Below are 72089 nucleotides of genomic sequence, written 5' to 3'. Positions count from 1 at the left end.
TCTTCCAGTCAGTCTTAATCTAGTCTAAAGGGAGAATAATCCAATAAATCCTGAAAAGTCTCTATGACTATGTGACTGTAAACTTGACTAGAAGGGAAAGGAGTTTATGCTTATCTGGAGACAGGGGGAAGAAATTGAAGGATTATTGCTAATTCAAGTTAATTCATTGCAAAAAAAACATACTAATCACCTTCTTTATACTAGATACTGTGATAAGTGCTGAGAGTGCAGAGATTTCAAAACAAAAAGACTTATTTCCTACATTTTAGAAGCACACAATTTAACAGGAGTAAATAAGTAATACACTCAAATAAGTATGATATAAAGCACAATAAGGGCAAAGGGGAGGTCCTGAAAAAGTTCTATGGGAAATTTGAAGGGACAGAAATAATTTTCTGTTGGGTGTATCAGGGAAGAGAAAGACTTTAAGCTAGGCCTTAAATGAAAGAAGGATTTGAATAAGCAGAAATGGAAAGAGGAAGTCTCATTCAAGAATGGTGTAGGTACTAAGGTAAGTATAAAATTAAGGAATGGCTCATAATTAATCTAGAATAAAATGTAGAATAGAATAATCATAATAAATATACCCTTACTGATTATACATAATCTGAATGTAAAGCTTTAAAAATTTAGAAATCTAAAATGAGAAAACAAAGTTAAATGGGTCAGGATGAAGGTATATCTCCATCATCTTATCTAATGGTGAAGTTGTTATAAAGAAGTTTACCTAAAACCTAAAAGATACACTAGTGTTACAATATTTTGGTCTAGTTATAAAATAAATCATAATTTTATTCACAAGGCACTAAGATACTGACATTACTTTTCTCTGTTTTTATTTGAACTCATACTAATAAAATGAAATCAAGGAAAAAGGTAAAGAATGATGATAATAATAAAGAATAGTAATGCTCATGGAACAAATACATATAACACCTTAAATTTTACACTATATTTTTAATATATTATCTCACTTAAGTATTATTTTTTAAAAGTGTGAATTCTATTTTGGAGACAAATTTTGGAATACTTTTGATGCTATAGCCACTCACATAAAGAGCACTAACACTTACAAAGTTCATTTTTCACAACTCTATGAGGTATGTAGTAAAAATTTTATTTTACTTATTTTACAAAGAAATAGTTTCAAAGAGATTAAATGGTTTATCCACTTCCATATAGCTAGAATGTGCAAATTAATATTTGAATTCCATTCTCCTGAATCAAAATCTGGAGCTCTCTCCACCTTATACTAAGTACCCTACATTGTGTCCAATAAAAGTGTTTGTACTTATGTGTGTACATATGTATATATGAATATGTGTATATAATGTATATGTGTTTATGCGATGCTAATGTGATCACAGATCTTCCCCTTCCTTTCAATGGGCCTCAGATGGAGATAGTTAAGGAGAGCTGGATTAGGAGAGGTTTGCTTGTAGGCAGGCCCACACCCTTTTACTATTACATGTTAAGCCCCAAGCCTACACCCATTTGCTACTAGGTGTTCAGCCCCAGGCCTACACAGGGTATATATACCCTATGAGTAGCCATTAAGCTCAGACTAGGGAGCTGTGGAGTCAAGAGAGGTGCAAAGGAGACAGAACTGTGAGAAGAAGAGAGAACTGCAAGAGAAAGAACTGGAAGGGCTTTCAGAACTGTGGGAGGAGAGGATGCAGGCAAGCAGACAGTTAGGATTCGTGAGTGAGTGTTTACAGGAAGGACCCAGCAGAAGGGAAGGTTGCCAGATGGCTTGGCTCCTTGTTGTGATATTGTGTTTTAATCTCCTTGCTATCACATTGAAGTGGAGTTACTGGTTTTGGAATACAATTACTGCTATGTCAAATTGGGGTTATTGGTTCTGGGATTTGATCCTTTGGTGTCTGAATAAATGTTTTACTTCTTCTGCCTTTTATACAGAGTCTCTTATACTTTGACATTCTGAACTATACAGGCATATCTGTTCACCATTAATATCATGAATCTTGCCCTACTGATAAAGTGTATGTGTGTGTGTGTGTGTGTGTGTGTGTGTGTGTGTGTGTAAACATTGAGAGATAATGAGAGCATGAACTAGAGTTGTAGAATTGTAGAAGTATGGTGTAGTAGAAAGAGTATTGCCTTTGAAGTCAAGTAACCTGGGTCCCAATCCTTTCTTGACATTTACTGTGTAATCTTGGACAAGGCACAAGCTCTCTGACTCTCAACTCAACATCTCTAGGCTGAAGAGATTGGAATAGATAATATCTGAGCTACCTTCCACCTCTAGATATATGATAATAGAAAAGTAGAATCAAATTAGTTGTAAGGAGTGGAGAATCAAAGCTGATTCCATATTTACAAGTTTAGGTTATTTTGAGGGTATAATGCCATCAACAGAAATATGGAAGGTTGGTGGTGAAGCAAGTGTGTGTGGAAGATAGAATGTTTCAAGGTAGAAAGAATCTTGTTATGAAGCTAATTTTTAAATAATATCCCCTTATTTTTCACCAAGCTGTATTTCCTTCCAAGTTGTTGCTGATTCAAAATGAAACTATGAGAATATTAATTAATATTAGCAATTCCATTATATAAAGTCTCTTTAGGTTGTTGTACTTTTTGCCTAATTTTTACCTGTCACCACTGTTTTGTCTAGTTATATACACATGGTATGCATTTAATAAATGCTTCCTCATTGACTTACTAGACAGGGGCAATTTGCTTATCACAACTAGTTTACAAAAATTTCTAAAATTTCACTGCCATATTTTCAACTTAAAGTACATTCTACTATTAACTTCTTGCCATTGCAATGATCTTTTCCTTGTCCTTATTTTACTTAGTATGTCTATGGCTTTTGAAGCTCTTTATTGTTTAGTTTTTTTCTGTTCCTTCACCTTGGCTTGGAAAGGTAGGAGATCATATGTAGAGCTAAGAAGATCTATAAAAAAGGGCATTGCCATAGTTGAGGTAGGTATACATTAGGGGACATAATAGTAAAGTAACCTTAACACTAGAGTAAAGGGGAGCAAATGTAAGAAAGGTGAAAAAAATGAACAATGACAGGTTTTGGTAATTTGCAATATAGGTGAGATTTAAAAACAGAAAAAAGAGGAAAGTATGAAGAGTATGAGATGTGTTCAAAAAATAAATAGGGAAAGTAAAGAGACATTCTTGGTGACCAACTTGGAATGTGTGCTCTGTGTGCTTTCTTGCAGTGATGAAATGACTTCTGTCTTTGAAAAAAATCCAGCTAAATTCCCTCCCATAAGTGAAAGCAAAGGCAGTCCTTTCTCTTCATGGTTCAAATCATCGGGGTGAAGTGTTCTTTCAGGAGGAGGAAAGCAGATAAAAGAAAGGTTTTGAAGGAAAACAAAGAAGAAAGAGGATGGGGAGAGGCTGAGGTGAAACCTGATTGGTGTCAGGTGGGTTTAGGTGAATAGGACACAGAAGAGAAAGGGAGGAAAGACCATTGCACAAGAGCAGTTAAGTAGTTGAGATGAGGCTCTTCAAGAACAGGAGGAAGTCAGGCCTGTAACAGTTAAGTAGTTGCTTAACGTTCAAGGAATGAAGGAAAGGAGAGATTATCTCATAAAATAGAAAGAAAGAAAAGAATAATAGAGGCTAGTGATTTCTTAATGTTTGATAGACTAAAGAAGCTATATTTAAATTCCTGACATTAACGAAAGAGAACTCTTTTTGAAGAGAGTATCAAAGATTTGAAAGAAAATCTCCCAAGGCATGGCAAATCAAATAATCACTTCCCACGTCATATAGACATAAATTACTTCTCTTACCAGATTTTAACCCACCAAACATCAGGGATATTTTTAAAAGCCTACTTACCCCTATGTGTAAAACTTACAATTTAATTTTATTACCTCAGAAATGAAAAGAACAATAGCGGGCTTGATGAATTTAGGTACGATTTTCTACAAATCATGCAGACATATTCCAAGAAGATGACATATCTCATAATAAGCTATTTCAGATCTACCCAGGTTACCTCTTTCTGTACTTACCTATATGTGGAGAGTTAGCACCTACCAAACTATTTTATTTCCTTCTATGAGTAATAACAAGATTTTTAAAAATCCATACTGACTGTGCATCAATTAGGCATGCTATTCTCTTTGGGTACCTGCTGTTTCCTGAGAAGCTAAAGATTCACATATACATATATATATATACACACACATATTGTGTGTACATATACATATATATTATCCACGCATGATATATATATATACACATATGTGTATATATACATATATATACATGTATATATATATGTGTGTGTGTGTGTGTGTGTGTGTGTGTGTATCTTTTGTAGCTCCAATGTTTCCTTTTTTCACCTCTTTCTTTTCCCTGGGCCATCCTTCTATTTGATGATATTTTATTGCATTTTATGAAGTGAATTATAATTATCCATTAGCCATTTGTCATGGGATTTGATTCCCTTCCATCCCTGCAGGACACGCATTTGTGTGTATTAGTATAGGAATATGTAACGCACATACAAACATACTTTCTTCTTGATATCTTCTCTGTATTCCTTTTGTCCTTTCTAAAACCTTCTTCCTCTCTAAGAATCTGAGGGAAGCTAGTTCTTTGATCTTCTTTAGAACAAAGAGCAGCTTACATGTCCAGAATAGGTATTTGGGAGAAATATGTGTATGTATGCATGTATATATGCATGTGTATATGTATATGTGTATGTGTACATATGTATATATACATATATACATGTGTGTATGTATATACACATACTTATATACATGCATGCACACATACATGTACATATGTGTGTATACATATATATCAAAATACCCTACTTGTTCCCTGTAACAATTTTTACAATGTCCATATTTTCTTGGTATAGATACAAATGATTCCAATGTGGAAACTACCACTGTGAATTACTATCTAAACTGCTCATTTTGTGCTGATTCCCAATGCTATGGGATCACAGGTGATCTCTGTAGACAATATTTTCCCAGCTACTTTGTTCATCTAACCTGTCACACTGCTGTATAGCGAAGTAATTAACAAGGTGTTAAACACAGCTCTAGGGTGTATGCAGGTATGCCCAACAGAACTTTTCATGTCTCAGAGGCTCAACAGATCTACATAGAAATTAATACAATTTGTTCCTGTGGAAATTCTGTTGTCACAATATGATTCTGCCTCTAAATATCTCTTGCATATGTTACATTATTTGACATATTACCTTAACAATTTAAACAACAAAATCCAAATGATATACTACTGCCCAGAAAATTAGAAATTAACATTTATAGGTGGAGATATGACCCAGTTGGGCCTGGCAGGGAATGGTTTATAAAATTGTTTATACCAGGGATTTCAATGGGTTTTTGAAACCCGGTAAATATTTAAATACATCAAAACATAGAAAATGCTATTTATTAAAGCTAATTTCCCTTTGGAATATTGTTGGGTGAATTATAATTTTGGGGTCATTTGTTTATATACATGCAGATAGATGTATGCTTGCAAATGTGTGGAAAAAGGTAGAATTATGCAACATTTCTTTGTATGAAAATTGTCTAACTCCAGTGGAAATACTGGAGATCATTGAGAGTGAGCACATATAAATCAGACGAAGTTGAACTTTATTCTATTCTTTTCTTTCTTGCTGTATGGTAGCATATATGAAATGATGGTCACTCCCAGGGGGATGTGAGTGGGGGAAATAGAAGCAATGACAATGCACTAAAGATTTATTTGAATCTCAAATGTACCCAAATGTATAAATTTCCATTGCTCACTGACATCCATCCACCACGTGCCTCATTTTCTCTTCCTTTCTGGTGTGTCAAGAAGGGAATATAATAAATTTATTTTTTTTTAGTTTTAATGCTGAAATTAAGCCACTTAGGTGTTTTTCTCCATTATCATAACAGTTGATAAGAACAAAAATACCTTATGCAAAATATAAGGACACCATAAAATCTTTCTTTCTCAATTTATTTTAGAAAAATAAAATATCAAATCAGATAATTCTTCTACTTATAATCAAAACCATGAGCCAACTACAGGCTTGAAGTCTTTGATTCCATTTGTATTATATTGAAATTTTGATGAGCAACATTCCTTCTATACATTTTAAAAAAAGGAATGATATTTCTAGCATAATTGTTAGTAACTCACTCATAAAATAGCTAGTTGACAGATAGACACATTCACATCTATATCTTAATATACCAAGTTTCTTATATCATTGCCCATTTGGGATTTAACTGGTTGAAAATCTAACATGTCAGTTTCTTGAAAATAGATTTCAATTTTCTGGTATATTATTGCTCTATTCATCTATCAATTCACTAATTCATTCATTTTCAAAACAATTATTCAATTAACTCCTATTGCATGTTATGTATTATACTAGGGACTTGAACAGATAGTTTAGGTAAGATGAGGGCCCTGCCACATGTGAGTGTCTAATACTACCACTTTATTTATTTTAAAATATTTTATTATTTTTCCCATGTTCCCATATTTCTCTATATGATGGTTTCCCCTTCCACATCCTAAGTAAGGTTTAACCTTTTAAAAATAAACAGTAATTTTGGAAAAATCAACCTAGATAACAACTACATTTTGCATATACAATATTCCTCCACTATTCCAATGAAAATGCTACATTTTCTCATATTCTCATTGATTATTATTCATTATTTTTTCACTTTGCTTTATTGTTCTTCTCATTGTATGTATTATTTTCCTATTTTTGCTTACTACACTTTTCAATAGTTCAGACAGGTTTTCCCATAATCCTCTAAATTTACTCTCAATTTATAATTAAGGAAACTGGTGCTACAAAAGGTTTTGATTTTCCAAAAGTTACTATATAGATGTAAAGTGAAGTAATAAAAAGCAATAAAAAAACAGGAGCCAGAATCCAAAAATAGATTTTATGACTCCAAATAGCATGCCTTGTCTCATCTTACATATGAGAATTTTGAAGTATAGTTGGGTAACCTTGTTGCTCAGGGTCATACAAGTAGCATATGACTTAACCAATATTTGAAGAAAGCACTACTTATGATTTTTTTTAAACAGCCAATGTATAAATTGGAAATGTGTTCCAAAATATACTTACATGAAATAGAATAAACATTCTATGAGGAGATGTATATAAATGATTCTCTGGTCTCTGTGCGTACCAGAGCCATCTTTCTAGAAGATTTGAAGGAGCTGTTACCTCATCATAAAGAACCATCCCAATATATCATGCTGTCCAAAACTCTAAAGGGAAATTCTCATTCTCCCTTTTAAACAAGCACAGCAATAGCTCTGAGCTGAGCAAAAGGGCCAACTCTACAGCCTATTTCAAAGTAAATTCAAGCTGTACTCTTAGTACTGATTTATTGTTTTAAAATTTCTTAAATATACCATCAATAGGCTACACTGTACCATTTCAGAAAAGTAAACATTTTTTAAAACAAAGAACATTTTTAAACCAAATAAGCAGAAGGTTTTGATTTTATGTGTTGCATTCTAGGTGTAAAATGGACAATTAAGAAGGTTCTGTTTTTCAATACAACATGGTTATGGGACTTATACAAGCTAGTGGGACTGATCAAGAGGCATAAGTATTGGAGAATGGAAGATGTCGAATATTTGACTTTTTTAATTTTTTGAAACAATAAATACAAGTTGGAGGTGTAACGCCATTGTCCTGACATATTTTTATCATCTGGCATAACATTTAATGTAATCTTCAACTTTATTGTTGAAGTCCCCCTTGTCCCACAGGTGGTGTTCTCCAACTTCAATATTTATAAGATTATCAATATTTAAAAGTTTGATGAATAAAGTACAATCTCCACACAATATCCTTTAATATTAGCATTGGAGTCCATCCCCTACCATTAATGATCTCTCAGTACATTTAGACTGATTTTTAACCCCCTTGTTCCGCATAATGATAGGGTACCAGATTCTAATGAAATATTTCACTTTGAGAAGCACAGTTTGGAAGCATCAGGGACTGCTATGTCTAACTGAAATTTTCCTTCCTTGTAGTGACCCTCATCTAGATGACTGTTAGCTGAATGCAGTGAAACTTGTTACGATGCAGAAAATTCACTTTATATCTATACAGTAAATTTGCTTCAAGCTCTTCAACCCTTTTAACCAGCAATTTACCCCTCACAGATTGCCAGATGGAAGGAATCTTTTAATGCTATATAATCCCATTTTAATTTGCTCGGCAATGTGAACATGATTGTTAGCTTTAACCTGGGGATGCCCACGTTGTCTCCTAGCCTGGGCAAAGAATCTGCAGGGGCCTCTCTCAATCTCCTTGGCTACCTGCTCTCAGCCCATTAGCAAGTGTCTGGGCTACTATTTCTACTTAACTTTGAGTAGTATCATGTATTAGAGGACTTTGAAGTCTAAACTTAACACCATAGGCCTGAGGGTTTTTTTAATCATTATATAGAAATACTGTTGCTTTTGAGGATTCCTTTATTATCCCGCTATTTTTTTTTCCCGAAGGTAATGTCTCAAATTTATTTTTTTCTGATTTTCTGGAATTTTGTAAGTAAGCTGTCATATTTCCTGAAAATAAGAATAATTATGTCTTCCCTTTGAAGAAGTTTGTGCAATTAATGTCTTTATCTTTTATTATTTCTATCACTCGAAATTCTAGGAATATGTGAAATAATTGCAGGGCATGAGATCATCTTTGCTCTACTCCCGTATTAGGAAAATTTCTAGTGTTTCACTACTATGAGTGAAGATCAAATGAAATACCATTTTTAAAGCTCTTAGTAAACTGGTATAGCATATGCACTCAATGCTTACCAAATTTCACTACATAATCATTGCAGATTTTATGCCAATTTTTATCAAAAAAGGGGGGGGCATGGCCATTATGTGAAGCTTTTTAAAAATTGTGCCAGTATTACTTAATGTGTGTATCTATCTATGTATCTATCTTTTTATCTACATCTATCTATCATATATATATATATACATGCATGTATATGAGTTTGTATACGTGAGTATATGCATACATGCATATATATACACACACATATGTGTTTGTGTGTATGTGTGTGGGTTCACGCTTAATTGTTGCCTTCTTGGTAAGAGCAAATAAGGAAGGGGGTAAAAGGAACAAAGTTAAAAGTGCACAGCACAGAACAAAATAAAACTTACAAGGAAGTAAAGATGGATGTCTTTGAACACAAATTGGAGTATTTATTATATAGTCTTTCTTGAAATGGAAATTTAATGCTTTATATTTTGAATCCCCTCATATTCTGATGTGTACCTGCTAATTGTTTTTTTCTTATTTTGTATTTGTTTCTTTTTTTATTTTCTTAATTGTATTTAAGTTTAAAATTTTTAAAAAATTACAATTAAAAAAGAGAGACCATCATAACTTTTGCTTCACTTTACTCTGGTTGTATTTCTAATCCATGTTGTTCTTGGGCTACTACAAATTCAATGGCATCTTCTTACAGGAATTTTAGTTTAGTGATTTTTTATAATGAAATAGATCATATAAAAATTCTTGCCCAATTGGATGGAGAATATTACAGCCCATTTAATTATCTTACTACCTTATATAAATTTGCATCATAAAATGTCTTTGTCATTCAGATTGCTACTTCTCATGAAAGCATGAGTTGTAAGCTGCCATCAGAAACTACTGCTATGCATTTAAAGCAAAAGCAAGAGAAGATTCCTGGGATAAGTCATGGAACAATATTCCTTTCTCACCAATTACCATACTCACTGGCATAGTACTTCTCTCTCATCTTGCAACCCACCCCACTAACAAACAAAAACATTTATCCCCTAAAGGATTAAAATTTGGATATTGGAACAACTAAATCTTATCACAACCTTGAAAAACATTCATCATTTTTTTCAGTCTTTCATTCCCATTTATTAAAGAATAGTGACTCATTAAGGGTTTATAGCTTCATACATTCACTCATAAATTCATTCAAAAATAAATCAAGACTGTTCTGTTAGACTACTTTGTTATCCAGAAGAGATATGTCTTGCTGGGCAGTTAGTCATCCTATGTCAATTAATCCCTGTTTAAAAATGTGATGTGATGAACCCAATATACATATTTATAATATTTAAAATAAGAAATTAAGAGCTTAATTTAAGCTATATATCATAAGAAAATTGAATTTATGTTGGGTCTTATTACAAGAGAAATAAAACAAAAATTATTTAACATTTTATTTTTGGCTTTCCTCCTCCTTCTCTCCTCCTCTTCCTCCTCTTTCTCCTCCTCCTCCTCCTCCTCCTCCTCCTCCTCCTCCTCCTCCTCCTCCTCCTCCTCCTCCTCCTCCTCCTCCTCCTCCTCCTCCTCCTCCTCCTCCTCCTCCTCCTCCTCCTCCTCCTCCTCCTCCTCCTCCTCCTCCTCTTCTTCTTCTTCTTCTTCTTCTTCTTCTTCTTCTTCTTCTTCTTCTTCTTCTTCTTCTATTTCTTTTAGCCCACCAAAGCCAAAAAGTGTTCTTTTTCAGGATAAATAAGTGGCTACACTAGGCATAATGAGTTTCTTTTAAAGCTAGTACAATGTGTTAATTATTAAAATTAAGTAGAAGGGGCAGAACGAAGATGGTGGAGAGAAGACAGGAAGCTGTCTGAGCTCTCCCCAATTTAAATCAAGCCTCTAAAAGCATTATAGAGTGATAGAACACACAAAAACAAGGAGTGAAACATTTTTTTCCTAGCCCAAGATAACTTGGAAGGACTTCAGGAAAGATCTATATCACTCGAGTAAAAGGGAAGTGCAACCCGTTGGAGGTGGTATCAGGGCAAGCAAGTAGGCAGCTCTTAACCACAGCACAAATCAGCAACTGAGGAGCTGTGGTTCTGGCTAAGCAGGCCACTGGAATAGCCGGTCAGCTGTGAGGCCCCCAGTCCCAGAACAGCAGGCAAACTGCCAGCCTCAGAACATAGGGCACAACAGATGCGACTAAGTTGGGCCACACAGGCACAGTGGGCAAGCCACCAGCCAAGAGACTTCCGCACAAAAAGCTAGTTACCAGGCCCTAGGCCTCCAGTTCAAGAAGCATCAACAGTGTCCCCTATGCCACAGGAGTAAGGCCCAACTTTTAAAAAAAAATAAGCAGATAGAAAAGAAAAAAAAATTGACCATATTAAGGTACTATGGCAAAAGGGAAAATCATTACACAAACACAGAAGAAGACAACAACGTCAAAATGGTGTATGCAAAGTCTTACAACCAAGAATCTTCTACTCAGGAAAATTTAGTATAATCCTTCATGGGAAAAAATAGGTATATAATGAGCTAGAGGACTTTCAAGAATTCTTGATGAAAAAGCAGAAGTGAATAGAAAATTTGATGTTCAAATGCAAGACTCAAGAGAATCATAAAAAGGTAAACAGAAAAAGGAAATCATAAGGGACTTAAGATCAAACTGTTTCCATTCTTACATGGGAAGATAATATTTGTAACTCATAAGACCTTTCCCATTATTAGAGTAGTTAGAAGTTGTATATATAGAGGGTAGAGGTATGAGTTGAATCTTAAGAGCTGATATCTAAAATATAAAATGAATGGGTGAGAGAGGAATGTATTGAAGAGAGAGAAAGGAAGAGGTAGAATGTGGTAAATTATCTCATATAAAAGAAGCAATAAAAAGCTTTTACAGTGGTGGGGAAGAGGGGGATGTGAGGGGGAGTGAGTGAACTTTACTGTCATCAGAATTGACTCAAAGAGGGAATATCACACACACCCACACTGTTGGGCATAGAAATCTATATTACTCCACAGGAAAGTAGAAAAGGAAGGGGATCAGAGAAGGGAGTGGTGATAGAAGGGAAGGCAGATTGGGGCAGCGAGTAGTCAGAAGTAAAACACTTTTGAGGAGGGACAGGGTGAAAGGAGAGAGAGAATAGAATAAAGAGGGTATAGGATGAAAGTAAATACACTTAGCAATAGTAACAAAAATTGAAGTTAAGTTTCTCTTTTAAAGACCTCATTTCTCATACATGTAGAGACTTGACTCAAATTTATAAAAATGAGAGCCATTTTCCGATTGATAAATGATCAAAAGATATTAACAGTTTTCACTAGAAGTAATCAGAACTACGTGTAACCAATAAAAAAAATCCTTACTTCGTTACTAACTGGAGAAAATCAAATTAAAACAATTCTGAGGTACTACCTCATACATATTAGGTTGGCTAATAGGACAGAAAAGGTAAATGACAAATATTGGAGTGGATATGGGGAAAAGGAGACATTAATGCACTGTTGGTGGAGTTGTGAACTGATTCAGCCATTATGTAGAACATTTTGGAAGTATATCCAAAGGGCTATGAAATTATCCATACCCTTTTTGACTTAGAAATACCACTACTAAGTCTGTTTCCCTAAAGATGCTAAAAAAGTATAGAAAAAAGGAAAAAGATCTATAAGTACAAAAATATTTATACCAGCTCTTTTATGATTGCAAATAACTGTTAATTGAAGGGATGCCCATCAGTAAGGGAATGGCTGAACAGATTGTGAAATGCGATTATGATGGAATAAGTTTTGCTTTAAGAAAGGATGAGTGGGATGCTCTCAGAAAGGCCTGGAAAGACTTACATTAGCTGATGAAAAGTGAAATGCGCTGTGTACAAAGTAACAGCAATATTGTAATATGATCAGCTCTGAACAACTTAGTTCTTCTCAGCAATACAATGATCCAAGACTACACTGAAGGACTTAAGATGAAAAATGCTATCCAGTCCCACAGAAAGAGCTGGTGGTGTCTGAATACAGATTGAATCATCCTTTTTTGACTTTATTTTTCTTGAGGGTTTCTTTTTGTTCCCATTTTTGTTACAACAAGAAAAGCCAGGGTGATGCAGTGGAAGAATGTTGGTCCTGGAGCAAAATCAGATCTGTATTCAAATACCACCTCTCCTACTTATAAATTGTATGGTCACCAGCAAGTTACTTAGCTTAAATTTCAGTTTCTTCACCTGTAAGGTGGGCATAATAATACCTTGAGCATTTCTTCTATAGGTTTGCTTGGGAACAAATGTGATAATCAGTGTAAAACACTTTGAAATCTTAAAAGTACCACAGAAAGGATTATTATTAAATGACATTTGATATAAATAAGCAGAGAACTTGTGAACAAAGAATATATCTACCATTTCACCTATCAAAGATGTTTGCCCTAGTAAAAGATTGCCTCTATGGCAGAGCTTCACTCTAAAGTAGTTAACATTTTGCAGCGAACAAACAGCAAACCCAACAGACTCATGTATTCTTTGTAGATTTCAATCAATTGTATGATTGTCAAAATGTGGTCTGGACAGCTAGGTGGTGTAGTGGATAGAATGCAGGGCCTGGAGTCAGGAAGACTCATTTTCCTGAGTTCAAATCTGGCCTCAGACACTTACTATGTTACCCTGGGCAAGTTGCTCAACCCTGTTTGCCTCAGTTTCCTCATCTATAAAATGAGCCAAAGGAAAAAAATGGCAAACTCCTTCAGTCTTTTTGCTAAGAAAACCCCAAATGGGGTCAGAGAGAATAGGACAGAACTGAAAAAACTGAAAAACAAAGATGTGGTCTGGTATAGAATTTTGCTTGAGAAGACTTGCCTCTACTGATAATTTCATAAAAGAAAATTTAGAGATGTATCTAGATCATCATCACAAAGATTTTGTAGATATAGGTCAATAGCTATTGATGTCCTCTCCATTGCCCTTTTTAAGGTAATTATACCAAGTTGTTGTTGTTTGAGTCATAAGTTGCCTCTACATATATTACCTTTATTTAGTTGTGTCTCCTACATATCACATAGCTGAACTAGCTAAACATTTGCCTTTTATGCATGCTCCCTAGTTGTATCCTCTCTTCTCCCTGGTGTCTTTATGCTTATAGGTGATATTTTCTATCACCGTGTTTCATGCTAATCCTATTTTAAAATCTTCGTTTGCTTCAAACTAATAAACTCCTTTGGCTTACAAGAAAAGCTAAACTTTTAGGCAGGGCCCCATGTGGTTTTGAGTGGATGTGGAGCCACAGAGTAATTTGATCCCGAGATAAATATTCCGGTGGGTCTATATCGAAGGGAGGATGCCTCCAGGCACTACAGACAGATTTACATGCTTGTGAATAATTGTCTAGTGCCAAATATTATTCATTTTGGATGAACAAAACAACACCTCTTTGACATCTGCTAAGTTACTAACCTCCTAGACCTCAGATCCCTCATTTGTAGAATGAGGGATTTAGATTAGATGACATCTGAAGTATTTTTTCTCTAGATCTCTAATACTGAAGCTCTGTGCTATTGTCCCCAAATCTTTGAGAGTTCCTTTTATAGGATTACTTATTAAAAGTTTTCTAAATAAAACACAGCCTTTGAGTAAGTTCAAGAATGTAACGGATTACATATATTTTTCCTATTTTTTTCTCTGCTGTACTTCTCATAAGGAATGTACATGAATATCAGCACATACCTCTTGTGAAGGAAAAAGGCTACTTATTATTAAGTCTTCTATATTCATAGAATGTTTTGTGTCTCTGCTATGACATCATTTATTCATGCTATTTTTGTGATTTTCAGCCTCCAGGCATTGTGTATTTTCCTCTGCCCTCTTCTACTAATAGAAACTCTGTTGGGAGTACTTTGGGGAGCCCTTGGCAAGAATGGAGAAAATCTCAAATATGACATTTGCCTTTTCCTGGGCCACTGACTTAAAACATCAGTGACAGAAATATATTCAATGATTCAGAATGGCACTGCCTTTTTAAAACCAAGACATTCTTCCTGAATCTGTTTTTCATTTTGAAAGTGAAAGCAAAAGTTTTTTTTTTTTTTTTCCTGGAAAATCTCTGCTTTAAACCACTTCTGAATTCCATATCCAAATTGGACAAAGTGTGTCTCCTGACTCACAATAAGCTATGCTTATATGCTATTTGGTAGATGTTTCAAAAGAAGCATGAAAGGCAACTCTGACTATGTATTTTCCCAGCTGGCTATTATCTACTCATCAAAATCTTGATGCACCTGATTTATAGAATCTTTTGGGTACTGTCCAATCATATCTTCTGGGTAGCTCTGAGCAAAGGAAATTGTTTAGGGTTATAAGATTGAGTTGTTAGTACTTCTGCTGTGTAAAACCTATACAACTTACCTTTCTAGGCTTATGTTAAATTTTTCTTTGTGAAATTGGTAGACCAGTTCAGAGTGTCATCTTTGACCTTAGGTACAGATGACATTCCTTTTCCCATCTCCATGCGTATTCCCATCTCCTCTGTATAGGCTATGTCTCATGACTGAAATCTCTCTGTACTTTTACCTTTTAGAATACAGAGCTGAACTCACCAGGAAAGGAAGGAAAACCTCTTCCTTCCACTTTTTCTTTTGCAACTTCACCTCCAAAATTTACCTCAACAAACTTGCCTCCACAATTCTTTTTAACTTTTTTGGTTTATCTAATATTTTTAGTTTTCCGTATTGATTTCCATAAGATCTTGAATTATAAATTTTCTCCCTATTTCTACCCTCTCCCCCACTCCAAGATGGCATATATTCTGATTGCCCTGTTCCCCAGTCAGCCCTCCCTTCTGTCACCCCACTCCCCCCACCCACTTTTCCCTTACTTTCTTGTAGGGAAAGATAGATTTCTATGCCCCATTGCCTTTATGTCTTACTTCTCCATTGCATGCAAAAACAACAATTTTTTGAACATCTACTTTTAAAACTTTGAGTTCCAAATTCTCTCCCCTCTTCCCTCCCTACTCACCCTCCCTAAGAAGGCAAGCAATTCAACATAGGCCACATGTGTATCATTATGTAAAACCCTTCCACAATACTCATGTTGTGAAAGACTATGTTTTGCTCCTTCCTAACCTATCCCCCTTTATTGAAATTTCTCCCTCAACCCTGTCCCTTTTGGAAAGTGTTTGTTTTTGATTACCTCCTCCCCCTATCTGTCCTCCCTTCTATCATAATCCCATTTTTTACCCCCTTCTCCCTTCTTTCCTGTGTGGTGAGATATCCAATTGAGTGTGTATGTTATTCCATCCTCAAGTCAAATCCAATGAGAGCAAGATTTACTCATTCTTCCTCACCTGTCCCCTCTTCCCTTCCAACGAACTGCTTTTTCTTGCCACTTTTATGTGAGATAATTTACCCCATTCCATCCCTCCCTTTCTCCATCCCTCAATATATTCCTCTCTCATCCCTTAATTTGATTTTATTTTTTATATATAATCCCTTCATATTCAACTCACCCTGTGCCCTCTGTCTATATATATATATATATATATATATATATATATATATATATATATATATATATATACCTATATCTATCTATCTATCTATCTATCTATCTATCTATCTATCTATCTATATTCCCTTCAGCTACATTAATACTGAGAAAGGTCTAATGAATTATACATATCATCTTTCCATGTAGGAGTGTAAACAAGACAGTTCAACTTTAGTAAGTCCCTTATGATTTCTCTTTCTTGTTTACCTTTTCATGTTTCTCTTGATTCTTGTGTTTGAAAGTCAAATTTTCTATTCAGCTCTGGTCTTTTCACTGAGAAAGCTTGAAAGTCCTGTATTTTATTGAAAATCCATATTTTGCCTTGGAGCATTATACTCAGTTGTGCTGGGTAGGTGATTCTTGGTTTTAATCCTAGCTCCTTTGACCTCCAGAATATCATATTCCAAGTCCTTCAATCCCTTAATGTAGAAGCTGCTAGATCTTGTGTTATCCTGATTGTGTTTCCACAATACTCAAATTGTTTCTTTCTGGCTGCTTGCAGTAATTTCTCTTTGATCTGGGAGCTCTGGATTTTGGCAACAATATTCCTAGGAGTTTTCTTTTTGGGATCTTTCTTACGAGGCGATCTGTGGATTCTTTCAATTTCTATTTTATCCTCTGGCTCTAGAATATCAGGGCAGTTGTCCTTGATAATTTCTTGAAAGATGAGATCTAGGATCTTTTTTTGATCATGGCTTTCAGGTAGTCCAATAATTTTAAATTATCTCTCTTAGATCTATTTTCCAGGTCAGTGGTTTTTCCAATGAGGTATTTCACATTGTCTTCCACTTTTTCATTCCTTTGGTTCTGTTTTATAATATCTTGAATTCTCATCAAGTCACTAGCTTCCACTTGCTCTAATCTAATTTTTTAAGGTAGTATTTTCTTCAGTGGTCTTTTGGACCTCCTTTTCCATTTGGGTAATTCTGCCTTTCAAGGCATTCTTCTCCTCACTGGATTTTTGAAGCTTTTTTTGCCATTTGAGTTAGTCTATTTAAGGTGTTGTTTTCTTCAAATTTTTTCAGTAATTTTTTGTGTCTCCTTTAGCAAGCCATTGACTTGTTTTTCATGGTTTTCTCACATCATTCTAATTTCTCTTCCCACTTTTTCCTCTACTTCTCTAACTTGCTTTTCCAAATCGTTTTTGAGCTCTTCCATGACCTGAGACCAGTTCATGTTTTTCTTGGAAGGTTTTGATGTAGGCTCTTTGACTTTGTTGACTTCTTCTGGCTGTATGTTTTGGTCTTCTTTGTCACCAAAGAAAGATTCCAAAATCTGAGACTGAATCTGAGTCCTTTTTCACTGCTTGGCCATGTTCCCAGCCAACTGAACTGACCCTTGAGTTTTTCATCAGAGTGTGACTTCATGTAGAGTAAAGAGTACTTTGTTCCAAGCTTGAGGGGATGCGTTGTTGTTTTCAGAGTTATTTCTATACAGCCAGCTCTGCCACACCAGCACTCCTCCTTCCCCAAGAACCACCAACTTCACCTGTCTCAGATCTTAAGGTGACTCTGCTCTCCCACTCAGATCCGCCACTTAATTCCTACCACCAGGTGGGCCTGGGGCTGGAAGCAAATGGAGATGTAGTTCTGTAGCTGCACCACCCCCGCTGTCCCCTGGGTCTTGGCCGAACCATGAACTCTCTTCACTCTGTCCCCTGCAGCTTTTCCCACTAACCTTTTCTGTTGTCTTTGGTGTTTGTGGGTTGAGAAGTCTGGTAATTGCCACAGCTTACTGATTCAGGGTGCTAGGGCCTATTCTGCTTGGCTCCTGGTCTGGTTGTTTCTGTCACCACCCATGCTGGGCTCCACTCTCCTGTGCTCCCAGCTCTGTGCATGATAGACCTCACCCAGTGACCATCCAGGCTGTTGTGGGCTGGATCCCTACTTCCCTCTGCTATTTTGTGGGTTCCGTAGTCCGTAGAATTTGTTCAGAGCCATTTTTAATAGATTTTGGAGGGGACTTGGCGGGGGGCTCATGGGAGTCCCTGCTTTCCTGCTGCCATCTTGGCCCAATGCTTCAGTTTATGACGAACTCTGAAGTTCCTTTAATATATTGTTATGTTGTCATTTCAACTCTCCCTCTAACTTGAAGACTCTCACCCTACTCTTTTACCTCACTGTAATCTTCAATTCCTCCACTTCTCAGTTCTTTCCCAAGCCATCAGTGCTGATCTAGCTGTATTCTCCTTCCTTCTAAATCTTGACACCTTGGTGAAGAAGTTCTATTTTACACTGTCCTCTTCTCTTGTGTCCCTTACACCCTTATGGCTATCACATATTAGGATGAATTGACTCTCAGTCTTGCATTATGTCTACTATTTGCTGCCTTCACTGTTGTTCACTGGATACTAAAGAGAAAAAAATAACGGAATTTCACTGACTGGGTCCAGTAAAAATATTATGTCTCATGATGTCAACTGGCTCACACTGTGAGAAAGTAGTATTTTATTCCTCCCTAAATCATTCAATATGTCGCTCACCAAAGCAGTTTTTTTTTCCAAACTTTTTTGATGTCTATTCAAATTTCCCATGTCTTCACCTCTCCTCACCCTCTCACTGGAAAACCATATTCCATTGGAGCCATTCACCAAAATCTCCTTTTCAATTTCTCATTTCGTAATTCCTCAGGTGCCTTCCATCATTTTCTCAGACCTTCACCTCCCTCACATGAAGATGTTATACTTCTTTTCAAAGCAAATGTCACTACTTTCAGAGAGGATTCCATTCTATCCCATATTTCCAAGCAGATTTCCCCTCTTTGTTGTCCCAAATCTGTCACTTACTTTCCATCTCTCTCTGTCTACTGGCTGCTTCCCTGAGACCAACAAACATGCCCATATTTCCCTCAGCCTCAGTTAGCTTGGCACAGAAACTGGAATGATTTATCGTTTCCTCCTCCAGCTTATTTTACAGATGAGATAACTGAGGCAAACTTAAGTAACTTGTCCAATGTCACACAATGAATTAGTGTCTGAGACCAGATGTGAACTCATGTCTTCCTGATTCTAAGTCTGGTACTCTATTCAGTGCACCACTTGGCTACCCCATATCTATATCTATCCTATTATGATTTTCATCATCTCTTTAAGGGTACGATCAGACAAGCAAAAAAGAATGGAATTCAGTCTATTTTCCCTTGAAATTAATTTTCCTGCTGTAAAAGATCTTACTCTGTTTAGATTCAGAGAGGGTTATGTCAAGGATAGCTTTATTGGCTGTGATTTAGATAGGTTGGAAAATGATGAACAGTAATTATTTCTCATTAACAAAATTGACTGGGTGCATCTCTGCAAAGTTAATAGAGAGGGTTGGGTTTTATTGATCTTCCTTTTTCTTTCTCTACCTTTAGCATTGTGACTCCTTCACAACTAAATGCTACCTTAATTTTCATGTTGATTCTAAATCTGGAAAATGTAGTTCCATTATGCAGTATGAAGTGTTTAACAGTTTAAAAATCATAACTGCTTAAATATTGACTCTCAAACATGAAGATTTAAAGAAATTCTCCATCTAAGTTTTCCATTTGACCAGTACATTGAGGTATTCAAAGACACTGTAATTGTACCATTTACTCATGTAGCAGAAGCATTGCTACATTGTGTGGCCTTAGAGTCTGGTAGACCTGGGTTAAGGTTCTATCTCAGATACATACTGGTTCTTTGATCCTGGCCAAAACACTTAATGTATCACTGACTGGGGAAAATCCCTCAAACTATCAATGCTTAGATTTTCGTTTCACAACATTTTTATAAGAAGAATCAAAGTTCCAAGTTATCCCCCCTCCTTTCCTCCTCCTCCTCCTCCTTCTCCTTCTTCCTCTTCTCTCTCTCTCTTTCTCTCTCTCTCTCTCTCTCTCTCTCTCTCTCTCTGTACCTCATCTGCCTCCACTTTGCTTGCCTCTCCTATTCCTTTCTCTCCTCTCCTCTCCAGTCCTCTTTTCTTCCCTTCCCTTCTCTCTCCATACGTAATATGCATGTATGCTTATTGTATGTATGCATATATATTTATGTCAATTGAAATATGCATATACATAAAATTAAATGGTTATATATATATATATACACATATGCACACACACAAATACACATACATGTGTATATATATGTATATATATATATATACACATTTATAGTTTGTTTTTCCCCAATTATATGTTAAAATATTTTTTTTGAGTTTCAAATTCTATTTCTTCCTTCCTCCCTCCCTTCCCCCTAAATTTTTATATCTAGATTTAAACATATAGTACAGAAGTATTATGGACAGAACACCACACAACAATATTATCACTACCCTTTCTCTGGCCATGATGCTTCTCAGAATAAAGTCCAAATTTATTTCGGCTCTTTTTCCTGCTATGCCTACAAATGACTCATCATGATCTGGAAATAATATAAAAAACCCTGAATCTTTTTGAAATGAACTTTTGTCAAGCCATAACTGTATTAAATTGTTGTACTTAGCTATGTACAACACAGTCTATTATGTTTAAAACTTATAGTCTGTTCAGATCCAACCCATTGTTCTAACTTGGTGAAATCATTCAGGGTGCTATTCCATCTAACATATTAGCCAGATCTGATTCATCTAAAAGTTTGATGAATATATCATCTGTTCCTTCATTCAGACCACCAATAAATATATTGAATAACACAAACATAGGAAATATCTTTTGCTCAATATAACTGAATCATTAATGACTATTTATGGGGCCAGCAATCAAATTAGTTCTATGTTTGCCTAGATAACATCTATCCCACATTTAGCTCATATGTCATATTCTTTACAAGACTACGATGACAGATTAGATCAAACACTTTGAAAATATGTTTATACAAATATCTTATTTAACATTCCAATATCCTTATTGTTTCCAAAAAAGGAATGCTTTTCATTTTGTGTAACCTGTTTTTATGGTTGCCATTTGTGTTTCTAGTGTTCACAAAATATTTTTAATAACATTGCCCAGAACAGATCTTTGTTACGAATATACTTCCAGCTCACCAACATATAGTATCCTAGATTTTAAGAAAAGCCAACCTACTAGTTCTAGAGACTGGATGTGACCTTGATCGGTTTGGTTGTTGTTCTTCATGTTGGGGTCAAGGTACAATGTATCCAACTGTGGTTGATCAAATCAATATAAGCTCAGAAGACTCTACAACAAGTCAAGCATAAATAATCCATATGAACATTTGGAGTTGAGATGTCTCTAAATTTTCTCATCTCACATTTCCTTTGAGCTGCTGCAATTCTGCTTTCCTCATAGAGCACACTGCCCTTTTTAATGTTGGCTGCTATGCTCGGTGATCCTTTGCCAGCGTATCCCATGCCATGCAATCAATTCCAAAGTTCTTCTGAGAGATATTGAAAGTGTCCTTGTATCACTTGTACTGACTTCCATGTGAGCAGTTGCCTTGTGTGAATTCTCTGTAAAACAGTCTTTTAGGGAAACATACATTTGCCATTTGAACAACATGGTTAGCCCTTTGGAGTTGTGCACTCTGTAGTAGAGTTTGAATGCTTGGCAGTTTAGTTTGAGAAAAAAACTGTGTCCAGTACATTATCTTGTCGTTAGATCATCAGGATATTCCTAAGACAATTCAAATTGAAGCGATTCAGGTTCCTGGCAGAGAAGAGGTATTAGACGTCTTAACAAACTGAAGGTCTACAGAGCTGCTGTGCTGACCTCATTGTTGTATGTCTGGGAAATCTGGACCTTATCAGAGCCATGCCAAGAAACTGACAGAGATGGACGATAGAGGTATCCTTGAACTCCCCGGGGATAACCTCCTCTTGTCATATGACCTGAAAATTTTCTGTCAGTCTTTTTTATGAGCCGTGGACCACCTGGTTTGCAGTCTCAGCTGGAATAGAGTCAGAACAAAGAAATTTGCCACAGGAGAGGAGCCTAATGACATTCAAAATCTCTTCTTCAGTTAGAAATTCATTTAAAGAGGTTAAAGTCAACTAACTTCAACCTGATGTATATGGTCAATGACTTCAGCATTGATTAATTACAGCCTGTTGAAAACACTATGGAAGTGTTCAGCCCATTCCTTCAGGATCATGTCCTTATCACTAATCAAAGTGGCACTATTGACACTGAGTAGTTGAGATGCTCTATAGATTTTTGGCCCATAAATAGTCATCAAGGCATCATAAAAGTACATTGGATTGTTACTATCAGTGCAAAACTGAATTTCCTCTGCCTTCTTACTGAGCCAGGAATCCTGCATCTCTCCAACCTCTGCTTGCACTTTATTTTGTTTAAGATATATAATGTTTTATTTACCCCCATTACAAGTTAAAACTATTTTTAACATTATTTTGAGTTCCAAATTCTATTTCTCCCTTCCTCCCTCCCCTCCCCATGCTCTGAGACATTAAACAATCATATATAAGTTATACATGTGTAATTATGTAAAACATTTCCATATTAATTAGTTTGTACAAGATGACTCAAATAAAAGAAATGAATGAAAGGAAAAAAGTGAAAAAATAGCATACTTCCATCTGTATTCAACAATATTAGTTCTTTCTCTGGAGGTACACAGATAGTATGCTTCACCATTAGTTCTTTTGGGGTTGTCTTGGATCATTGCATTGCTTTGAATAGTTAAATAATTCACAGTTCTTCATCATGCAATGTTGCTGTTACTGTATACAATGTTCTCCTGTTTCTGCTCACTTCATTTTGCATCAGTTCGTGTAAGTCTTTTCAGGTTTTTTTTCGATTGCATTTTATTTTTGATGAATTAAATGCTGCCTTCTTAGAGACAGATATTTATTCTGCTGGTACACCCCATGCATTTTTTTTTTTCTTTTAGCAACTTCTGAATTTCCACATTATATTCATCAAACTAGTCTTGAAGTTTTCAAGTGTTCTGCAAACGCTAAAGCTTCTTGGTGCCAGAGGTGAGAGTTGGGTGAATCAGGTGGACACTGAAGGTGGAAAGCACCCATAAACAGGGTTCAGCAGCCTTCACACAAGAAATACTAGTCTTCCTGAATATACCCTATTGGATGTGACTTACATAATTGGTCAAGATATGTCTTTTAGGTATATGTTCCATAAGTATTGTGTTCTGGGTTTAATGTAAATGATTTTGTCAAGAGGAATTCTCCAGCACTTAGCTTTGGTAGACACCACCCTCCTTTGTCTCCATATGACACTACACTGGTGAGCAATCCAGGGTGTAATGACTGCAACAATTTTGGGTCATCTGTCAAATGATCTTTTCAGGTTCAATAGGCCTTTCCAGGTTTTTGGGTGAACAATAAGTCATGGAAGTATATACAGAGGCCATCAAGAAGTTTCATTAAGAGATTGCTGCAACTTATGAGAATTATATAGTATGACCAGGTAGGATGTATTCAAGGAATGCAAGGCTGGTTCAATATTAGGAAAACTATCAGCATAATTGATCATATCAACAACAAAGCTAGCAGAAACCATATGATCATCTCAATAGATGCAGAAAAAAGCCTTTGACAAAATACATCCCCCATTCCTATTTAAAAAATAGAAAGCATAGGAATAAGTGGAGCCTTCCTTAAAATTATAAACAGCATCTACCTACAACCATCAGCAAGCATTATATGTAATGGAGATAAGCTGGATGCATTCCCAATAAGATCAGGGGTGAAACAAGGATGTCCATTATCACCCCTGTTATTCAATTTGGTACTAGAAATGTAAGCTGTGGCAATAAGAGAAGAAAAAGAAAACGAAGGAATTAGAATAGGCAAAGAAGAAACTCAATTATCACTTTCTTGCAGACAATATGATGATTTATTTAGAGAATCCTAGAAAATCAAGTTAAAAAAACTACTTGAAATCATAAAGAACTTTAGCAAAGTTGCAGGATATAAAATAAACCCACATAAATCCTCTGCATTCCTATACATTACTAACAAAGCCCAACAGCAAGAGACAGAAAAAGAAATTCCATTTAAAGTTACTGTAGATATCCCGGGGCAGAGCCAAAATGATCTTGTGAAAACAGCATCTTATAGGAGCTCTCTCAAAAGTTCTGTCAGACACCACTAAAAAAGTGAATCTAAGCAGATTTGACAGTTAGAAGCCACTGGTAGACTGAGTAGGGCAAATTCCAAAGTGAGGAGAGTCTGAAAGGTCAATCTGTAGCCTGGAAGAATGCCCAGAGTGGAGCTGCACCAGACCACACCAGAGCGGAAGCATCTGCGGAAACCAGCCAGCAATCCAGGCTGGGAGAAAGCTGGGTGCCCAAAACCAGAAGAGATCCGTAGACCTCCCAACACAAGATGGGAGTCTGTCAAAGAGAGGAGAGGCAGAAGTGCAACGCATGCAGCTGTGAGACATCTACTCCTGAGGCTTACAGCCCAAAGGTTTGAAACATTCCTTCTTGAACTTCCAGGAGACATAATGGCCAGATAAATGGCTCTCATCCCTCCCTCCCTCCCTCATCGACCCAAAGAATTCCTCAGGAAAAATGCTGGAATAGAGGAGACAGAAGTGGGGCTTCAGTGGTCAAGGAATGAGAGTACCTGAGTCCCAGAGGGGTGGAGCCAGCAGGGGTCAACACCAGGAGTCCAGACCTGCCTTTGCACAGCCAGGAGAAGTGGCAGAAACCAGGACAGAGAACAGCTGAGACCATTGCTGGAGAGCAAGCCCAGGGAAAGAGGAGGCTTCAGGCAGCCAGATGACCCCTCTCCCACATCTCAGGAAACTGAAGGCCATTATACACAAAGCCAGTAACTAGCTCCCAGAACAAAAAAACTGAGGACAGAGCTCCCTGAGCCCCAAAAGCAGAAATCCACTGTAGAGACAGGAAAAAGCTAACCAACATGAAAAAGAACATGAAAAAAAAACTGATGACAATTGATTCTTTTTATGGAGACAGGGAAGATCAACATACCAATTCGGAAGAGGACAGCATTGACAATATACCCACATCTGATAGCTCAAAAGGGAATGTGAACTGGTCTCAAGCCCAAAAAGCATTCCTAGAAGAGCTAAAGGAGGACTTTAAAAACCAAATTAGGGAGGTAAAAGAAAAAATGGAAAAAAATGGAAAAAAAAAAACACTGATGATATCAAGTCTTTTAAAAATAAGATCAGTGAAATGGCTACAGAGATTAAGAATCTAAATAGAGAAAATGACACCCTGAAAGGTAAAATCAACCAATTGGAAAAGGAGACTAAAAAGCAAAATGAAGACAACAATTCATTAAAAATTAGAATTAAGCAAGTGGAAGCTAATGACTCTATGAGGCATCAAAAAGTAGTTAAAAAATGTAAAGAATGAAAAAACAAATGGAAAAAAATGTGAAATATCTAATTGGAAAAAAAAAAACTGACCTGGAAAATACATCCAAGAGAGACAATTTAAGAATTATTGGTCTACCAGAAATCCACGATGAAAAAGAGCCTAGAGAGTATCTTCGAAGAAATTATCAAAGATGATTGCCCAGAGGTCCTAGAACCAGAGGGTAAAATAGTCATTGAAAGAATTCACCGATCACCCCCTGAAAGAGATCCCAAATTTAAAACTCCAAGAAATATCATAGACAAATTTCAGAATTACAAAGTCAATGAGAAAATACTTCAAGCAGTCAAAAAGAAACAATTCAAACATCGCTGAACTACAGCCAGGATCATGCAGGATCTTTCAGCCTTTATGTTAAATGACAGGAGAAATTGGAATATGATAGTCCAAAGGGCAAGGGAGCTTGGACTACAACTAAGGATCAATTACCCAGCAAAATTGAGCATAATTTGTTTAGGCAAGGAGATGGATATTCAACAAAATAAGGGAATTTCAGACCTTCCTGATGAAAAGGCTAGAACTCAATGGAAAATTTGATCTTCAAATACAAAACTTAAGAGAGACATGAAAAGGTAAACAGGGGGAAAAAATCACCACAAACATTGTTAATCAATACGGGCAAATTGTTTACATCTTTATATAAGATTCTATCATTTTATATATAAGATATGTGTATATATATATGTATATGTCATATATATGTATATCAGTCTTGAAGATGGTACAGTTATAATGACAACTGAAAGGGATATGCATAGATTGTGGGTGTCACTATAAAATAACTGATACAATGAAAAAACATAATTAAGAGATATAAAGGGAGGGTTTTGGGAGAAGGGGTAAGGAGGTTAATAGAAAAGGGTAAATTACATCAAACAAAGAGGAACAAAAATGCATTATGGTAGAGGGAAAGATGGGAGGGAGAAGAGTAGCACATGAGCTTTATTCTAATCAGATTTGGTTGAAGAAGAGAATAACATACTCTGAAAAGTATAGAAATCAAACTTGTCCTACAGGCAGTAGGAAAGGAAAGGGGAAAGAAAAGGGGGATGGCCAGAAGGGAGGGAAGAAGTAGCAAGAGGAAAAATAGTAAGATAAGGGAGAAAAATCAAGAGCGAGGGTAAATTTAAGAAGGCTGTGGTCAAAAGCAAAACTCTTTTAAGGAGCAGAAGGGGAGAGGAAGAAATAAATGCATAAATGGGGGGTGGAGGAACAGGATGGAGAAAAAGATGTAACTTGTAATCATAACTGTGAATGTGAATGGGATGAACTCTCCCATAAAACGGAGGTGGATAGCAGAATGGATTAAAAACCATAATCCTAAATATGTTGTTTACAAGAAACACATTTGAAACAGGGGGACACACACAGGATAAAAGTAAAAGGATGGAGTAGAACATATTATGCTTCAGCTAAAGTGAAAAAAGCAGGAGTAGCAATGCTAATCTCAGACAAAGCCAAAGTGAAGATAGATTTAATTAAAAGAGATAAGGAAGGACACTATATCCTGCCAAAGTCATCTGTATCAAAGTCCCCATAGTCAATGAAGCAATATCATTATTTAACAAATATGTACCAAATGGTATAACCTGCAGATGCTTAGAGGAGAAGTTAAAGGTGTTACAGGAAAAAATAGACACCAAAACCATACTATTTGGGGACCTCAACCTCACCCTCTCTTAACTTAATAAACATAACCTCAAAATAAACAAGAAAGAAGTTAAGGAGGGGAATACAATTTTAGAAAAGGCAGATATGACAGATCTCTGGAGAAAACTGGATGGATATAAAAAGGAATCTAATTTTTTCTCAGTTGTACATTGCACATACTCAAAAACTGACCATGTTCTAGGGCATAAAAACCTCACATTCCAGCACAGAAAGGCAGAAATAGTCAATGCATCCTTCTCAGATCATAACACAATAAAAATTAGTTGTAATAAAGAACAATGTAAAATTAAGTTAAAAATTAATTGGAAACTAAATAATCTAATTCTAAAGAATGAGTGGGCCAAAGAACACATCATAGAAACAATTAATAACTTCATTCAAGAGAATGACAATAATTAGACAACATACCAAAACTTATGGGATGCAACAAAAGCAGTTCTTAGGTGAAGTTTTATATCTCTAAATGCTTACATGAATAAAATAAGGAAAAAGGAGATCAATGAATTGGGCATGCAACTGAAAAAACTACAAAAGAACAAATTGAAAATCCCCAATTAGATACCAAATTAGAAATACTGAAAATCAAAAGAGAGATTAATAAAATTGAAACCAAGAAAACTATTGAACTAATAAATAAAACTAAGAGCTTGTTTATGAAAAAAGAACAATAAAATTGATAAACCCTTGGTCAATTTGATTAAAAAAAGAAAGAAGAAAACCAAATTACTAGTATCAAAAATGAAAAGGGTGAGTTCACCTCCAATGAAGAGGAAATTAAAACAATAATTAGGAATTATTTTGCCCAATTGTATGCCCCTAAATTTGATAACCTCAGGGAAATGGATGAATGTTTACAAAAACACAAATTGCCCAGATTAACAGGAGAGGAAATAAACTACCTAAATAGCACCATCTCAGAAAAAGAAATTGAGCAAGCCATCAATGAACTCCCTAGAACAAAATATCCAGGGCCAGACAATTTTGTTTCTATCAAACATTTAAAGAACAATTAATTCCCATACTTTATAGATTATTTGGGAAAATAGGTGAAGAAGGAGTCCTACCAAATTCTTTTTAAGACACAAATATGGTAGTAATATCTAAACCAGGAAGAGTCAAGACAGAGAAAGTAAATTATAGACCAATTTTACTAATGAATATTGATGCAAAGACTTTAAATAAATACTGGCAAAAAGATTTCCACAACTTAGTAGGAGAATAATATACTACGACCAGGTAGGATTTACTCAAGGAATGCAAGGCTGGTTCAATATTAGGAAAACTATCAGCATAATTGATCATATCAACAACAAAACTAGCAGAAACCATATGATTATCTCAATAGATGCCGAAAAAGCTTTTGAAAAAATACAACACCCATTCCTATTAAAAACACTGGAAAGCAAAACACTAGAAAGCATAGGAATAAACAAAGTCTTCCTTAAAATGATAAATTGCATCTACCTAAATACATCAGCAAGCATTATATGTAATGGGGATAAGCTAGATGCATTCCCAGTAAGATCCAGGGTGAAACAAGGATTTCCATTATCACCCCTGTTATTCAATTTGGTATTAGAAATGGTAGCTTTAGCATTAAGAGAAGAAAATGAAATTGAAGGAATTAGAATAGGCAAAGAAGAAACTAAATTATCACTTTTTGCAGATGATATAATGATTTACATAGAGAATCCTAGAGATTCAAGGAAAAAACTACTGGAAACAATAAACAACTTTAGCAAAGTTGCAGGATATAAAATAAACCCACATAAATCCTCAGCATTCCAATATATTACTAACAAAGCCCAACAGGAAGAGATAGAATGGGAAGTTCCATTTAAAGTTACTGTAGACACTAAAATATATTTGGCAGTCTACCAGCCAAGACAAACCCAGGGCCTATATGAACACAATTATGAAACACTTCTCATACAAATAAAGTGAGATCTAAATAAATGGAATAACATCAGTTACTCATGGTTTGGCCGAGCTAATATAGTAAAAATGACAATTTTACCAAAATTAACTTACTCGGTTCTATACCAATTGAACTACCAAAAAATTATTTTACAGAGCTAGATAAAATAATAACAAAATTCATCTGGAAGAACAAAATTTCCAGAATGTAAAGGGAACTAATGAAAAGAAACACTAGGGAAGGCAGCTTAGCCATACCAGATATTAAACTGTACTATAAAGCAGCAGTCATCAAAACTACCTGGTACTGGCTAAGAAACTTAGTGGTAGATCAGTGGAATAAGTTAGGTACACAAGATGCAGTAGTCAACAACTATAACAATCTACTCTTTGATAAACCGAAAGAATCCAGCTTCTGGGCTAAGAATTCACTATTTCACAAAAACTGCTGGGAAAATTGGAAATTAGAATGGAAGAAACTGTGCATAGACCTATATCTTACACCATATACCAAAATAAAGTCAAAATGGCTACATGATTCAGGAATAAAGACTGATACTATAAACAACTTGGGAGATCAAGGAATAGTTTTCCTTTCAGATTTATGGGAAAAGAAAGAATTCGTGATACAACAAGAGATAGAGAGCATTACAAAATGCAAAATGGATAATTTTTATTATGCTACGCTGAAAAGTTTTTGTATAAAAAAGCCAATGCAACAAAGATCAGGAGGGGAGCAAAAAATTGGGAGAAAATCTTTACAACCAATGTCTCTGATAAAGGCCTCATCTCTAAAATATACAGGGAACTGAGGCAAATTTATAGGATTAAAAGTCATTCCCCAAATGAGAAATGGTCAAAGGTTATGAAGAGGAAGTTTTCAGAGGAAGAAATTAGAGATATCTGTAGGCATATGAAAAAAATGCTCTGAATCACTATTGATTAGAGAAATGCAAATCAAAACAACTCTTAGGTACCACATCTCACCTGTAAGATTGGCTAATATGACAAAACAGAAAAACGATAAATGCTGGAGAGGATGTGGAAAGATTGGAAGACTATTACATTGTTGGTGGAGTTGTGAACAGATACAGCCATTCTGGAGAGCAATTTGGAACTATGCACCAAGGGCTATAAAAATGTTCATACCCTTTGACCCAGCAATACCACTTCTAGGGCTGTATCCCAAACAGATCACACAAAGGGGAAAGGGACCCATAAGTACAAAAATATTTTAGCAGCTCTATTTGTGGTAGCAAAGAATTGGAAATCAAAGGGATGCCCATCAATTGGGGAATGGCTAAACAAGTTGTGGTATATGAATGTAATGGAATACTATTGTGCTATAAAAAATGTGGGACATATGGACTTCATAATAACCTGGAAAGACCTACATGATATGATGTTGAGTGAGGGGAGCAGAACCAGGTGAACATTGTACACAACCACAGATATATTGATTGTGTGAGGACTAACATCGATAGACTTGACTCTTCTCAGCAATACAAGGCTCAAAGACAACTCCAAAGGATTCATGATGGAAAAAGTTATCCACTTCCAGAGAACAAATTACGAAGTCTGAATGCAGATTGAGGCCAACTATTTGCTCTCTCTCTTTTTTTTCTCTATTTTTGGTTTTGTTCCTTCTTTCTCATGATTCATTCCATTGGTCATAATTCTTCTTTAAAACTTGACTATTGTGTAAATAAGTTTAATGTGAGCATATATGAAGAAGATATATTGGATTCCATGCTGTCTTGGGCTGGGAGGGGCAGAGGAGTGAGGGGAAGGAAATCTGGAACTCAAAAACATGCAGAACTGTGTGTTATAAACTAAAACTTAAAAAAATAATTAAAAAATAAAATTCATTTAAAAAAAGTTTAATTAATGTGCTGCTTCAGCCTTAGTACTGCAGGCACATCACGTTCCAAAATTAAATTTTCTTTCCTTTAAGGGAAAAGATTTGAGAAGGTCAGGATTGGAGCCCTAGTTCAGAGAAGCCCTAATACAAGACTTCTTGTCCTGGGATTTGATTTGATAATTTGCATACAACCTTAGAGTAGGTGTTAACCTCAGGTCCATGAACTTTGCTGATGGGGAAAAAATATTTTCACTAAGAAAATTTAGTATTTTCTTCTGTTATTAAAAATGTGAATATTTTGCTAAGCTTAACTAAAGTTTAAAAGGAATCCAGAATACAATATGTGTATGCATATATGTATGTATACATATATGTAACAAACTCTGCCCTAGGAAAACATAAAAATGTTGACACTAATGTTGAAAGAAAGGAAACAAATGGAAAAAATATCTCCTCTGGAAGCATGAGAGCAGCAAGGAGATAATTGCTCAACATCTCAGGGCATGCTTTGATCTTAAATGTCTTGGTAGTATTATAGATTCCACCAAACTCTTGGTTGAAGAGCACTGGAAAGACATTGAAATTTTATTTATCCTGGTCTTTCATATTTGCAATCAGTGAGAATCATTTAATTCCTGAAGAATGCATCTTATTTGTCAAGACTTTTGATTGTTCTCAAGTTAGCATTTTAAAATGCAATCAATTGCTTCCTTTAGGTAGAAGGGAGCAGGGGTGGGGGAGTTTTGATGGGAGTTTATATTCTGTTGGCAATGATTTCATATGCTTGGTTTCCTCATTTTACTATTGGAGAAGAAAACAGAAAAATAGTATAGATAATTTTTCAAAATTACTAACTGTCCCCCCTCAGAGAGTTATAATTTACTAACCAAATTGACATTAGCAAAAGTTTCAAAGTAAAATTATTCCAAGACAAGTGATGCTTCTGAGTCACAGTTTTTTTTTTGAACATTTCAGGGATATCTGACCTTATGAGTGTAGGTAGTCTGACCATAGATACAGAACAAACCCCTATATGACTTGGTTTTTGAGATCTGCTGTGTTCAAACACTCTGTCACACTGTGGCTAACTTGTTGTTCTGTCTCTTAGAACACAGCCCAGTGCGTTGTTGGACTGCAATCAAAAGGTCTGCAATGCAGAGCCTTTCCATCCTGATAGGATTCATATCTTGTTGTGCTTTGTTATACAGCCCTGAAGTATTACCTCCATGATATGAGGCATCAGAGTAGGGCTTTGGTGGAACAAGTTTTATGAACATTTAAAAATGCTAAAGCAGCTAAGATGTAGTTTTAAAATAGAAATTCAGATAATGAAGCCTATTGTTCAATAAAGTAGTATGCTTTCAGCTACCTCGGGAATTTCATTGGGTAGGTTTCAGGAATGTTTTAAGCCTTTCTATACCCAACCTTAATGTTTATTTAGAAAATCCTAAAATTCAATTAGAACTTAATAAAAATATTCTCTCTCCCCATTCCTATAAAGAGACCCAAGCTTAAGAAAAAGTATTTCTAGGGGTTGTGTTGAAAACATTAAATCTTATCCCAGGACCACTATGCTTATGATAGGATAAAATTATTATGTACCACACTACTACTTCATGTTGTCATGTTCTTAAACATGATGTTTCTAATATAGTTTGAGATTTAGAATTTTGGAGGAGAAAAGGATGTTAGTACTTTCTGTGATCTAGTAATATTTTTCTTAAAGCCTCAGGATTGAAATTTCAAAAAAAAAAGAAGAAAAGATTTGATAAAGACTTAAGGTCTTAGTAGTATAGAATATTACTATAGTTTTATTTCTTTTTTATTAAACTTGGACTTGAATGTCTAAGGAGATTTATTGACTTTGTAGATTATAAAAAGAGAAAAGGGATAAAGAATATTTTGCATTTTTATATAGCCTTTCTTGCATGGAGTTCATAGAACTATAAAAACAATCATCTTCATTTCTGCAAAATACTTACATGGAGAGTACGAGGTTTAATATCCTTATTTATCTTTTTTTTAGATGGCGTAGGATGGTAAAATTCTGATTTTCCCAAGGTCATAGAAAATTAAATATTACTTGACTAACTAGTAGAAAATTTCAATGAAAGGAGAGAAAAGTGTTTGGGTTTACTTTTGTTTTCGTGTTGGGGAATTGGGTCCCTATGTTTAATATGGCAAAATCATTTTTGAGCATCAGTGCCTGAAAAAGCTATTTGATCATTCAACCAACAATTATTTAATAAGAATTTACTATATTCTGGGGCTGTGCTATGTGTTTGGGTTACAAAAAATGAACATTAAATAAACGATAGGTGCCCTCAAGGTGCTTATATTCTAATGTTAATCTCAAATAGAAATGTGGCCACTAACCTATACATAGGGATTGGATCCATATATTGACTAAATTTTACAATATTATTTTCTATGTTTTATTGTAGTTTTATTTATTTTGCTAAATAATTCTCAATTACATTTTAATTTTCTTCAGGCCAAAATGAGTGTGTTATGGCCACTATTTGACATCTTGATTCTAAAGGAGAAAACAACTGTGATACATATGTAGATGTAATCCCTTTATGCTTTCTCACCCAGGGATAATCCTTCCAAAAATCCCTACATAGAGAATCTTCTCTAAACACAGAACACTTAGGATTCCTTTCTAACATATTCCTATCTTATTTGTCTAATCTCATTATGTCATTCAGGCTATTTATTTTTTTTTTGTTAGCTTTCCTGATATCTAGATCACTTTTCTGATCACAAATGTCCTTCATGTTGTTCCTCTAATATACTACTCATTTAGTATAATCCATGATTGAATAACTGTTATAGCTAGTGCTTGTCTATAGCTTCCTTTCCTTGGACTCTAACACACCCGTAGACACTTGTTAGAGCATCCTTACAGCATCAGTGTAACTTCTCATTGCCCTTTGTGTTATATATTATTTTCATTCTTTAGACACAATAGGGTTCCAGGAGTCATAGCCATATAAAGTCTCTAGGATGTTGGCATTTAAGAGATGGCTTTAGTGATTATACACAGTTTAAATATATTTAAAAGTACTACAATCCTTCTCATATATGATCCAGCTTAGGGTATGTTGTTGTTTTCATTCATATCAGACTCCTTTTGGAGTTTTCTTGGCAATGATACTAGAGTGGTTTACCATTTCCTTCTCCAGTTCTTTTTACATATGAGGAAACTGAGAAAAACAAGGTTAAATGACTTACCCAGGGTCGCAAGCTAGTAAGTAAGTGAGGGCAGATTTTAATTTAGGACTATGAGCCTTCCTCACCCCAAGCCCAGACTTCTATACATTGTGCCAACTAGTTGCCCCTGTCACTTAGCTGCCCCGAGGTAACAATTCTAGGTCAGGTTTACTAATCATTTTCAACATCTATATGAAGTGTACAGATGGCTAGACTAAAATAAACTGTCCAGGTACATGGCATGGTAAAAAAAATGTGGATTTTTAAAAAAAAATATCTACTCAATTCACACGATTGTTGTGAGAAAAGAGCACACTTACCTTTGCATTATGGTGAAGAAAGTTCTAGCTGGGTTATGTGATTATTCTGTTTGTCATCGATATTTTCAGCACAACTCTCTAAGTCCTATCATACCTAGAAATAGCAAGAAATGTTCTGAATAGAAAGTAATTAAACATGTAACAGGAAAAGAATATAGAAACACTTCCAATAAAGGAAAAAAATCTTTTGAAATAACAGCAGAGGAACAAACATTTAAAAGTTCTATCTTATTCTAACCATTCCCAGTCACAAGCTCATAGAGAGCAAATTGACAGCTTTGTGATCTAAGCCTCATCTGTGGGGATTCTATACTAGCTCTTAAGGAAATGATTCAATCAGGAATCCTCATAATCCATAATCCATTGAGCCTTCTGAGCCACACTGAATGCAAAAAGACACAACAGTGACTGAGGTTAAGGGAGAGTCAGTCTTTACACTAGAAAAGGTGGATAGGGATGGGTAGGGTTTCTGGGCCCAAGGAAAGGAAGCTATAAGCCACCACCTTCTTCCATGGAAATTCCACCCAGCATGGATTTTGTAAATGCCTCAATATGAAGACACTAAAGCCACCAAGATTCCAGGGAATCTACAAAAGATAAAATACCATTAAAATGTAAGCTTTGTAATGTAGAGTTCTTTTGCTAAAAACAAACAAACATAAACCTAACTTTCCAGGAATCGCAAACTGAATATAACCAAAATATATTAATTATTCTCATTATCTTTGCCCTTAAATGTTCCCCTCTTCTGAACTTCCCTATTACTGCTGATGGTACTGATTGTTGTTCTTCATTCTCTAAGAAGAGCAAAATGACCTCACTATATTGGGGTCAAGGTACACTGTGTCCAAATGTGGCTGATCAGACCAATATGAACTTGAGAGGCTCCACCACAGGTCAGGCACAAATGGTACATATGAACATTTAGAGTGGAGATGACTCTAAACAAGATACTGCCATTCATTCAGCCATTCAAGTAAGTAGCTTCTGTTTCAGTCTGTATTTCTCACTCTTACTCATTCCATAAATTCTATCAGGTGAAAATATAATTTCTTTATTCATATTTTTAAAATATATCCTTTTGTCTTCATTGAGATATCCACTATCCAAATTCTGGCCTCATCACATCTCTCCTGAACTGTTGTAATAGCCTCCTAGTTGATCTAGCTTTTTCAGTTTCACAAAAACTCCAATTCGTCAGCTATACTGATGAATTGTGATTTCACTTAAGTCTAGATTTGGTCATGATTACCTCCAACCCTAAACATGAACTCCTATGTTTGTTATTTAAATCTCTTCCCATCCTTGCCCTGTACAAGCTTTCTTGTCATTTTTAGATATTGCTTCCATGAGCTTTGCAGTCAAACCATATGTGCCTGTTCTATACCAAAACCTTTCCCCTCTTATTTTTGTGTCTTTGACTGACAATCCCTCATTCTTGGAGTGTCATTCTCCCTAGCTTCATCTCCTTAAATTGCTATTTCTCTTTAAGACTCAACTCCTGGCAGAGCCAAGATGGCGGTGTGAAAGCAGGGATTCACTGGAGCTCCCTTACAAATTCTGTCAGATATATCTAAAAAAGTTAATCTGAGCAGATTTGAGAGAGATAGAAGCCACTAAGAGAATGAGTGTGGTAGATTTCCAAGCCAGGGGAGTCAGCAGGGGTGACAGGACACCTCTGTGGTCTGAAGCACCAGGTGAGTGGAACTGCACCAGACTACATCAGAACAGGAGAAGCAGTGGAACTCAACCAGTGAACCAGGCTGGGAGAGCAGTAGGCATGAGAAACTAAACCATACCTGAGTGGGAGCAGGAGCAGGACCAGGGTTAAAGTGCAGGCTATGGCGGTGATCCCCAGGCTTCTCCGCATAAGGCAGGAGTCTGTCAGAGCTGCATAAGACACCACCACAGAACCTGCCTATGCAGGCTGTTCTCTACTCCTGTTTCAAGGTTCTACATACAGGTCATTCATCTCAGGTCATTCACCCCTTCAGCACAGTCAGGAACTAGGCTAATCCACTCAAGCTCTGGCTCTAGCCATCTCCACCTCCCACAAGCCTCTGCTTGTTTTCCTCCCACAGTCTCTGCTCTAGCCTGTCTCCTCCAGAGTGCTAGTGAGGTAGGGAGGGGGAAGGAGAGGTTATCTCCCAGGGCCCCTGCTCTGGGCTCCTGAGAAACCACTCCTATCACAGCTGCTTGCCTGTTTTCCTTCAGGCCTCTGCTGCTCCTGGGGGTCCACAGAACTATAGCCACCACAAGTATAAAGAGCAGCCCAATAACAGGGAAATATTCAACTACTATCTCAGTACCCCCCTTTTAATCTGCAGATCCTGCAATGACTATGTCATTTTTAACAACAAGGTTGCTAGCAGCTGCTGTGGGGGTTAAGAACAACAACAATAGCACACAGGAAGGCTGCCAGCATGTATCCTTTGATCTGCTTTTCTAAGGAAAGCAAATTTAAGGAGTTAACAATCTCAATCTAATCAAGCATCCATATATCTTTCACTTAAACTGCCTTCATACAGGCTTGAAAGAAAAAGAGAAGAATGGCCTTCTTACAGACTTGGTAGGAGCATTTGGTAAGATGAGACAACAAGTGAATGGCTACCAACATACTGACTCAGCTGGAACAGAGGACTACCTGCATGAGAACTTTGGAAAGGTGAGACAGAAAGTGGTGAGCTGCCTGCAAGCTGACCTTGTTGAGGTGAGTTGCCTGCATCAGGATTTGGGCAGAAGCCAGGAGTGGCAGGCTCCTGCTGGACGACCAGGAACTCAGGAGTTTGGAGATCAGCCCTGGGGCAAGATAGAAATTTTGCATCAGGGCACTGAGTGTGCTTTTTTTCTGCCTTTCCTGGGATGGTTTGGGACCTGGAAGAGGGTGGAGTTGTCTGTGGTGGGTGGGGGGAAATACTGTGGACCCCCAAGGATGCCACCCTGTTGGCTTTGTTGCCCAGCTGCTCTTCAGAACTCAGAAGTGGGGAGCTGGAGCAGTGTGGGGAGAAGGACACATCTCCCAGAGAACTTTATTTGGACTTTTTTGTTTGCTTTGGGACTTTGCTAATTAAAACATGCCTGTACCTGAGGGTATCAGGAGGAAGCCTGCAAAGGCAGTGTGGGAAGGACACACCCTCAAGAAGAACTTTACTTGGACATTCTGTATTTCCTAAAGAAGATTGTAATTTGCTGTGACCTAGGGGTGGGTGATGTTTGTATTGTAAACAAGTATTTTGGGGAATGACACTGAATGATATGTTTTGTTATGTTGTGAATATTATGCTTTAGTTCCCTGATTGCATCAAAATGTATAATGTGTGTATTTTTTTCCAAGATCCATGGCTATATAGAATGTAAGGCCAAGGATCCTGGAAATGGGTGGAGATGTATTGGTAATTACTGTGGGACATTTTTACTGTTTTCCCTTTTGGAGCACTGAGGTGATCAAGTGCCTTTGCTGAGTCTGGCCTTTATTTCTTTGATTAAATCAAAGTTTTTCACGGCCTGCTTATGTCAAGGGAAAGCCTAGTTCACATAGGTTTGAGTTGCATGACTGTGACACCCTTTGATCCTGAACAGGGTATACAAACTCTGAGGTTAGCATTTTGTTTGTGGCTCTCACTCACTGGAAGAGTGTTGTGTGATTTGACCAGACAAGATTCTGGGTAGCTGCTGGAGTTCCCTGGCTTTGAAAACCCAGATGATGGTGCCTCTCTTTCTGGTAATTATGTAATTCTTTGGTTGGACAGCTAGAGGCCTATTTGTTGATAACTGCGTGTGTTTGCTCTGTTTACGTTGTCTCTGTAATTTCTGTTTGTATTTGCTCTGAAGTTCATGGTGCTGGCTTTCCCCCCTGAACTGAGTGAATGGTGTATATATGTTTGATTAAAGTGAGATTGTTAACCCCTTAAAGTTGTTTTCCTTAGAAAAACAGATCAAAGAACTTGTACTAGCAGCCTGGCTGTGTGCTGGTGTTGTTGGTCTTACACAGCAACAGTAGTGGCAAGCAGCATTGTTGTTACAACACTATAAAATATTTGGGAGTCTACCTGCCAAGACAAACCCAGGACCTATATGAATACAATTACAAAACGCTTTTCACACAAATAAAGTCAGATCTAAATAAATGGGAAAAAACATCAGTTACTTGTGTTTAGGCCTAGCTAATACAATAAAAATGTCAGTTTTATCAAAATTAATTTATTTGTTCAGTGCCATACCAATCGAACTACAGAAAAATTATTTTACAAAGCTGGATAAAATAACAACAAAATTCATCTGAAAGAACAAAAGGTCAAGAATATCATGGGAATTAATGAAAAGAAATGCTAGGGTAGGTGGCCTAGCTATACCAGATATTAAACTGTATCATAAAGTGGCAGTCATAAGAACTACTTAGCACTGGCTAAGAAACAGAGTGGTGGATTAGTGGAATAGATTAAGTACACAAGATGCAGTAGTCAATGACTACAGCTATCTACTATTTGATAAACCCAAAGAATCCAGCTTCTGGACTAAGAATTCACTATTTCACAAAAACTGCTGGGAAAATTGGAAAACGTTATGGCAGAAAGTGGGCATAGGCCAATACCTTACATCATATACTGAAATGAAGTCAAAATGCGTTCATGATTTGGGATAATAGATAATTGAAATGTTTTTGTACAAATAAAGCCAATGCAACAAAGATTAGGAGGGAAACAAGAAATTAGGAAAGAAACTTTACAACCAGTGTCCCTGATAAAGGCTTCATCTCTAAAATATACAGGGAACTGAGTCAAATTTATAGGAATACAAAAATTTCACAATTAAGGAATGGTCAAAATATATGAACAGGCAGTTTTAAGAGGAAGAAATTCCCAAAGAAATCACACAAGTAAGAAATGGACCAATATGTACAAAAATATTTATAGCAGCTCTTTCTGTTGCGGCCAACAATTGGAAATTAAGGGGATAGCCATCAATTGGGGAATGGCTAAACAAATTGTGGTATATGAATGTAATAGAATGCTATTTTTTATAAGAAATGAGGAGGAGATGAACTTCATTATAACCTGGAAAGTTCTATGTGAACTGATGCTGAGTGAGGGGAACAGAACCAGGAGATTATCTGTAAGGGCTAACTTTGATAGACTTGGCACTTTTCATCAATGCAAGGTACAAAGACAGCTCCAAAAGACTCATGATGGAAAAATCGATGCACACCCAGTGAAAGAATTACATAGTCTGAATGCAGATTGAGGCAAACTATTTGGTCTCTTTTTTTCCTTCATTTTTTGTTTCATTTCTTCTTTCTCATGATTCATTCCATTGATTATAATTCCTCTTTATATTTGGACTATTATGTAACTAAGTTTGGTGCTAAGCTATGTGTAGAACCTATATTCAACTTCATTCTGTCTTGGGGGAAGGGGGAAGGAGCAGGAGGGGGAGAAAATTTAGAACTCACAAGCTTGTAGAACTGAATGTCATAAACTAAAAATAAAAAAAAAATTAATAAAAGGCGCAACTCCTAAAGCCTTTCATAATCCCTGATGTTACTAATGTATTCTCTTCCAAAATAAACTTGTATATGTTGTATATGTTATGCACATACATGTGTATATATATATATATATATATATGTATGTATATACATATACATATATATATACACATACACACATATAGATTTAGATGCATATAGTCACATACACACATGCTGGCTCCCCATTTGCCCATCTGAATGTAAGGTCTTTGATGGCAAAGTCATTTCTAGTTCTTAACCTAGTGAGTAATAGTTAGATAGTAATGTATTTTGATTAATTGATCTCTAAAATGATTGGTCTGTATGGCCTCTGAAGTCACTTCTAGTTATAAACATACGATTTTATATTTTATTCTTTTGAATGAAATATATCTTTTAAATTAATGTATGTGACGGCTTCGGCTCTCAGTCAGACTGCAAGAGTGCAAGCACGTGGTGCTGATTGTGGTCGGGGTGGACAGGCGAGGCGCTGGTTGGCCAGAGAGAGAAGAATACGCGCCCCAGGCTCCTTGGGCGGGTGGGAGCCAGCTGCGTTTGGAGAGGCCTTTGGAGAGCTGAAACATCGCTAGGACCCCGAGACGTCGCAGGGACCCAGAGATATCGTTGGAATGCTGGAGGCGTCCAATCGGCGGCGGCGGCGTCGGCGGCGGCTGCGACGGCAACAGCCGCAGCCACAGCAGCACGCCTAGGCCCAGGCTGCTCCCCCGGCCGCCGCCACCATCTCGGCTGCTGGACCTGGCTCGTCCGCGGTGGCCGCCGCGGCCGTAGTCATCTCGGCCCTTGGCGGAGGGGGTGGCGGCGGCGGCGGCGGCCTGGTCTCTCCCCAGCACCACGAGCTGACTTCGCTCTTCGAGTGCCCGGTCTGTTTTGACTATGTCCTGCCCCCGATCCTGCAGTGCCAGGCCGGGCACTTGGTCTGTAACCCATGCCGCCAGAAGCTGAGCCACTGCCCGACGTGCCAGGGATCCCTGACCCCTAGCATCAGGAACCTGGGCATGGAAAAAGTGGCCTCTGCTGTGCTATTTCCCTGCAAGTATGCCACCACGGGATGCTCCCTGACTCTTCACCATACAGAAAAGCCAGAACATGAAGACATCTGTGAATACCGTCCATACTCCTGTCCTTACCCTGGTGCCCCTTGTAAATGGCAGGGCTCCCTGGAAGCCGTGATGTCCCACCTCACGCATGCTCACGAGGACATCACCAGCCTTCAAGGGGAAGACGTTGTCTTTGTTGCTACAGACGTTAACTTACCAAGGCCTATGATTGGGTGGGGATGCAGTCATGCTTCGGCCATCACTTCATGCTGGTGCTGGAGAAACAAGAGAAATATGAGGGCCAGCCACAGTTCTTTGCCATTGTGCTACTCATTGGGACCCAGAAGCAAGCAGAGAACTTTGCTTATCGGCTGAAACTGAAGAACAACCAGCAGAAACTAACCTGGAAAGCCACACCCTGTTCCATCCATGATGGGGTGGGTGCTGCCATCTTGAACAGAAACTGCCTTGTTTAAGATACCACCACAGGACACCACTTTGCTGATAATGGAAACCTTGGAATCAAGGTGACCATTTCAACATGTTGTCCATGACGTAGCATTAGAGAGATGTAGAGTTGTCAGGGCATCATAATTATAGTTTAATAAAATTGTTGTTTTTCAAATTATAAAAAAAAATTAATGTACGTGAAAGCAATGGAATATTATAGGAATGTAAGAAATGACAAAGACAACACATTCCAAGAAACCTGAGAGGGATATTTTGAACTGATTAAGAGATTAAAGATTATAATTGCAGTCACATATGGACCACCTTGTATATAGCACTTGATTTAGCCTTACTTTAGAATTTCCCATTTACACTGGAAGCCTGAGGCTCCAAATTGTGGCCACCTACTTCTTCCATTAGGGCTTTTGAGAATCTAGAGGAACTGGGGTGGGGTGAAATAACCTTTTAAATGATATAGTTTGCAAGTTTCTACCAGCATATTTTCACCAATAATCATCAGTCTTTATAAATTAAGCAGTTTCAATTTACTTTTAGAAAGGCATATTTCCTAAGGGGGAAAAATTCTCCTCCACAATCTGTGACTTTCAGAACTACATGCAGCTTCCATGGGAAAATGGGGCTCAAGCCTAAAACATAAGTGGTATTGGGGATAAATAACTGCTTCTAGAAGTCCTTCTTTCAGTCCTCAAAATATTACCTTACATATGGTATATTTTTTCTGCTGGCCTCAATGTAGTTTTCAGAAACTTCCTTTTTCTCAATGTGATTATTTTTTTCCAAGACTTCTGATAAGAACACTGGAGCTGCTGTCCTGGAAGTGGTGCTGGGACACCTGATAAGAAGCCAGAACCCTCCAAACCTCCAAAGTTCGTAAGGCCATCCTCTAGTCAAATGGGTTGGAAGTATATTGCTACTCTTTCCCTAACCCTTCCAAAGAGACTATCAAGGGTTTGACAAGAATTGATCTCTATTGAATGCCACTGGAATTGGCTGGATTCCAAATTTGTCTGCTATCTTATTCAATACTCATTGGTCATGTAAAAATTTCTTCAGTCAATTCTTCATTCTTTCAAAAATGATAAAGGACTTTTCCATGCCTAGTTGAAATACCCTTGATTGATTGATTAAAGACAGATGTTTATACTTACTCAAATCTAGTTTATTCCCCAGATTGAATCATTCAATTTAACTCAATGGAGAAGTCTGTACTCAGTGAAATTTTTGAGATAGGGATATGAGATACCCCACTTGTATACATAGTGACCACAATGTTTAAAGAAAAGCGACTATGACATTTTAAGAAATCTTATCAATGCAATAATTCCACAGCTAGGAAGAGAGAAGATGATACAGAAGTACAGAATGAGACATATTTTCAGATGTTACCATTGTGTAGATTAGTTTTGTTTGGATGTATTTATGAAATTTTGAGTGGTATTGTGAAAAAAGATCTACCCTTAAAAAGTCATGAAGACTTGATTAATTTGTATTACCACCTTATAATGTTTTTTTTTAAATCCTTGACAAGTCATTCTCTCTAGAAATATTCTCTTTTCGACCATAAGTTGGAGAGAAAGTGCTGACCTGCATTGCTAAATGCAATTTTCTTACTTTTTAATTATCCTATTAATGAAATAATAGATTTAGTCTCTAGACCTATGGATATTTTTTAAAAAGAGGACTTTTATTTGAGAAAAAAAGGATTAAGGAGACCTTTGGGGAGGATGTAAGAAATTAATGAAAGTGAACTGCCCCCCAAAAAAGAAAGACAAAAACCTTAGAGCCATTTATCTATCTATCTGTCTATCTATCTATCTATCTATCTATCTATCTACATGTCTGTCTGTCTATCTGTCTACCTATCTATCCGCCCACCTATCTGTTAGAGATAACAGATAGAGATAGACAAAGACAGAAGAGGGAAAGAGCTGGACACAGATCAATAAGTGTTGGAACTACAAAGTTAAATTTAATACACACTTAAGAAAACTGCACACAAAAGAGATCTATGGTGTCATATACAATCTTTCTTTTTCTTTTTTGTTGAAGTAAATGTGCATGTTGGTTAGTATTTGTCAAATTCATAATAATAAAAATTAAAATTAAATGAATGAATGAATCCAACATTGACACGGTGGAATCTTATATTCTCTACAACTTTACAACTTTCTATCATTCATGTAACAAGTAAGGGTCTGCATATTACAATGAAAGAGGTTCTGGACTTATTGCAGATATTCTGACTGTGAATTCTGGATCTTTCCCCATAGTACTTATGTGATATTGGGAAAAACATAAGAGAAGAAACATTTCTTACTTGACTACTCTGTGCCAAGCACTGTACCGAGCAATTTACAAACATCAAGACTACCCAGTGGTTTTGGCACTGATTAGTTTCATCTGCATTAGAGACTGTCATGGAGTGTGCCTCCTATAAAGGGTTCTAAATCATTTAATTATTTTTGGGCTTCCAGTTTTCATTTAAAAGACAAAGGGTTCATTGTTGATGGTTTCTTAGGTCCCTTCCAGCTCCAAATCTTTGATTCTATAAGTAGGTTCTACCTATGTACTCCATGTGTCATGATATGTAATTAAGTTTCATGGGTGAAATTGAAATATTTTCTCAGCTCAGTCTACACTAACCAAAATGACAACAGCCATAGCAGCAGCAGCAGCAACTACTACTACTACTACTACTACTACTACTACACCTCATATTTTGTAAATAGAATAAGAGTTGGAAAGGGCATTATCTAGTATGTAGAATAGCCTCATAATTTTCCAGGGGAGGTTTTTAAAAGGTAAAATGACTTGCCTTAAATCACCTACCAGACAATGGGCCAGCCATGACATGAATGTAAGTGTGTCCCAATGTAGTTTTCTTTCTACTACAAATAATCTGAAGGCTCTGCCTATGTTTTACTGGAGTATTATTTATGAATTGGAAAATCAAGAAGAATCTTTCTGCCCATCTTTTATAATTTAACAAAGGGTCTTAATGTCTTTTTTTATCTGATAACAATGAAATGAAGACCTTTGTTTTCATTCAGCTCCCCAAGCTAAGTCTCATGGCCCTCAACCCCTTGTCTGGTGTTCATTGTCATTTATCTCAGAGGCCTTTTTGAGCAGAGTAACATTTTTAGTCTTACATGCTAATAACCTCATGGTATTTGTCCTAGTCATTGGAATTTTACCCACACTAGAACATTTATGGTTGTAGAATCTGGCATAACATGGACCACTGCTGGTAGATCTTTTATGCAATCAGTTACTTATGCTTTAATGGACTCCATTATTATGAGTTTGGATCTATCCATAAACACCAGTTTTCTACATACAACCCTGAATTATTAAAAAAAACCCTCTATTTTCTCTCTTTTTACAGTTACTGGATGAGAGATAAATATAAGTCCTTTAACAGCCTACAGAAATATATTTTCAGCTCCCAAAAGGTTTATTTTGAATACTGAAAATAAAATGTTTATATTTCCCAAGACTCAGAAATAAATTAAAAACTGGAGAAAACATGAATGCTCAATATTAGATTTTAGTTTCTCAAGAGGATTTTGACTTGGCACTATGACCCTTTTATGTCACTGAACCATTTCTGTCCCTCTTTTTGAAAACAGCAAGAATACAGCCTTTTTATCATATTGATCTCTTTACATTTTTGGAGGTTGAGAATGAGTATGGTTATTGCTTTATTATTTTTCATTTGGAACTTATTGATTTTATGCCAGTGACTTACAAGTCAATTTACAAAAAGAAAGGGTGGGTATAATCACTTGATTTATATGTTTTCTAAAAGATAGTGCCACAGTGGGAACGCTCTTATCAAGCTGTCAGATCCACTAGGGTTATATTTTGTTCTTATAAATTTAAGGCATTTGGAGGATGATTGTTGATCAGACTTTTTAAAGATTTGAGACCTTCACACCATTTATATGAAAAAAGTGGCTATCTCTGATGAATTGCTACATTGGTAGTCTAACCTTGTGATTTTTAGAATCGATTTTACTAAATTCAGAATTGTTTCCAGGAAAAGATACTGAGTCTGGGGAGCATTTTTCTGCTTTGAGCTCCGAGTTCTTTCAGCCAGGAGGGAAAATCAAGAGATTCATTGTCAGTGTGACAAAATAACTATTAGCAGACACTTAGGCAATTAATTGACCTAAGAATTTAAAGGGAATACTTCTTGAAAGACATTGTACATAGTTTTGAATTTGATTACTCTTCTGTCGCTTGTGAAACCTTGGATAAGTTTAAACCTCCCTGGGCCTCAGTTTTCTCATCCAAAAAACTGAGAGTGTTGGAACAAATGGTTTCTAAGTGACTTTTCATTCTAAATCTATAATACTGCTGGTCTGTGGACTGCTGCTTATTTTTTTCTGACATCAACAAATTTTGACATTTTAGAAAAAGATATTAGCTTAACATTGTAGAGTGATATGGGAATTAGAACGACTATGATTTTTGATACTATTTCTTATACTAACTTACAACATGATGGAATGAGGATAAGTTCGGATTGGAAACTGGAAGGAACCTATGAAAATAGGGCAGGTTATATAGAAAGGAGGGCAATAGAGTGCCAGGTTCAGAGTCAGGAAGACATCTTTCTTAGTTCAAATCTAACCTCAGATACTTACTTGCTGTGTGACCCAGAGCAAGTCACTTAACCTTGTTTACCTCAATTTCCTCATCTGTAAAATGAGCAAGAGAAAGAAATGGCAAACCATTACAGTATCTTTGCCATGAAAATCCCAAATTAGGTCATGAAGAATCTGACCTGACTGAACAGAAAAACAAATAAGGAAAGAAATTTGAAGTAAATGTTACAAACAAGTTTTGACATCTGGTAGGGGTATGAGAGAATCGTAATAATAGCTTGAGGTCTAAGCACCCAAAGTTTGGTGCTCAAAAGATCCATTAGGGCATTATCCCAGAAAATTAGCACAATTTGTTAACAAGTTATTTTGACATCTGCCAGCAGGTAGAAGTCCAAATAAGCATGTGGATTACAGAGGAATCTAATAGCAGACATTGAGAATGCAACCACATAACACTGTGGTCTCAGAAGTGCAGGGACCAAAAAAAGTATTATCTTCCTTGATCCAGTCAAAATGTTTCCATTTGTGTATTCTGAATTTGTTTATGTTGTTTTTGTTTATGTGTTTGCATGTTTAGAAAGAATTGCCATAGTGTTAGAATCAACTTCAAGGAGCCAAAAGGGCAGAATAAGCAGTAAATCATAAGCAGTGAATTGTCATAACTCTCCCACATTCACTGCCCAACAACTGTAAAATAGTGCCCCCAAACAAATCTTGGAACAGTAAAACAAGCAAAAAAGATTCAAAAAAGAATCAATTTTTAGCCCAAGAAACTTGGAAGATTAGCAAGAAAGGTTTGTCTCACAGAGGCAAAAGGGGAGCAAAGTTTAGGACAGGAAACATCCAGCAAGGGCCACTTCAGCAAACCAGTGGAAGAACCTGAGACCCAGTGTGGTGGAGCAAGTACACACCAACACTAGGGCCTCTCCACATGCTGCTGCATATCTAGGGGAAACAGCAGACTCCAGTTCTGAGAATGACCACATGCTTTAGGGTAGCCATGGGCATCTTCCAGTGGCCAGACCCCATGTGCTTTAGCACAGCCCTGGACAGGTAGGCATCCTTCAGCATCCATATCTCCACATGCTTTAAAGTAGCCCCAGGAAACATAGAAACACCCCACTAGCCTCAAAATAGGCTAGATACCATGATTACAACCCTGGCTCAGCACCAGGTAAGCTGATGGATTCCTATAGATTTCAGCAGCACCATGCACCCACCACTCCAACCTCTTGGTGCAGCACCAGACACAAGGGTCTCCTGTGGGCCTCCATGCAATATCAGTGCAGCACAAGGTAAACAGCCAGGGCCTGCAGCTTCTGGGACAAGAAGCCTGAGATAGTAACACTTCTACCCTGGGAAGAGAGCTTAAACATAAAAGAAAGGAAAAAAAAATTAAAAGAAGATGAGATCCCAAAATAAAAACTCCAAGGGAAATTAAAGGCAAATTTCAGAATTATCAGGTCATAGAAAATTACAGCAAGTAGCCAGAAAGAAACAAATAAATATATTGGGGGACCACAATCAGGCTTACATGGGACTTAGCAGCCGTAGTAAAAGAATTAGGGGTCATGAAACAGGATCTTCGAGAAGGCAAAGGAGCTAAGGCTACAACAAAGAATCACCTACCCAGTGAAATCAAGCATAATACATCCAAGACAAAAAAAGGTCATTCAACGAAACAGTAGGATTTCTGGCTTTCATAAGTAGAAGTCCAGAATTGAACAAAAATTTTGATCTCTAATATCAAGACCCAAGAGAAACCTAATGAAGGAAGAAAGGAAAAGAAAATATAAAGGATTCAATGGAGTTGAACTATTTACATCCCTACATGGGAAGATGGTAGCTATAATTCTTAAAAATTGTTCCACTAACAGTACAACTAGAAGAAATATACATAGGCAAAGGATACTGGTATAAGGTGAATTTGATGGCCTTAAATAAAAATCATTAAGGGATTAAAAAAGAGGAGTACCTTAGGTACAGAAGGAAGAGAGAGGTAGAATGGGGTAAATTTTTGATATGAAGAAGCAAGAAAAAACTATTACAATAAAGAGAAAGATGAGAGGGTAGAAGACAGGCAACACTTGAATCTCACTCATCAGTGTTGGCTCAAAGTGGGAATAGTACACACAATCATTTGAATATAGAAATCTGATGGAAAAGTAGGAAGGGAGGAGATTAACTAAAGGTGGGTGGTGAGAGTGGTCAGGGGGAATTGACAGAAAAGAGGGCAGATGAGGGAATATGGTAGACAGAAGTAAAATGCTGTCAAGGAGGGAAAGGATGAAAGGAAAGCAAAGACAAACAAGGAAAAAATAGGATGTAGGTAAATACACAATAATCATAACTGTGAATGAGAATGTCATGAAATATGCCATAAAAAAGAAATGGATAGCAGAGTGGATCTATAATCAGAATCCTACAATATGTTGTTTACAAGAAATGCACATGAATCAGAGAGACACACACACAAAGTAGTTACAGGGCTGGAGTAGAATCTATTCTGCTTCAGCTGAAGAAAAAAAGAGGGTAGCAATCATGATTTCAGACAAAGCAAAAGCAAAATAGACCTAATTAGATAGGAAGGATAATGAGGTAATATCAATACTAAATATACATGCACCATGTGATATAGCAGCCAGATTCTTAAAGAAGAAGTTAAGTGAGTTATAGGTTCATGACCAAACAATAGATACAGAGCATAATGAAATGTAAAATAGATAATTTTGATTATAAAAAATTAAAAAGCTTTTATACAAACAAAATGAAATGTAACCAAAATTAGAATGAAAGCAGGAAGCTGGGAAACAATCTTTACAGCAAGTGTCTCTGATAAAAGCCTCATTATCTATCTATCTATCTATCTATAGATATGTGTGTATATATGAGTGTGTGTGTATATATGCATATATATATATGGTATAATATATACATAGAGAGAGAGAGCGAGAACTGAGTCAAATTGTAAGAACACAAGCCATTCCTCAATAGATAAATGGTCAAAGGATATGAACAGGCAGTTTTCAGATGAAGAAATCAAAGTTATCTATAGGCATGTGAAGAAGTGCTCTAAATCACTTTTGATTAGAGAAAAGCAAATAGAAACAAGCCTGAGGTACCACTTCACACCTATCAGATTTGTTATTGTGACAAAAAAAGCAAAATGGTAAAAGTTGGAGAGCATGTGGGAAAATTGGGAAAATAATGCATTCTTGGTGGTGCTGTGAACTAATCCAACCATTCTGGAGAACAATTTGGAACTATGCCCAAAGAGAAACCAAACTGTGCATACCTTTTGATCCAACAATAACACTACTAGGTCTTTGTCCAAAAGAGATCATTAAATGGGGAAAGGACCTATATGTACAAAAAAATTAATAGAAGCCCTTTTCATGGTGGCAAAATATTAGAAATTTAGGGAATGCCCCCCATTGGGTAATAGCTGAACAAGCTGTGGTATATCAATGTAATGGAATACTATTGTTTAATAAGAAATGATGAACAGCCAGATTTAAAAAAAAAACAACCTAGAAAGCTATTTATGAAATGATGCAAAGTGAAATTAGCAGAACAAGCAAATAGTGTGCACAATGTCAGCAACATTGGGTGATGATCAACTATGAATGGCTCAGTTCTTCTCAGCAACACAATGACCTAAGAAAAGTACAAAGGAATCACAAAGGAAAATGCTACCCACAAACATATAAAGAACTGATGGACTCTGAATGCAGATCAAAGCATACTTTTTTCACTTACTTTATTCTTTTTTCTGTGTTTTTTCTTTTGATTTCTTTCTTCTTTAACAACTGTGATTAATATGGAAATGTTTTATATGATAGCATATGCATTGCCTATATCAAATTGCCTACCATTTCGGAAAAAGGGAAAGGGAAGGGGGTAAGGAGGGAGAAAAATCAGGAATTCAAAATCTTGTAAAAATTAATACTAAAAATTGTCTTGACATAATTGGAAATGTGCTATTTAAAAACAAAAGTTTTGACATACTGTTAGTTCATTTTGAATTCATTCTTTTCAAACTTTTACAAAGTAATATTTCCCCATTCTATTTGGAAGAAAGTTTATGAAGTAAATTTCATCATTTTAGTTTCATTCTTTTGTAATAGTTTATAATGCCTTATGTCCTTTTTAGGGCATATAAGTCCCTTAGAATTTAAATTTCTTATGTGCTTTTAAAATCAAAAGCACTAATTAATGCTATTCATTTGAAGTCATCTTCATATGAAATGCAAGTTTCCCATGCTCTTATCTAATCATTGATAAAATGTGAAATTAGCAGACCCAAGGAGAGAATTCTTCAGTGTTCCACTAGAAACCATCCTGTATGTTGACAGTCATAAATTAATTGAGACTCATTGCCTAGACTTGTTTGATGACCATAAATTCACCTAAATAAGGTATAATTAATCTCTTGTCACTGCATATTTCATTTAAGGATATCAAGAGAATTTGCTAAATATCTCACTAAAAATAAGGTGTATTATGCCTGTGATATTCCTTAAATATACTAGTATATTTAGTATATTAAAAAAGAAAATGGTATGGATCTGTTCTTAGTGAACTTAAGCTGGAACCCAACACATATTTTCTTAGGTCTTAAGTGTTTGGAATGTATCTGTTCAATAATCTCTTCCATAATTTTATTAAAGGTTAATGTCAAATTAATCAGTCTATAATTTTGTTAACTTTTAGAGTCTATATTTTCCTTTTCAAAAAGATAGGGTAAAGTATATTCCTTTCCAATAACTTGGCACCTTGTTAGTACCCTATGATTTCTCAAAAATCAGTGATAGAGTTTCACTTGAACATCTGCTGAGATACATTTTATCTGGCCATGATAATCTAAATTCACCCATAAGGGTTAAATAATATTTTCTCTCTTTTGCTGTCAATTGAATCTTCATTTTGCTTCTTCTCTTCTAGTCTAAATATCCAGTTCACAGAGAATAAGGAAGAAAAATCAGACTCATTAGTTCTGCTTTCTTTCTATTACCTCTGAACTTTAAACCTCCTTTCCCAAAAAGCCCACAAGTCCTTTATTTTTTCTTTCTCCAAGGAGAAGGAATGAAATGTTTCTTGTTGCCTTTAGGATATTTTGCTTGCCTGTGCTCATTCTAAGAGGGAATGTCCTTATAATACACCCATAAGTTTTATACCAATCTTTTGAATTTGTTTTTGGCTATGTGCTGCTCCTTCCATATTTTATAAACATGTACACATATAAAGATATATTATGTATTTATTTATCACCTCTTCTAAGAATTGAAAAAGGTGTGATAAAGTCTTTTGAACAAGAAAATAAATCCTTATTTATTTTTTCTGGCTAAGGAGAAACTATTATTTTTAGAGATAATGTTGCCTTTCCATTGCCCTAGGAGGGAGCTCTATTGAGAAAGGAGTTGTTTATGGGCTTTGGGAGTAGTCTGCAGAGACACAGGGAGAGAGTGGAGCAGGCATAGACACATACAGAAATGCCAGAATTTGAGTAGCCCATGGAGCCTGGTTGCTGCTGTTACAGTCTTCACCACCCAAACTCCTGGAACTTCTCTTTTCTTGCCCAGCAGAACATTTGTTAAATTCGAAGATTATTTATTTTTCAGCATTTGTTTACATATTTCTTTCTCTTCAATTATTGTTAAAAGCTGAGAGAAAAATTTTAAAATTTGAGATAAAATAAAACCATACCAATTTCTGGTTTTGTATATGTTTTATTATCTAGAATGATTTACAAAGGGGAATGGGAAAAGGTTAGTCAATCAAGAAACACTCATTAAGTTCCTACTATGTGTTACACATTGCGTGTCTTGCTGAGGATACACAGAAAAGCAAAAAAAAAGTTCTCACTTTCAAGGAGCTAATAGTCTAATGGGGAGACTGCATGCAAATGATTATATAAAATAAGATATGCACAAATTAAAATACAGATAATAAATGAAAAGGAGACACTAAAATTAATGAAGATTAGGAAATATTTCTTGCATAAGGCAGGATTTCAGAAGGGAACTGAAAAAAAGCAGGAGAAGGAGATGAGGAAGGAGAAATACCAGGCCAGTGAAATGCACAGGCATTAGTACCTTCAAATTGGGTCTAATTTGAACTTAGTAGGGACTTAAAAATATCAAGTTGAATTAATTTAACTGTTCAAATGATAGGACAGTGACTGATGAAAGGGAAAGAAATTTCACATACAAGTTACATCTTTGAGAAAATTAAAAATGAGATCCGGATGAATCTTTAAGGGATAGAGCATTAAATTCCCATTAAATTAGCCAATTTAGAGTTGGCAAAAGGCATTAGTAGGTGGGTGGACCAACAAAAGCTTCATCCAGAAGGTGATATTTTATTGCAATCTTGTAGGCAACCACTGATTCTAAAAGATATTGGGAATAGGTGGATAAGATAATTTGGTAGCAGCAGAGAGATTAGAATGAAAGGGCAAGGTACTAAAGGCAGCAACTCTGATAAGGAAGAAGATGAATGCCTACAATGGAGCAAAATGTGAGTATGGGAATTACATTAACCAAAAAGACCTGTTCTGCTCACCATTTGTATACCAGAAGTAAAAGATGGAGACTAGTCTAGCTATTCAGGCTGTCACTTCAATGGCGATTTATTGAGGATGGATCAGTAAAATGACTATTTCTGTGTCAAACTTTAATCTTTCAAATGCTTTTGAGAACAGAACTCATGCTTCCTTCCTTCCAGCATCTCAATAACATGGCATAAAAAGATGCTTTTGCTGCATATGTTTCGCATATTGAAATATAACATAAATTTTATCCACAAGCACCTATGACTTATCAGTTTCACATACCACTAAAGAGTAAGCAAAGTTACAGTTAATTTCTGAAATGTGTTCCCTTCTAAGTTTGCACAGTGGAGCAAATCATATAGATCGAACATCAAAAATCAGAAACATCTTAGGGTTTTTAAAAATTGAGGTTTGTTTATTATTATACAGGTTCCTCCCCCCAAAATTGTATCATTGAAACTTTTTATATGACATTTTATGATATATTAATACTTGATAACAGTGAAGAATGAGACATTAGGATTTAAAACTTGCTTGGAAACCAAGTCACTAGTTTTACAATTTTGAAAAACCAAAGAATTCAATCAGCTTGATATTAAAAATAAATCACTTGTACTTGGATATTCATATGAAAAATCAATTCAATATAGACTACTATATTCTCATGTTGATGACCGCACAATTTCAAAATACCTATATTTTATAGTGTGTTTGTTATTCACCTTACTCTCCTTAATTCCACAAATTGAATATATCTAATATCCCTTCATCTCTTCCCCAGTTCCTTTATCTCATGCACATTACTGCTGTAATACTTCTTTTTCTTCCGTTCATCCACCAGTCCTCTAGTATTTCAATGGCTTTCTAAAATCTTAAGTCCAACTGTAAGTTGTAATAACTTGGTATAGCTACTGAGTTGTTCCTAATTTCAGAGAGCAATCCAGTCATGTCAAACACTAAACCCCACAGACAAGCAAATCATTAGCATATTCCCTAATCTTGATTCATGGTGTAATTTAGTGATATTCATGCTTATGTCAGCTTACGCCAAAACCTCTATGATATGTATTATGTATGGATGCCAGATGCCACTTCAGTACAATATGATGTTATTGTTCTTGAGTTATTTAGTATCTCAGTCCTTTTTGAATGCCCATGTCTGTATGCAGCAGCAATAACTAGGATCCATGACACATGAAGATAAGGTAAGGTGCTGGGGATGTTTATTCAGAAGAGGAGACTTGGGTGGCATGTAATGAAAGCAATATTCAGGTATTTGAAAGTGAGATTTCTGCTTCTACCCAGAAAGCAAAATTAGGAGAAATTTTTAGAAGTTTTAGAAGGATAGATATGGGCTTGATGACAATAGGAATGAGAACATAACAATTATACACTTCCAAAAGCATAATGTATATTTTTAAAGGAAGTGGGTCTCTCTTCAAAGGAAGACCACTAGCAAATGATGAATGATTTTATTTTTTCCTGATCATGTAGTTGTATATTTAGTGAGGTATAGATTGGTAGGCACAAAAGATTCTATAGGGGATTTGGCAAGTAATTAGCCTTGAAGTAATAGACAAAGTGAGTTTCAGTTATTCTTTCTCTGTGTTTGGAAGCAAAGGCATTTAAACAAGAAGTTAAGTATAACACAATAATTGTGCCTTTGGGTTCCCTAAAAACATTTTCCCTGCATCTCCATTGGCTTCCTTTTTTTCTTCCATTCTGTTGCTTCTCACTTTTTTCCTTGGTCTCTTCCTCCTCTGGCAATTTAATGCACCCCAAAGATTTTGACTATATCCATGAAAATGCTTCCTCTAAATATAGATATAAAGGAATTATCTATATGTGTATACATACATACACACAACTATCTATCTATCTATCCATCTATCTATCTGTCTACCTATCTATCTATCTATCTATACATGTACGTACATACATACACATATGCAGGCCAATCTCCTCACCTAGTTCCAATTCAATATATCTACCCCACTGTTGTATATTTCCACTTTATGTCATGTCATGACTACAGATTTAACATGTCCCAAGTTGGATTCAATATAATCTTCCTGCAAACCTTACATGGTCCTCTCTATTCTGTTTTATCGTTGGTAAATTATGGTCTTCCTAATCACCCATCCTCAAAATGTTAAGTGTAGAAGGTACCACAGGCATTATATCATCTAACCCCATCATTTTATAGATAAGGAAATGGACCCAGGGAATTAAATGACTTCTTCTAGGTCACACATGTAGTAATCATGAGAATGGCCATATAAACCAAGGGCCTATGATTCTAGACACATTTCTCCTTCTACCATAGCATTATATATTCCTCTGACTCACCCTTACAAACATCCCCCGCATCCAATGTTTCCAAGTATTATGAATTTAACCTTCTTCATGTCTCATTTCTTTCAATTCTCTTCACATATACTTCCAACAACACATTCTCTGATGTAGACAAATAGAATTGTCTCCTACCCAATATAGCTTTTTTCTAATCTTTATTCTCTTCAACCACATTCTTCATTGGGATGCCAAAATAATTTTTTCTAATGTGTGTTATTTCCTTGCTCAAAGTCCCAAGTAACTGTGTATTGCCTAAAGGATAAATGTTACAATAAAAAGTTTGAATTTTGATATTTTCCACATCTGGCTCCATGTTGCCTTTCTAGGTTTATTTCCCCCCACTTTCCATATATGTTTTGTTCCAAACCTATTTACTTCCAGCTGTTCATTAGTCTTTTCCTAGACTTTTTCACATTCATATTTGCTCAAGCTACTGAAAGGTGACAACAAATGCATTTCTCAATATATCTGCTTACTGACATTTTTACCTTTCTTAGATGCCAAAAGAAATGCTACTACTGACATAGTGATTTGATTCTGTTACTGAGTTGCTGAAAAGAGACAATATTCTCTAATGCCAGTTGAAAAACAATTGGCAGGAATCACTGCAGGTATGTAAGGGAATAGATCAGCAAAATTTAAAAAACAAAGTTTGAATTTTTTTTCTTTCCTCATGTTATCAGTCAATACCAACCACTCTTGAACAATGCCCCTACTGAAGCAAAGTCCTTTAAAAACTAGAAATAAAATTGAAGGAATTTGTCACAGAATTTTTTCCTAGATGTGAAATGTAAACATTCTTGGATTTTACCACCTGGCAGCTTGATTTTTCAATATTCCTTATAATGAGTAATCTCCATTTAGTATAGGACTCTAATAGTACGCTGTTGAACTCTATGCAAAGAGATTCCTTTATAAATAAAGGTTTGACTTTAATGTGAAAAACAGCTGAACAAAATTTCTCTCTCCTCATTTTCCTGATAGTATTTCCTCTAGACCAAGAGTTCTTATCATTTTGTAGTGTCATATACACAGACCAATTTGGCAATCTGTTGAAACCTATCAATCCATTCTGAGAAAAAAAAATGTTTTTAAATACATAAGATATATAGGATTATAATGTAAAACAAATGTATCAAAACAGAATTATGAAGATTAAATAAAAACAAATATTAAATCCAAGTTTTGCATTCTTGCTGCAGAAGCATTCTTTACCTACATCATAGTCTTCCTTTAATCACACACAGTTTTGTACATGGCTTTTACTTATTAGAATCTAGAGGGCATATATTGTTCTTTAAAAAAATTGTTTTTGTATTATACAATACCTGGTATGGAACATTTTATGGAGAAGGCAGGTACTTAAGTGTTTTAGGAAGGGAAGAAGAAAGAAAAAAAAAGGAAAGAGAGAGGGAGAGAAGAATTCATAGTTGTTGCATTGAAGGGGGATAACATTCTTCCAGCATTTGAATAGTGATTAAATGAAAAAGGACTTAGATTTATCCTTTATACCTTCAGACATCAGACATTAATACTGGATAAAGACTATCAAAGGGAATTTTTTTTGGCTGAGTGGAAATGATTTTCTATCAATTAAAGGTGTTAAATATTGAAATCAACTTCATCGAAAAATAATTTCTCCATCTTTCGAACCTCGCCTTATCAGGAAAATAGTTGGATCACCTTCTGTGTCCTTTGAGGTACCTTTTCCCTTTACAACTAGGGATGTAACTCGAAAAGAAATTGTACTACTGAAATTTTATGCTATAAATGAAGGTCTAAAATTACCAAAACAACAAAAAAGAAAAGATTTGAAGGAGAAGAGATGGAAAGATTAAGGGGAACTGTTTGAAGTGGCTGGAGGAAATTAAAATAAATAACAATGGATCGTGCAGCCCCTCGCCGGACTTGTGAGGAGAGGGACGCAGCGCGGCTCCCGCGCCCCTTTCTCGCGGGCCGGCGAGAGGTGTGTATGGGGCCTTCGCTGAGGCTTGGATCTATGGCGAGGAAGAGGCGGAGGAGCATGACAACCGCATAGGCTCCAGCGGCGATACAAAAATAAAGGGGAAGAAAACTTATTTTGTAAAACGACTCTTCAATCAAGTGTAATATTTTGATGCTTTTTGGCATATAATCCCTTCGTGATCCCACTATGCCAGGAACGACCGTAGATCATAGCCAAAGAATTGTGAAGTTTGGGCTTGCAACCTGGATGAGGAGATGAAGAAAATTCGTCAAGTTATACGAAAGCATAATTATGTTGCTATGGACACAGAGTTTCCAGGTGTGGTTGCAAGACCCATTGGAAAATTCAGAAGTAATGCTATCAGTACCAACTATTGAGATGTAATGTAGACTTGGATTAACATTTATGAATGAGCAAGGAGAATACCCGCCAGGAACTTCAACATGGCAGTTCAAGTTTAATTTAACGGAGGACGTGTATGACCAGGACTCCATAGAGCTCCTAAAGACCTCGGGAATCCAGTTTAAAAAGCATGAGGAAGAAAGGATTGAGACACAGTATTTTGCAGAACTCCTCATGACATTGGGCGTCGTTCTGTGTGAGGGGATCAAGTGACTTTCATTTCACAGTGGTTGTGACTTTGGCTATTTAATCAAAATCCTGACCAACTCGAACTTGCCTGAAGAGGAGCTGGACTTCTTTGAGTTCCTCCGACTGTTCTTTCCGGTAACCTATGATGTCAAGTACCTCATGAGGAGCTGCAAGAACCTCAAGGGCAGCCTGCAGGAAGTGACTGAGCAGCTGGAGTTGGAGCGGATAGGACCACAGCAGCAGGCAGGATTCGATTCGCTACTAACGGGAATGGCTTATTTCAAGGTGAGAGAAATGTTATTTGAAGATCACATCGATGTTGCCAAGTCTTGTCTGCACTTGTACAGCCTCCGTTCGGGCTCCCCCTATGTGCAGAAATGATCCTGATAAGTGGAAGAGTCTTCAGGTTAAAATTGGAAGTAGAATTATTCAATCTGTTGGCAAACATGTGTGGCCAAGGGGAAGATCCGTATCATACTCGATCTTTTGGTAAACATATCTAGTTAGTCTTAGTTTGTATGCCACCCCTCTTCCCCCCAATCCCAGATTAACAAGCACTGACTGTAACTTATTGACCTGTTTCATGTCTGTCCCTTCCAGTATGCAAGAGTTTTAGCTATTTGAGATTGTGGACTATCAATTTTGCACTTTAGAGAGTGACTCAGATCCACCGTTTTAGTAGAAGTTTGAGTTTTCCTTGCTGTTAGCCTGAAAGTTGATCATTTGCCGGTTTTACACAGCACTCTCTTGTTTTGGACCCAAGGAACAGAGTCTATTTACTTTGCTGCAAATTGTTGACTAGTCAAAGCTGTCCTGAAAGGGAAAGGTGGGCACCTGAAGAGCTGAGCCCCCTCTCGCTGTCCCTGGGGCTTTGCAATGCCGCTCACCAGGCCGGGTGGGTTTTGGATCAGTCTCTGAATGGGCTTTGGGACTGAAGAAGTGCTTGGCGGCAGCTTTCCCCCTGTGCGCCACTGACGGCACCCATGTGGCACCTCTGCGCCTTTGCCTTGGTCGGCTTCCTCGCTCGCTTTTACCCTCCCTCAGCTGTCCCTCGCCCCTGCCCGTGATAGAGTGATATTTACCGAGCCCTTGTTTTGGCGACTCCACAAGTCAGTAAGTCCAAAGAAAGCAAATCACTTTAGGTATGTCTTATAGCAAATTAAATTAGAAGAGATGTGATTATGCTTTTGTAGTTGCTACAAAGACAAAAATGATTAAGAGATTTGTTGTAAAACAACAAAAGGACAAGACAAGTTAGAGTGAATAAAGTCACCTGAGGAGTGTAATGCTTGCTTATTTTGTGTGTATATCTTTGCAATATATTTTCTATATATTGACAGAATAACTGAAATACTTCCGTAGCCATGTAGACAGGAGCATGTGAGCAGGCCAGAGCATGGGAAGGAAGACTTTGGTAATGGGTAACTTAAACGCTACTTAGAAATAATGATGGACGGCAAGTCATGGTGTGTGTGTGTGTGTGTTACCTGCACTTAACTCAAGTCCTATTAGCTGTTTGCCAGATTGGCTTGTTCCCTTGTACTTTAACATTCTTTTCTCATTGAGTTACAATGCTATAACTGGGGTCCTTCTTCAGAAAAGTTACTTGCAAAGCAGAAGGTAATATTTGTTTTTAAAGTTTTTGTAAATAGAGGCTTCAAAAATGTTTTCTTACACCTAAAAAGAAAGAGAAAAAGAAAGAAAGAAATAACTGTGCTTGAAGTCCTTCATAGTTACATTCTAGTTGGAAGAAGATAGAGTCAGGAGACAATATTGGACCAATCTTCCTTTTCTTTCTATTTTGAAATTTAGTCCAATGTTTTATTGCATAGTTAGCACATCAGCTGGGAAACTGACTTAAAATTATGAAAAGAAGCATCCAGAGACTTGGGATTTTTTTGCAGGTTCTGTTTGAATGAATCTGTCAGAAATTATGCCAGTTCCAGCTTATACTCAGGAGCAGATTTTGACTGCTTGCTTTGATATGTAGAAAAAAGGAAGGGAAAACACAACATTTTAGAAAAGTAGTCTACCAAGAAAGAGCAAATAGGTGCTACTTATTTTATACTGGACTACAATGGTTATTGATAAAGGTAATATTTTCCCACTATCGTCAGCAAATACATATGCCACATTATTTTCAAAATTATTATGACCTTGCTTTAGAAAATCATAGGAATCGTGTTTGTATTTCTGCTTTATTGATTTTATTCATGGATTCAATAATTCAACCAAGTAATTCAGTAATTAGTTTGTAATTTTATCTGTTAAGGGAATGTGCCTATTCCTGTATACAATCACCACCATATTTATGCTAAAATTTTTTCCAAAGGTTTATGAAGCTCCCAATATACCCAATTACAAGAATATACCAAATAGAGAAAAGATACAGACTAAAATATTGAGGCAAAAGCACTGATTTACAGCAGAGAGAGGAAACTGAATATAAGGGGACCAGGCCCTCATGTTCAATTCATAATGTTGCAATACCCCAAAACACACACTCTGCAATGCTCCTCAGGTTACATGCTAATGCTGTGACATGTGTGGCCTTAGTCTGGAATGCTGGGCCAAGAATCCCAAAGTAACAATTTCTGCTGTTGTGTATGCTAAATGAACATCCTGGTATGAGTGGCTTGCTTTATGCTCCCATCTATTTTACTTCCCATATTATGGAGAGGGCAGAGGAAGACCAGAATGAGTAATCAATGTCTTAGACCACTACTCTACATGATACATATAGGGGTGATAGTAGATTTAAGACTAAAAGAGGGCCTGTTGTGCCAAATTGCTGATGGCTATATCTAATTTCTTTTTTAAATTTCTCTCTCTCTCTCTCTCTCTCTCTCTCTGTCTTTCTTCTTCCTTCCTCTTTCTTTCTTCCTCTTCACTTTCTTTTTTTCTTTCTTTTTCTTCCTCCTTACTTTCTTTCCCCATGTTTCCATCAGTGTGGTGATTTGCCAGGGTGGAAATGCCTTACACTTGTATAAACCACCAAACTGCAGTATAATTTATGATCTTAGTACAGAATTTGTTAACTCTGTGTGTATTTGTGTGTGTGTGTGTGTGTGTGTGTGTGTGTGTGTGTGATATAAACTCCTTTGGCAAATTCATGAAGTCCGTGGATTCTTCCTCAATATAATTGCATAAAATAAAGTAAGGAAACTCATTGTATTAAAATTTCTACTCACTCTTTTTCTGAAATTCACAGATTAAGAGCCCCTGTCTAAGAGAGATTTGTAGGGACATTTAGAGATGAAATGATTTGCTCACAGTCATATAATACACACACATATATGTATATATGCACACATATGTATACATATATCTATGTGTATGTATGTATGTATATTATGTGTGTATGCATACACACATACATATATACATACCTATCTACCCATCTCCATATGGTTCTCTATAATGTCTTTATCTATATAGATATCTCTATCCATCTCTATCTACATATCTGTATATCTATCTACCTGTATATATCAATACACATATGCATATATACATACATATGTATATTTATATATGTATGCATGTGTGTGTGCATGCATGTATGTATATATCAATCATGACATGCACCTAGATCTAACTGTGAAGTTACCCCTGTCTCCATGACAACACCACACTGTCTTTAAACATGAATTTTATTTTAAATAAATGTTCTTTGTTTTTTTTCCCAACAAAACAAGAAAATAATGATTAGTATCTGAAATGTATTTATTTAAAGAACATTTGTTACACACATCTAACATAGCGAGTCCTGTATTACTTACTTGCTAAAGTGAATGGAATAACATGAATACTATTACAAAGTAATATATTTGTACCTATATTATGATGTAGCAGAGTGAATAATAGAATGTTCCACAGTTAAATCATAAAGAAAGTTAATAACAAAGTTTGGTGGTGAGAAGGTTATTTTAGCTGAGAGAAACAGCAAAACCAAAGGTGCAGAAGCATGAATGTTCAGGATCTGAATGGATAGTTGACAAGCAAACACTTTAGCCCTGCTGACTAGCAATGAGAGATGCAATTGGATACCTTTGAGGGGATCTTCTGATAGACATTGTGGAATATTAGGCTGAGGAATGGGTAAAAGACAGTATACAATATTTCCATTAAGTTAAAAGTTGTTTTTTTTTCCTTTTCAATAAAAACCAAAGGAAATGAACTGTGAAATTCTACTATAACCTTCAACTTCGATGATTTTCCTTTTGTTTAGCAAACTCAGGGTAGAACTGAATCCCAGGAGGATTTCAGTCTTATTTAGCAATTGCTTTCTTTTAAACTTAGACTGTCTTTAACTCTAGAGGATTTTTTAAAAGGCATCTTAGTAGTAAGTCTTTTTTTTAATGTAAACAATGACACCCAAACTTCATACTGAGTCAGAAAGGGAAACTTTCCTTTAATCCCAGACACTCTAAGTTAATGTTCATGAGTGAAAAAAAAATGTTTCCATTCAAGGAGAGGAAATTTTAGTAAGTCTCAGTGATAAAGGTATTTAAGTTCATGAAGTAGGTTACATAATGTAAATTTCACAACTGTAAATCATTCTGACACTTCTGACAGAGAAAATGAGATATGATTTGAAAATAAGCATGTATTTATTAAGACATGTGAAAACAAGAAGAAAAAAAACAGAAAATTCCATTCCCCAGCAGAAGCATAGACCAAAACATCTGTGAATCAATTCGTTGTATTTGAAACAATTTGATGTATTCTTTCTTTTTTGGAGGGGAGAAGGCAGGGCAATTGGGGTTAAGTGACTTGCCCAAGGTCACACAGCTAGTAAGTGTGTCAAGTGTCTGAGGCTGAATTTAAACTCAGGTCCTTCTGACTCCAGGGCTAGCACTCTACTCACTGCACCACCTAGCTGCCCCTATATTCTTTATAAATATATTAATTGTTATAGTACTACTGTGTATGTTATGTCTTCCTAAGCATCAAGGTTGGCAGTCAGGTATTTCACTTGACAGTAATCTATCCACATCACCTTTGTCCTCTAAGATAAACAAAATGACACTTCTGAACAGCTTTGAAAAGGGGAAATATGGGCAAAGGAATCTATAGAACAAGAGATATTAATAGGAAAAGTAGTAACCAATCATTACGCATTTATTAAGTGCCTATAGGAAATGGAGCTGTGATTTCATAAGTATAGAGAACTCCCCTATGGGAAAATTTTTCTGTCTCAATATATGTCATTAATTTCTCTGCAATTTTTAGCTATATAAATTAGCTAGAAGACTACATAATGCCTCTAGGCTGATTACTTTTCCTCCCCACTGCCCTCCCCATTTTCAGCTTCTATCCATGCGCTATTTTCTCTTTCTTTGTATCTATCCCCAGTACGTAGCACAGTCTGAGAGATTAAATAATTGGTTCCTAGCTAAATATGTATACCACTGGCAGATTATATACTTACAGAAGTTGAATACATGACTTCCTGACTTTATCTACTGTATTTTTGTTTCCTCACATTGAAAATATATACTATATTAATACAGGGAGATTTGGAGTGGAAAGGCATTAAGGATAGATTTGGTCTTGATCAAGAAAAGCTTTGTGTAAATGGCAATACTTGAGTCGAGTCTTGAAGGAAATTAGCAATTCTGAAAGATGGAGGGGAAGAGACTGTGCATTACAGAGATGGAAGAGAGACATTGTAAATGCATGCAATGGTAAGATGCAGAATTGTGCACATATGAAGAGCAGCAAGACAGTCAATGTGGTTCAACTGAAGTTAGTGTAGAAGGAGTAATACATAATAAATTTTGACAGGTAGATTGGGGGCAGGCTGTAGAATTCACAGTTGATAATGGAAGTAATAGGGAACCACTGGAGTTTATTTAGCAGAGGAGCATTTGTATTTGCATTTTGAGTAAGTGTTTGTATTTTGGGTAAAAAGGCACTATAAGAAATAGCAAAAGAAGAGAAGCATCATGGTGAAAGAAGACATAAGATCTGAGCTTTGAGGGAAGGTATTGATGTTAGGAGGTTTAGATAAGGAAGGAATTAGTACATTGCAGGCATGGGGGACAACCTGTGCACAGCCACAGATAGTGGGAATAGAAGGTTATATATGAAGACCAGCAAAAAATTCAATTTGGCTGCATTGTAGAGAATGGAAGGGAAAAATGGACATTATTTGAGTGACTTTGTAATCACAAAGAACCTGAAGTAAAGGACAACCTATCATCTAGCTACTAGAAAATTTTGTATATGCTAAAATTCCACAATTTTTCTATTTTCATGAAGTCTTAAGATAAAATTAGGGTGTCTTCAAATTATTTGAATGGAATATGTGTGTGTCCTAATTTCATATCAAGTAAATATTAGTGTGCTATTTACTAAATCAAATAAGAAAAAAAATCTCAATTCCTTCAGAATACTTCAAGTGCTATATGGATCAAAGGAAAAGAACTTTGTGCTGTAAAAATCAATAATGGGAAAACACACAAATTCTACCACTTTCTTTGGAATGGTATAGAAATTTATCTAGTATATATACAGAATATTATATAGACAATTTTGAATAATCTATTACTCTTGGTCTATAATTAATTGAAAGTTAATTCTTCAATGAATGTATATACAGTGAGGGAAGGAAAATGGCAACAAAGCTCCCAAAACAGATATCAGTACAAAGACAGGGTGATCACAATTTATATATTTATTTTGTTCCTGACTACTGAACCTCTCTGATTCTAAGGGACAACTAGATCAACATTTTAGCCTCTGCTTTCCTGTACCTTAAAGGTAACTTCTTGGAAAATAAGAAAACTCTCATTGGCACAATTTATTAAAGTTGCCTCTCCTGAAGTGAATAACTGCTTTTCTGTATTATTATCTCATGTCTGAGAAGGGGGGGGAATCTTCAACTGAATCTTGGCTTCTCGAAATGATTTTTAGGGAATCAGGATTGAGAGATGAATACATGCCAAAATGCTTCAGTGCTCACAGTAATTGGCTTATGCAGGGCCATGTTTACTTTCCCCTTTTTTTTTTAATTTGGAAGTGGAGACCTAGAAGGAGGGGAAAGGCTACTTACCATTTTCCCCCAATCTCTTCTGCAGGAGTGTTTCATGTAATGCATTATATTTTCCTCTGGTTGAAATTGTCCAACTTTGGGCAGAGATTTATAGCATCTATGAGACACTAATGAAAGGCACACATTTTGACTAGTATAAAATAATATTTCATATGTCAGTAAGTGCTTATTTGAAGCTCATGTAAATTTTGTATATTGGACAAGGCAAAAGAGGGGAAATATATGGAGAATGCATTGGCATTAACTCCTACTATTAGTTTTATCTATTCAAATGTACTAGTTGTATTATTTTTATTTTTATATTGTATTATTTTTAGTTTCATGCTTACAGTTAGCTTTAGCTATTATTATTAATTTTTATTAGCTTTTTTCTAACCTGGTGAAAGTGAAATAAACTTACTTTCTGAATCTTGATTATGTATGTGTATATTTCTAGGTTAATCAGGTGAACACCAGTTTTATTTAATTAGTTCTTTCAATTAGGCTGATGGGATTGTAGGGGTTGAATTATTTTTTAATTGTAGAAGCTTCCATGAAGGTGGATGTTCAGTATGCTGTTGGAACTGAGCCTTTATGGGAGAACATCTGAAACTGCTCTGTATGAGAAAAAAAAAGATCTGGAAACACACACACACACACACACACACACACACACACATACATTTGTGTGTGTGTGGGAACACATTTCATTGTCTGATGAAGGTATAAATGGCACTAAAGAGCAAACATACGGGAAAAGCAGCTGGCTTAGACCAAATACATACATACATACATACATACATACATACATACATACATACATACATATATATATATATATATGTATAGGAGAGATTTGTATTGGACACAGCAGTATTATGAGGTCAGCGAAGACTCATTCAGAGATTATCTGAGGGAAGATAAGACAACAAATGTAGAAAAGTATCTCAAACATTATCAAAAAGGCAACTGAGAGAATATTAACAATTTTTAATCTACATGGGCACTTTTTCATCTGTATAATACTATTCTGGGAAGCTATACAAATAGAGAGGGCATCCCCAATGAATACATCAGTAGAGAAATGGCATGCTTTCACAAATGTTATTTCTCTGTAGGATGTATCTTCAAAATGATGCTATTGAAGGAAACATGTGGGGAACAGAAAGTTCCATTGGGTACTTGTTGATTGTAAAAATGATATTATTTAGTAGAACAAATGCTAGTCTTGTCCAATGAGGTCTATTCTAAATATATGCCATAATCATTTAAGATGCAATGAAATATCTGACAACAGAGAGGTTGTCTTGTTTTCTGATATCCAATCATTAATATCAAGAATGGCATAAGACAGGGAGATGTGAACTTAACAAAGGTATAACAACTTTCATAGGGAGATCCAGTGAAGAGGTCAAAATAAAGATGGATTTCTTTAAGATGGTGATGTTCTCCGCATGTTTCTGTTTGCAGATAGCGTTTCGATTATTCAATCATGCTATAGATAGAAGATAAAGAAGCCTCCAGGTCAATTCCTCTTTAAGAATTTGGCTTAATCATAATAAAGGATGTCTATGGATTAATATATATATATATATGATTTTCATAGATTTTAATATATTGATATGACTTAGGATTCTATTTGTTAATGATTAAGAGTCCAATTATCAACTTTTTTTCTGGTTTTTTTTTTTTGGCAAGGCAATTGGGGTTAAGTGACGTGCCCAAGGTCACACAGCTAGTACATGTGTCAAGTGTCTGAGACTAGATTTGAACTCAGGTCCTCCTGACTCCAGGGCCAGTGCTCTACTCACTGAGCCACCTAGCTGCCCCTAATTATCAACTTCTTAAAGAAGGGATCTTTGTATTATTGATCATAACCCCTAGAGTCTGAACTTAATACTTGTTTTTAATTTTCCTGTAATAATGAACAAAATATATTTTAATTTTTTCAGTTTTCTTCATCATCTCTCTTTCCTGCCCTCTCAGTTCCAGGTTTGGCACACTGTCTTTTACTCTACCATTACTGTCAGTGCCACAATTCTCCTTCCCTCACTTCATGTCCTGAGGTTGCAAGGTGAGTTTTCCTTCAATGATTCATTACAATTTTTTCCCCCAAGAAATCATACTGTACTATTCTGTTTTGTTTTGGTGGGGAGAAGGGGGTCTCACATATTATCCATCCATTCTATCTTCCTTTGTAGTTATTGGAAAATCATTTTGCTCCTCTCAGACATCCCTGTGATTGAGCTTTTCTCTTAGAGATAACAGTTTGAAACAGATGTTTCCTTTCTTTTTAGACGCATACTGCAGCAGATGTCCTGCAGTTAGGGCAATTTCTGCCTGACTTAAATAGTCATGGCTTTTCAGTCTTGGCCCTGCTTTAGGCCGTACTGAAACCAAATTCAACTCACATTTAATTCATTTTAAATTACATGAAATCATCTTTAGTGCTGTGAGGGAGGTTAAGGGTGACAGGCATTGAGAAAAAAGCATTAGCCAAACAAGCCTGATTTCTATTCCTTTGGGTCAAAATATACAGCCGGTGTATCAATAATAATAATTCTATTGAAAGCTGTAGCATGATTCATTTTCTTTACTGCAGATTGTAATGGACCACTTTGCAAAATGGCCCAAAAGGAAAGAAGATATAGGGAAAAGTAAAAAGAAGTTTAGATTAGGACAATTATCTGAATAATGTAGATATAGACGTATTATTGCCTGAAGGAAAATAAAACATGTAGGAGTAAATGTTTATTTAAATGCAAATATATCCAACATTTATAATTCATGCATGCTAAGAAAGAAATCACGAAGAGTAATTTCAAGACAAATCACTGTATTAAGTTTTATGATTTTGAGAAGTATGAGTACGTAAAGCACAGAATTTTTTTTAAAAAATCTTAATTTGTTTCAGAATTTTGATTTGACAGGTCATAAGTCTATCAAATTATTTTTCTCAGTCATGTTAACTTGATGTCATTACTCATCTCCATTTCTATAGAATGGTGTCACAGGATCTCCCCATATCTGAACCTCCATTGTGAGCTAAGATTTGAGGTCTCTTTTCAAAGTATCCCTTCATAATGAGATTCAGGTTTTACTTTCTGTTCCCCCAATACTGTGTTTTCTTTAAATAATATTAACCATTTTATTTCATTAAAATATTCAAAATCTTCAGAAAGCTATAATTACTGGGTAACCTCAATTCAAAAATGAATTTTCTTTCAGTTAATTCATCTTACTAAAGCTCCTAAAATAACATAGGTATCAAGGATAAGGTGCTACCATAGGTTTTTATAAATTCAATAGATTCCAACTTTTCTTTCATGGTAAAATCCCTTTTCTTACTGATGTCCCTACTTATATAGTTACAAAACTTGTGACGCTTATATAACACATTATGCATTAAAAACCACAAGAATTAGAAAGAATATTATCTTTTTTATTTAATTCCTATTTTTATATATCAGTGAAAATTCACTAAAATGTCCACATGGGCTGTTAACTAATTGCCTACTTGCAATCTATAAATCTTATTACTGCATAATGGAATATAATATTCTTAAAGTATTTTGAGCACAGTCTTTGAAAATCACATTTAGAAGTCATTTACATTCTTTTGAAGTTAATACTTTCAACATAGATTGTTGTTAAGATATTAAGAACAAACTTAGAAATACTTTATTTCAACTCTACCTGATATTAACAACTGAATGTTATTGACTTTTAGAAGAAGATATTTTAAATGTTAGCTTTAATTTTATAGTTTGTTCTATCATGCAGCTATTAAAAAGTTTGATTAACATGAGTATTTTGTAATATATTCCACAGCCAAAGAAAAGCACTTATTGGCTAATGATATGATTAATACTCTAAAATAGGTCACAGATGGCAGAGATTTTCCATTTTATGTAAGTGACTTCTGGACAAATGACATAACATCTACTTCTGCCCATTTTCCATTTAGGAAGATAAATGATATTTTTTACTTTATTTCACTTCCACCAATAATTGTTAAGAGCAGAATTTATTAATTTTTTTTTCTATTTCTATGATATTAGATACTCCTGCACACAATTTTGTGCTGATGTAGTTCAAAGGAGAATGAGTATATTCAGGACAAGCTTTGGCTCTTAATAATGAAACTACATAACCAGGTATAGTGGTGCATGCCTGTAATCTGTTGCTAGGGATGATCAGGGAAACAAATGATAAGACTGATCTTACCAAATAGAAAAAAAAAAGTTTTTCCTCAGAGACTGGTGAAAAGGAAGAGAAAATGGAGATGCTGTATAGGCATTTTGATGTATAGAAAAGGAAAGAAGAGAGAGCAGATGTTTCCATTAATTCTTCTCCAAAGTTTCTAATGATTGCTTATTTGCCAAATCTAATGAGCTTTTCTCATTTCTGTATAGCGGACCTCATAAACATACCTGTGTCATGTCTGCCATTGGAACTCAACAGTAATCAGTTCATAGATAGGATTTGCCCATATGCAATTTTTGTAGGCCAAGGGGTGAAAAAGATTCAAGGACAGAAGGCAAAGTATATTTGATTATTTATTTGCTACTATTTTCAATGAATAATATAGGCAAGACTACAAAGAGAGGAAAGTAAGGGCAACTTTTAGATGACAGATGGTCAAAGAAGAAGAAGATGAAATTATTGGGGATGGCATTGCAGATGAAGAATAATTTTAGAACAGATGAAATGGAGGGAGATATTTGAGAATAGGATGTTGTGATCAAAGAAAGCAATTTTACAGTTCTGAATCATGGAGGTAGAAGCATGATGGATGATGAGGAAGTCAAGAGTATGATCATCCTTCTAAATAGACAACATAGAACAAAGACATATGCTAGAGTTCAAGTTAAGGGCATCTCCATTGTCCCTTCCTTTGTTGGGCCAGTTGCTCTAGGACCCACAGTTTTATATTAAGAGTGTTTTTTCTCCCCTACTAGTATTCTCAGCTTTCTTTTAGTTGTTCTCTTTCCCAATTAGAATTTAAGCTCCTTAAATTTAGGAAATGTACTTAATTTGGTTTGTACCTGTATTCTCAGTCCTTACCACAATGACTGGCACATAGTAAGGACTAAATAAATTTAGATTGACTTGTTGACTTTGGCGGAGTCTTTTAATAGACATACACTCACATACAAATGTCTGTATGTCATAGATAGATAATATTTATAACAACATATAAATATATATGAAGTTCTTCAATTCAAATTCTGGTTTTTCTAAAGTATGTCTGACCATGTCTATCTCCTTTAAAATGAGGTCCAGTGGTTCTCTGTCATTGCTAGGACTAAATATAAAGTACTCTAATACTTAAAGTTCCCTTAATACCTTTCTAGTTTTCTTATATTTTATTCTCCTTTACATACTCAGTGTTCCAACAACACTTGCCTACTAATGGTTCATTAAATATGACACTTCATTTCTCACTGTGCATTTACAGTGAATTTCCTTTATTCCTTCAATGCTCTGTTCCATCATTATCACCTTTTAATATTCCTTTCTTCTTTCCAGGCTCAGCTTAAGGCTTACTTTCTGAAAGAGACCCGTCTTTCTCAATGGCACTACAATCCTCTGTTAACTAATGCCTTCTTTCACATTGCCTTCTTCTACTCTCTATATATTTTGCATTACCTAGTTATTTATGTTGTTTCCCCCATTAGAATGTATGCTACCTGAAGGTAGAATTTGCCTCTCCCTTGCTTTGTGCTGTAAAGTCTCATCATAAATCTTGGCAAATAGTAAGCGTGAAAGGCACGTAGATAACACAGCAGAGGAAGTGCCAAGATTGCAATCAGGAAGACTCATCTTTGTGAGTTCAAATCTGGTCTCAGACACTTACTAGTTGTGGGACCCTGGGCAAGTCACTTAACCCTGTTTGCCTTAGTTTCCTCATTTGTAAAGTGAGCTGGAGAAGGAAAGGCAAAATACTCCCGTAGATTTGCTGAAAAATCCCAAATTTGGTCATGAAGAGTCAGACTTGACTGAAATGACTGAACAATAATAACGACAAAGACAAAACAAACCATAATAAATATATGTGGCCTATCTGACAGACTAGCTACTAAGTTTTATTTAAATCACAAGTAAATATGCCTTATATATCACTCCTTAGTCACATATTTCAACCTGATTAGCCTATTTCAATCAATTCTAGATTTTTTCCCACCTAGAACACAACATGTATCACCCATACTCCCATATAGGCAAAATATGATATTTCTGGGCACATGTAAATCCTGACATTGTTGTTTTTGCAGGTACAGAAATAATAACCGTTGACAATTATAGGGAACTTCATCATTATTATCCCTTTAAAGAAATCTTTATTAGAAGTTAGGTTACTTCTAGTTCAACCTAAATTATTTGAATTATTTTAAAGGGACAATGACAATTGAATATTTTTAAAGACAGCAGAATAAGCATTAAATGAAATATTTTTTTTCATGGAGAGAAATACACAGAAAAAGGGACAAAGAAAAAAGACAGAGAGAGACAGTATTGATAGAGACAGCCAGATTGCACAGTAGGTAGATTGTTGAGCATAGAGTCTGACTTCAGACTGTGTGACCTTGGGCAAGTCATTTAACTTCTGTTTGCCTCCAATTTCTCAATGGCAAAATGAAAAGAACCTACCTTGCAGGATTGTTGTGAGTATCAAATTAGATGATACGTGCTTAGCAGAGTTCCTGATCTATAATTTGTGCTGTAATTCTCATTCACTTCCCTGATAAAGTCTATATGGAGCTACCAAATTTGTGTCTTGAATACACACATGTATGTATATGTATGTATGCACACAACACACACACATACACACACACATAAATATGTATGTATGTATACCACATCTATCTCTCTATTGATGTGGGATCAAGATGGTAGAATGGAGGCAACATGAGCCAAAGTGTACTAATATTTACTCCCAAATAACTTTAAATTAATGCATCAAATTGAATTCTAGAATTGTATAGCCAGTAAAAGGTTTTAAAATGAACAAGACAGAAAATAAGAAATATCTCATTGGTAAAACACGTGACTTGGAAAATAGATCTGGAAGAGATAACTTAAAAATTACTGGACTACATGAGAGTCATGATAAAAAAAATCCTCGACATTGTCTTTCAAGAAATTATCAAGGAAAACTGCCCCACTATTCTAGAACTACAGAATAAAACAGAAATTGAAAGAATCCACCAGTTACCTCCTAATGAGATCTCAAAATGTACATTTTCAGGAATATTACAACTGAAATCCATTGCTCCCAGGTCAAGGAGAAAATCTTTCAAGCAGCAAGAATGACACAATTCAAATATCATTCAGTCACAGTAAGGTTAACA

At 35.9% G+C, this 72089-nt stretch overlaps 2 pseudogenes; both read left to right on the top strand.

Moving 5' to 3' along the window:
* Positions 1-40717: 40717 nt before the first annotated feature.
* LOC118854594 lies at positions 40718-41700 on the top strand (annotated as a pseudogene).
* A 15587-nt stretch (positions 41701-57287) lies between these two features.
* Positions 57288-58073, top strand: LOC118854406 (annotated as a pseudogene).
* Positions 58074-72089: the final 14016 nt, after the last annotated feature.

Source organism: Trichosurus vulpecula, chromosome 6 (genome assembly GCF_011100635.1).
Source record: "Trichosurus vulpecula isolate mTriVul1 chromosome 6, mTriVul1.pri, whole genome shotgun sequence".
NCBI lineage: Eukaryota > Metazoa > Chordata > Mammalia > Diprotodontia > Phalangeridae > Trichosurus > Trichosurus vulpecula.
Note: the sequence above shows the minus strand (reverse complement) of the source record. Positions and strands in the feature narration are given on the sequence as shown.